The sequence below is a fragment of the Leuciscus leuciscus genome (genome assembly GCF_965113295.1).
Source record: "Leuciscus leuciscus genome assembly, chromosome: 4".
NCBI lineage: Eukaryota > Metazoa > Chordata > Actinopteri > Cypriniformes > Leuciscidae > Leuciscus > Leuciscus leuciscus.
In genome coordinates this window covers 47,389,428-47,461,516 of record NC_138728.1, presented here as the reverse complement: position 1 = coordinate 47,461,516, position 72,089 = coordinate 47,389,428, and the positions used below count along the sequence as shown (strand labels likewise).

Genomic DNA, 72,089 nt, shown 5'->3' with positions numbered 1-72,089 from the left:
ACAGAAAACACTTGTTTATTAATAAACAATTAAAATGTCTCCTTGCTATATTTGACATATTCATTACTTTTGCTGGTTCTTTGTGACAGCTTTTAGGTGCTTTATTGGCAGCGCCACCAACTCGTCAGCACCGAAAACATGGAGATTTTTTTTCAATCCCTGTTTTGGCAGGGGGAAAAACTGATCTGAAAATGTAACGAAAATGTAACGAAACGTTGTAGAAATGTAGTGGAGTAGAAAGTATAATAATTGCTGCAAAAAGTAACGAAGTAAAAGTCAAAAGTATGCACTATTGATTCTACTTAAGTAAAGTACAGATACGTGAAAAATGTCCTTAAGTAAAGTAACGAAGTATTTGTACTTCGTTACATTCCACCACTGGAATTTTATCATCATGAACTTATATATTGAGGTATAATTGTGTCGCCATGACATGATATTCTGGGGTATGACTATTTTATAGATGATTTTTAGAGCACCTAACCCGACCCCGACCCCTAACCCTAACCATTTCTCAATATGAAACACATAACAGGAGGATAAAAGTATGGTCACAATAATTTATTAAAAAATATCAAATATTTCAAGTCTTCCAAATGATTGCTTTACGGAACAAACCCGAAACTGATCATATTCACAAATCGCCACCTGAAGAAGCTTATCGTCACTTTCATCATGAAATGCCATTGGCTCTGGTGGCCGATTGCCACATGCTAATATTCGATTCATCTTTGAGTTTGGCGAGGCCGAGTTCATGGAGTGGAAACATTATCACTCGGTTCCTCACGCAATGTTATCGTATGGATACAGAGATCAAGACACCTTTCCATTCAAATAAACATAAAGCGTGGACACATTTTAGCCAGGACACATTTTAGCCAGGAAAGTTATAAAGGTATTTTAAGAAACTCACTTTATGATCAACGAGCTGTAATTTACAAGTTTCTGACTGGGGAAAACAAAAAACTATTATATTGTGTTCACTTAGACGGCTGCTTAGCTCTCAGATACAAGTTGCTACTACATTTACCCACTTCACTAATTTCCGAAATTCATCTTAATTGATATTCAGAAATATCACAGAATCAAGTAGAAAGTTTTGAACCTTGTATTAGGCTACATGTCTTGTAGATACTGAGCAGAAGTTTGAGTTTCTTATTAGTCAGTCACGCTCAACATTACGTCAGGTGTCTGACGAATTGGGATCTCATCTGAGAGCCAAATCACCTTCGAGTGTACACAAAAACAAGCCAATGGAAATTGGTAAGTGAGATTTGCGAACCACAGCCCACAAAGCGGATATGTAGTTCTGAACTCACTCAAGCTCGTTCTCACGCATGCGTCGTGGCGCTCTCGTGAACTCGCGTCAGAGGCCCACACAGAAGAAAATTAATAGTTGAATAAAGTCATTATTTATATAAATATATTTTTTATATAGTATATTTTAGTATATATATTTATACTTTCACACAAAAAGTATTCTCGTCGCTGGCTAAACTTAAGGTTGAGCCACTGTAGTCATTTTTACTATTTTATCGATGTCTTTCCTAACTTTCTGGGCCGGCAGCTGCAATTACCTAGCAGCCTATGACGGAGTGAAACAGCTCCCAGATTTCATCAAAAATATCTTAATTTGTGTTCCAAAGATTAACGAATGTCTTATGGGGTTGAAATGACATGAGGGTGAGTAATTACTGACAGAATTTTCATTTAAAGGGCACCTATTATGCAAAATCCATATTTACATGGTGTTTGGACAACACCATTTACATGTGTGCTGGCAGTGTGTGAAGACAACCACCCTACAATGATAAAAAAATCCACCCTATCCTTTTTTTTAATCCCCATTAAACCAAAGCAATCTCATTAGACAAGCGGTTTTGATTCTCTGAGCAGTGTGACATCATCCTGCTCAGGCCCCGCTCACGGCCGCTGATTGACAGGCCTGCATTACCATAGTTTCCACTCGCAGCGAGTTGTACGCTGTCCGCCGGTTTCTCTGCATTTGAGCAGCTGTAGCGACAACAATGTTAAAGTCTGTATATATTTGTTAACTGTTAGTTGTAAAAACCAAAACTTTCATGTTCATATTCATGTCATTTCACAATTATGCCATCATTAATAACACATTGTTCATCAAGTAGTTTCCAAGTCATGATGAAGTCATGAGAAGCTGATGCTTAGTTAATGATGACTACTGTATTTGGATGTCAGCAGAATTCATGTGCTATGTGCTGTGATTTGCCAATTTTGGGGTTTGTCCATTTACCTGCAGGCTACTATGAAGAAAACATGAACATGCTTGATAACTTAAGATCACAATTAATGGATGAGGTCGCTGGCCAGTCTTGTGGCAGGCCCAGCGTTTCATTCGGCGCCCTGGCAGATTACGTCATGTCTATGATGAAGATGAAGATGAGGACTCGGCTATGCTGCCTCCTTCGGGGGTGCCAGCATTGCACAAGTCTGATCCAGAACTGACTGCCATGATTTCCAGGGCAGCCACGAGCATCGGGCTTGTGTGGAACCCTCCACCATGTCCCGAGCGCTCAAGGCTTGATGATTGGTTTTTGGGGGTGGCGTGTGCTGACACTCGTCAGCACCCACCCCCAATTCCTTACTTCCAGGAAGTGCATGAAGAGGTTATGAGATCGTGGAAGTCTCCTTTGACTTCTCGTGACTGCTCAGCAGCCTCTTCCACCTTCTCTGGCCTCGATGAGGGCGTGGCCAAAGGGTATGCTGGGGTCCCCCCGGTGGAGCGTTCTGTGGCGATGCAATTGTGTCCCCATAAGCACCTCCACCTGGCATGTCGACCCAAAGCCAGTAGGTTTTCGTCTACTCTGGTGGCGAAGACCTATATAGCTGCGGGGCAGGTTGCCTCCTCACTGCATGCTATGGCCATCCTCCAGGTCTACCAGGCCAGGGTGCTCAGAGACATGTATGAGGGTAGGGTTGATCCAGGGCTCATGGAAGAGCTGAGTGCCGCCACCGACCTTGCTCTACGGGCGATGAAGGTGACCACACGCTCCCTTAGCCAGGTCAACACGGTTCCTCAACTCCCCTATATACCAGGCTGGCCTCTTCGGCGGCACGGTCGAGGACTTTGCCCTACAGTTCTCGGCCATCAGACTGAGGCTATTAAACAAATTTAAGCCCTCCTGCTGTTCCCGCTCCTCCCAGAAAGGAAGGTGCCCCAGCCCATACCAGCCCTGCAGCCTGCCAAACGGCAGGCGAAGTGGCACTCCTTATACGGGCAGCTCAGAGATGGGTTGCAGTTCTTCCCAGGAGGTGGTTGCAGGGCCACTCCTTCCCCAGCTGGAGGGCTGGGGGAGAATATTTTGTTCTCCCTTAAAGAAAGAACTGACATTCCCATCTCTGAGCCCCCAGAGGCCGCGGATGGCAGTGTGCGATGCTCCGCCTCGCCACTCTCATCCCCCTCTGTCGCCAGACCCCTGTCAGAGGAGGTCGCCACAGAACGCTCATCCTTCCCTGGCCTCTTCTGTCAGGACGCGGCACCGGGACGCTCCGCCTCCCACGTCTGGGCCGGTCATTCCGCCTCGCTGCCCTATCGTGGGTACGCCTGTGGTTCACATGACCACGCTCGTTCAGTTTTTGGGAGCCTGGCTAGAGCTTCCCAATCTGTCCTGCTTGCTCATGAGAACCATCAGGCTCGACTATGCGATTCAGTTCGCACCGTCTCCTCCTTGCTTCCAGGGAGTCTGTTATACCATGGTGGGTGGCAATGCCCCTGTCATGCATGTGGAGGTCGCTACCCAACTGGCGAAGGGTGCGATCGAGACGGTCCCTTCAGCTGAAATGAAGTCCAACTTCTACAGCCCTTACTTCATTGTACCCAAGAAGAGCGATGGGTTACGGTCAATACTGGACCTGTGCATCTTGAACCGAACCCTTTACAGGCTTACATTCAAGATGTTGACAGCCAAATGCATTTACGAATGTTGTCCGTTGGATTGGTTTGCAGCGATCGACCTGAAGGACGCGCACTTTCATGTCTCCATTCTTCCTCGACACAGACCATTTCTATGGTTTGCTTTCGAGGGGCAGGCATACCGGTACACGGTACTTCCATTCGGACTAGCCCTGTCTCCTCGCATCTTCACAGAAGTCGTCGAGGCAGCCCTTGTGCCACTTCGGCAACACAGGGTTCGCATCCTGAACTATCTCGACGACTGGCTGATTCTAGCTCACTCTCGAGAGCATGTTTGCGAACCTTGCCCATCTGGGCCTTCGGGTCAAATGGGAAAAGAGCAAACTCTCCCCCGTCCAGAGGATCTCTTTTTTCAGTATGGAAATCGACTCGGTCGCCATGTACACGCAGCTCACAAGTGAGTGCACGCAGGCACTGCTGAATTACCTGAGTCAATGCGAAGGCAAGAGCATGATTTGGCTTTCCCTTGGCAAGACCACTTGCCATCTCGAGGTTGAAACATTCCACCCTGTGGACTGGATACCTCTGAGTTTTTACATATGCGTCCCGTGCCAAATTCATGGCATTGTTTTGCCATTGGCTCGTTTTGTAAGAACTTGAAGGTGATAGGCTTCTAAGCGAAACCCTCATTTCGTCAGTCACTAACGTGACGTCTCCGTTCCCTACTCAGGGAACGAGGGTTACATACGTAACCAAGACGATTTTTGTATATTCCTTTAATAATTTAAGTAGTCTTACATGCATGAATTAATGCTTTTTTCATGCATGAATTGCTGATGATTCATGTACCATAACCTAGTAAAGACCTACTTTTTTTTGTGAACAAAGAAAACATCATGATTGATGATCATGTACTCATCTTACTTAATGTTTTAATTAAGGTGTTGTTCATCCATGAAGTCATGAATGAAAAACTTTGTACTTAGTTCCTGATGATTCATGAGATAGTAATGCATGAAGTAATGCATAAGTCATGTGTGGATTAAAGTTTCAACACATGTGAAGTGTCACCTGTATTTTTGAAAAAGATCCCCTTGGTGGGAAGTTCAATTCCACAGAATTCCATTTATCACAACCTTAACCACATTCAATAATCTCATGTTTCTTTTGAGGTCATTCTCTCTGAGGGCGGAGGCAGGGTGGTCATACCTTTAGTATAAATGCACCAGATACTTTGTTCTCCATTTCACTTACTAAAACAAAGGTAAGTCAGTTTCACTTAACTTTTTTTAAATAATTTTCAGATATCCTTCCATTTCCATTTTGTATTTTCCCAGACATGTTTTAAACCAAACCAAACCAAACCAAACTGTTTTGCTTCCAGTACATTGTATAAGAACTCATTACACACATTTTTGTGTAAACCTACTAAGGATGGCTGATAACAAAAGCAAGTATCATTTTATTTTATCAAACAGAAAATAATACCAGCCATCAATGTGATCTTTTCAGCCTTTAAAATGTGCAATGTTTTTTCACCAGTGGCTGTGTCCCAGTGGAGCCCAACCTTTGTCCAAGACCTTCTCCCTTCTGCCGAAAAGACAGCGCTTCTCTACCATCTCTCTTACCTGAGCCTGGCCAACTTCCCCAACCTGGAGAGAATCATCAGGAGTCGCGCTGTGGAAACTCAGCTTCTGTTTGGATCCTCTGATGCAACTATGTTGAAAGTACTGTTTCAGACTTTCTCTTGACTTCAGTATTTTCATCTCTGTGAAATTTGTGTCAATTCACCAAACATAAGGGGTTTGTAGTAAATAGAATGTCATATAGTCTGTCTGTTAGCTAGAGATTAAATTTAGCTAAGTTAGTTAATAAATACATAATGTGTCATAATATCATAATGTGAAAATTTTTTTTTAGGTTTTAGATTTTAGGTAAAATCTTCTATAACCTAAGAGTTTGTACACATCAACTTGGTTTGATATGCTTCTTATAAAGTTTAAATGCATATCTTAGATTTTTATAACTTTCAACTTTGAACTTAAATTATAATAACAACAGTTAATGCAGAAGCATTTTGAGCAGATTGTTTTGTTTTTAAGTCTAAGATACTTGATCTTATGTTTCTTTCTTCTCACAGTGTATTTTGACCAGTGAGAACCTGGTTCAGTCGCTGTTTCCCATGTTGTTGGAAGCTGTGGAGAAAAATAAGGCAGTTTTGGCAGTCAAATTCCTAGGGAAAGCACGAGTCTGGATCAAAGACATTATCACTGATGTGGACAGGATGGTGGAAAAGTAAGAACATTTTCCTCATGAAAACATATTTCAAAAATACCTTGAGCAGTTGAATTGTTCTTCTACATGCATCTGCTAAAATCAGGCAGAAGAATGAACATGTTTTAAGCTAAACTTTTAAGCTAGTTACCCCAGCCCATTGTTATAAAATGCTAATTTCAATGCAACATTTCTTCAACATTGTATAGGTATAATTTACACAACAAAGATGTAGCATCGTCCACCAGTGATGTTGTCAAGGAAAAAATAGATACAGATAAAAAGATTACTGAACAAGACCATGAGTTGAAGCAAACTGAAAAAACCCTGAATGATCTGAAATCTGAACTCCAAAAAACCACACAAGAGCTCGATGAAACTGAGAAAAAGATAAACAGCAAAATCCAAGAGATTCAAGAATTTGCCAGATCCATAACCCAAACAAGTAGAGGCCTCGGCATCTTCGCTGCAATCGTTCCATTCATTGGGCTAATTGTTAAAAGCATTTATGATGCTTTGCATGATCCTCAAAATGTTGCACGTATGAAGGCTCTTGAAGCTGAACTGAATTGCCTCATCGCTGAAAAGACTGCTCTGAAGCAGAAGCAGTGGCAGGTCCAACTAAAGATCATTGATGGGCAGATGAAGGTTGCCGAAGCCAGTTTTGAACAGAGTGAGTCTGTTTCTTTCATGTTTATAGTATACCAATATGACAAGTCATGCTTAAGACTGTGTCAAGATTCAAGTCTAGTTTAAGACAGGGAGCAAACGTGTGGCTTGTTGAAACCTTTATTTCCCCTCTGCAGATTCCATACCCGACCCCATCCATCTAAAGGATGTTCAGAGTGGCTTGACAAAAATTCAGGCAATTCTGATTCAGCTCAAAAACTTCTGGGAGAGTTTTGCTCAAATGCTGGACAACCTGGAACAGAAGACCTTTGTTGGAGAAGATCTTATTGAAGACCGTGCCGAACTAAAAGATGAATTTATAGCATCAATCAAAACAGCTGAAGAGGTAAAAGTAATGGGCCGGTTGTAACTGTAAGACTTTTAAAACGTTAATATATTGTCTCTTTATTTGATTATTACTTATTTAAGTTACAAATATTGTATATGCATTTGCAGGGGTGTTTCTAAGTTTTAAAAACATCAGGGGATGAGCCCGAAACATCAGGGGCTGGGTAATAATGATCTGATACAGAGAATAATGTATATTGTATATATGCAGGGGCAAACTGGCTCAAGAATTCAGCCTTGGCACTGTAGCCACACCAGCACACATTACCACACGGTCATGCATATTCAAATGTGAGGTAGTTAGGGGGGTTCGGGGCCATGCTCCCCCGATAAAATTTGGATTTCTCGGACCTACATATGTGCATTTTAAGGTGTTTAAAGGCCAAAAAATTTGGATTACAATAGCTTTAAAAGCATGTCAGTGGGCAGTAGCATACATTATTTGTCAAGATAACAGATTCTAAAAAATGAGAATGAGGATAAATGTTGCAATGAATGATCCACACTAGAAAATGGAAATGCAGAATGTTTCTGCTTATTGTTGACAATACACAATCACATATTCCAAACCTTAAATGAGAAATCTTTCAAGGATTATTTTGCATAGATGTTACATTTCAATCAAAAACCAGTGCAATCTTTTTGTGTCCGGGGCAAATGAGCAATTTATATTAGCATTAAAGACTGGTTTCACCAACTTGTTTCTTTCCTGAGTTAATCAATGTTTTTGGCACTAATCAGTTTAAAGTTCAATTGTTCACTCATAAAGACAGTCACTTGTCACTTACTGACAGTCACTTAATGATGCAAGTGGCGCAAAGCAAACACAGACAAGCGGAGTGATACAAATGGTTAAAAGGCTAATACTGGTACCTATATTAAAATAATATAAAATATCAATATTATTCTTCAATCAGTTCTATGCAGCAGAATCAGATTTAACAGATTAATTTTTTTGACCAGTTGTCAAAATAAAGTATAGTCCTACAAAGCTATTTTTATCAGAGCATGAGCAGAGCAGGGAGAGGACCAGTGAACGAGAGGATCGTGATTTGTGTAATTTTACCAGTGTTGCCCAGCACGGCTATAGACACCATGTTACAGCACAGTAGTGCTATTGCAAAATGAAACAAGTGCAGAGAAATTTCATGTCGGCACGTTTTTTTTTTTGCGGACTTTGCCTTTCCGGTGAGCGTGAGCAGAGCTCGCAACACAAACACACACACACACACACACACATGGAGGTTGCTTGCGGAACATTGAGCAGAACGCGCTGTGAACACGGAGCGGAGAGCACAGAGCACACACACAGTGGAACGCGCTTCGAAGTTATGCATCTTCGGAAGCGGACTCGCACGCAAAGTCATAAAACACGCTGAGCCAGAGTCAAACCATCGCCGAACATAGAGGGGCGCGGCGGCTTTATAGTATCTTTCGGCCAAAAACCGAATATTTTCAGCAGCCTAAATTTCGTTGCATCCCTAATTTTAAGACACCCATATGATCTTGCGGGCCATATAAAATAATGTGGCGGGCCGGAATAGGCCTGCGGGCCTTGAGTTTGACACATGTGGCTTAAGGGTTCCCTCATTTTGTCCAGCCATTACTAAGGATTCATTTAAAAGTCTAATGTGACTTGTAAATGTTTTAATTCCACAGGCTTGGAACAGTTTTGCTGAAGGCTGTAAAAAAGCATCTGTCATCTTTAAGCTCCAAACCAAAGATGCCTACAGGTTTCTGGAGGTTTGCCCTTCCTCTCTCTCCAAGGAGGAGTGGCAAAAGGAGTACGAAAGTGTAAAGACACGACTGGAGAAAATAGACCCACCACCAAGTGTGACATCCTCTGCTACACCTGCCATTTCTTAATGGTCTACAGAGTGTGACACGCACAAGTGCGTTTGTTTTCTGTCTTATGATGCTGGTAACCTGGGATGATGATGTTCAGCCTAAATACTGTACATGTAAACTGCTGAGTTCTGTATTACCTTCTACTTAATGCCTAAACACTTTTTATATATACTCCTCTCCATATGTGTCATCTCTTTATGAGCTCTTGCAAAAAGACTCTTGTTGAATGGATAAAGAAAGAGATCAAAATGGATCAATAAAGTTTTATTACATCATTATTGACTTTTTGTTTTAAATAATCTTAAATGTCTTAATTATTAAATGTGTGAAGTCATAGATTTAAGTTTCATCAGCAAATAGTTTGTCATCTCAAACTACTTTTGGTGTCACTGGATACACAAAAATTGTCACATTACAAAATATATTCTTGATTCGTTCTGGTAATGAATAAGCTCACTTATGCAGATGATTTTAACACAGTTTACCAGAACAATGATGTCGGCCCAACGACGCAATCCAACGGTGTGGGCGAAGGGATAATGCGTGTGTGTCTTTTTCAGCGCTTCAGTGAAATTCACTTAATTTATTAGAATTTAGTTTCAATATGACTCTGAATATGAATTTAGATTGTGTTTCTTATTAGAAAATAATCATAAATATTGGTTATGATTTAACTTAGATCTTTGATTATTCTGGATATCCCATACTTTCAATTATTCATTCATTAAGGGTATTTCTTTGAGACTGCACGTCGGCCAAACATCGCGAGCTCACGGACACAAACTAGCCAGTTCTGAATTAGAGGATTGAACTATTTTACCTTTAAGTGGTCGCTCTCTGCTGACTCATAACAAAAATTGTCATTTTTTTATAGTCACGAACTGCAACTTCCTAAGTCAGTGATAGTCAGAAATCAGAAGGTCTCCTTAATGAGGTGCTCCATTCATTAGAGCCTTCGGTTTGATTTGCGGAAACACCAGACTCCACATTAATCTATACTAGAAAAAATTATTTGAGAGTCATACAGAATAAATCAATTATAACATTTTATTTGTCAGGTAAAAATGTATCATGCCAATTACACAAGTAAATGATATATAAAAATAAAAAAAGCCAATTCATAAATAATAAATACACAACATAATTTGCTCAAAGATGACTCTAAGAGTATAATAATGTGTATCTGACAGAGACATGCAGTGGTGTGTGAGTGTGTTCTGAGTGTAAGACTTGAGATGACACTGACACAGCACTGCATGGGGGTTTACTGGTTACAGATTCCCAAAGACTGCTCTGCCACTTACCCTTATTATACACAGACCAGAACAAAAGGCTTGTTTTGGGTCAATTCATGTACCCCAGGGGGTAACACCTGGTTTCCGGGGGAGAGGGGAGGATTATCAGATATCTTGAAGAGACATCACCCAAAGAGGAGAACAGAATTCTCCTAAGTTTTCAATCTTTCTCCTTATACCAATGACTGCAATGAAATGAAGACCATTTTACCAATCGCACTGAGACATTTAAAATGATACCAAACATAAAAAGGATAAAAAACAATAGAATCGGAAGATACATCATATGTGGTATATAGACCTTCTTAGTGAACTTTTAGTGACTTGAATCAGGGGAAGAGGAAGGGATGAGGGAAGAGGAAGGGATGAGGGAGGAGGGAGGAGGGAGGAGGGGATGCACAGAGAAGGAGGGAGACAAATTTGGACAAGACAATGTCCTGTGCTCTGTCTTTGAGTTCTTCTCTCCGGGGTGCGTTTTATTGCAGGGTGAGTTTTATCTCAGCTTTTTTCTTAGCAGGAAAATCAAGTCTTACACTTGTGTTGTAAGGGATTTGTTTAAATTTTTCCTTTTTTTTTTTGTATTAGCTTATTTTTGGTTTAGTGTTGTTACCTTAAAGGGATAGTTCACTTTGAAATTAAATTTTGGTATGTTTTAGCTTACCTCAAGGGCATCCAAGATGTAGGTGTCTTTTTTTCCGCAGTAGTTTCAATTTTGATATTTTTAGGTCAAACCGTTCTTGTCTGTCAGTCAAATAATGCAGGTCTGTGGTCACCACCTCAAAGAGCAAGCACAGAGTCCAAATTAAAACAATTCCCCATCGTCCAAATTAAACAATTCCCCATCGTAAGTACACATTGATGGCCTAAGACACGAAACGAGCGGTTTGTGTGAGAAAACGAACAGTATTTATATCGTTTTTACCTCTTGAACTCAGCCACGTCCAAGTGATCTGAGAGCGCGGGCGGGTATAGAGATATACACTAGATGTCGCCTTGGCTACGGTTTCGTTCCAATGAACTGCCGTAGCCAAGCCAACACCCTTTCAAATTATTTAGCATTCCTGTAAAATAGAAAAGAGTTTAGGAAAAACGTAATTATTTGGTGACATAAATAATATTTATTTATGTTTTATTTATGCCCATAAGTTGCATAAGTTCTACCAACAAAGCGTTTTGGCCTGTTCTTAACACTTAAACTTAGAAAGGAAAGGGTTTCAAAAAAAGTTCTGCATCAAATTTTATGTACACTGTTGAATGTAAATAGAAATACGACTGACGAAATGAGTGTCCTTCCCATGGCGCATCAGTTTACTTCTGATATCATAAAACCTTTTAGTAACTGTAAGCATTTCTTGAGTTACATACAAAAATAACACATTGACTGACACATTGACTGACATGTGATATGAATAATACGTACACATAAGGTTTATGAATACATACACACCTGTAATCCGTAGCCTGTTTCAAGGCGATATATGAGTTACATATTATATGAAAAGAAGAATATGTACACAAATTAATTTTAAATACAGAATAAAGCAATAAAGATTCACATAAATGTCACTCTTTTGTTACTCGCATCACTAAAAATAGCCAAACACAGATAATAAGAGAAATACATAAAAATAGCTTTACTTCTGAGATTGCACCCGGGAGAAAGCTATTCTCTATAGTTTGCTTCACAGGAGCGCTCAGGCGCCATCTGCTGGTGTGGCGGTGAACTGACATATAATTCTATTGGTGTTCACATAAAAAAAATAGGGGGGTGTCTGTTTTCAATTAGTTATTTGATAAAACATGCTCAGTCTCAGCACTCTCATAGTGATGAGGGTTCAAGCCTTCGAGGTCCTGGTTCTTCAGTGGTATTTGCATTGCAAGACACAATCAAGATGGCAAATAAGCCAGAAAAACGTCTTTTTCAGATTAGTTTAGTTTTTTTTTTATCATTTAGCCTGTGTTAATGTCAACTGCATAAATGTTGGCACAGGTGTGTATTTTTATTGGAATTTTTTTCCCTCATTTCCAAAAACTCTTTTGCACTAGCGGAACTAAAATTGGGACAAAAATGATCCCTATTGAAACTGCAGTTTTTAATCCCAGGGCCATTTAACTATATCAGCTCTAGTTCAGTAGTTCAGCGCACTGGTAAGAGTCAGTCAGAGAGAGAGTTAATGGACTTAAATCACCTGATTAGACTAAAAACACTCAAATGCTATAACTAGCATTATAACAAACAATTAATACTTCATCTGATTTATTTTTGGCATTTAATAACTTTTAAAATGACATTTAACAGATTAAACTTAGTAAAAGTTGTTTGTTGTTCTTGTTGTATCTACACTGTTTGACCAGCAGGAGTCAGTGTTTGAGGTGATTCGAGTTTTTTCTGAAAAGACTAATTTTGCAAAACATTTGGTTTAATTGACTGAGTTTTGAAAATCTGTTTCTCTCAAAACTAAAAAAAAGTTATCGAACTTGTGTTTATAATGAACTGATTCACAATATGGGAGCGAAACGAGATGCACCTTTTGTGCTTAACTCACAAAAAAATAAGGTTAATTAATGTTAGGTAAAGCATAATAATGTTACATTCAATAATACATGTAATAATAAGAGCTATTAGGGACCGAGGACTCCAGGACGGTACCAGCATCTCGGGGGACCAGAGCGGAGCCGTCCCCTCGGGTGGCCACGGAGGAGCAGGAGACCACCCCTCGGGCGGAGAAGGCTGAGGAGGCGGCCATGGCGGAGCAGGAGATGACCAAGGCGGAGACGGACCCTCAGGCGGCCATGGTGGAGATGACGGACCCTCGGGCGGCCATGGTGGAGACGAACCTTCAGGCGGCCATGGCGGAGATGACTTATAGCCCTTCTGAAGGCAGAATTACAACTCACCAACACCCATTCCACAAAGGCAGCAAAATTATCTCGTGGGCCTTCTCCAGACAACTGCTCTCTGCATGAGCCATTCAGACTCACCTGGTAGAATGTGCAGAGGCAGTAGTGAGTGCTCTAGAAAGCTCTGCGTGTGGTCCTCCAACGTTTGAGCCCCCTGTTCCAAACACAGGAGGCAGACAGCGGAGATTTCCATTTTTATCAGTCGGTTCTTCTGTCACAATGTGTGCAGGCAAATGAAGACCAGGAAGGCGAAACGTTCAAATACTAAAGTGTTTTACTCAAACAATAACTCAGGAGAAGCAACAACTCAGAATACACACACCAACATTGACGAGAACCGACAAACACTGAAGGAAAACACAGGGCTTAAATACATGGGGACTAACAAGATAATTAACGAGGAAATTAACAGGGCACAGGTGAGTGAAATTACTAATTAGACAGACTAAGGAAAACTAGGTTACAGGGACTAAACCAAAAACACAGAAACAGGGTATACAAGAAACTGAATGCAATAAAGACAGTCCAAAACACAAACGGAAACGTGACAATATCAATGATAATATTGTGATCAATAAAATAAAATGCATTTGGTTATAATTAACATGACAACGGCACAATGTGTTTCTTGTTTCGGACTTGACTGACAGGATTAGTCTCTGTGTTCGAGGGTCTAAAACTCCGGAGTAGTGTGTGTGGACGGCAGGCATAAGGATGTAGAGTAACAACGAATTATTTTTTTGTTCCTAAGTGTTGACAACTTAGTGTTAACTAATAATTGTTGCAAACTGGTATTACCAACAAAATGTTAGTGCATTGTGCCAGGACTTTTACGTGCTTTTCCCAAATCACTGAAGTGATGTCGACGTCCGGGTTAGCGGTAGCATGAGCCGTCAGGCAAGTGTTATTTAAATAAACTCCTGATGTACTTACAAACTTTCCAATGCCTCATTTTATGAGTACAGAACCTATTTGTACTACTGTAGAAGTTTGGTACCATTCTGGGCATTATTAGTGGGGTAATTTACCAGATACAGCCGTGGATCCGTTAGAACCTGCACTAAGCCATTTGGCTGATATCTCTAAATAAGCTCTAACTTTAATAACGTTCAACCAAGGGAAAAAAGGCTTCTGGGGGGTGTTTGGCTTCAGTTATGGTTCATTAATTGGCTGAGACTCAGGCCAGTTATAGCCCATTTGTGGTCCTAGTCTTGAATCCAGATCTGGGCCACTACAGGGCCATCATTCTTACATTCGGCCCTCATGTATTTTGCTGTGATCTTTCTGTGCCATCATTGCCACATATGGCCCAGCTCTGGCTGACAGGAGACATACCATTGCCAACAGGAAGCCAGCAGAACCAGACTGAGGACACAACCGGGCCAAGACTGCTTGCTATGTGGTTGCTATGTGGTTGTTATCTAGTACATCTGGTTGCACATACAGGTGTTGAAAAGGGATTGCTCATCCCAAAAATTCATATTCTGTCATAATTTACTCCCCCTCATGTTATTCCAAACTCGAACACAAATTATGTGGTTATAATACAACGACCCATTATCATCTGGCACAATGTTAAAATTTCATTGGACAATGTGAAGTGGAGTGGTAATTTTCTGGTCATTCATAAATCGTTTTAAAATTACATGGACAGACGAATTTACATTTGTGAAACTATCTGAATCTGTGTTGTTGAAACAATAGATGTTAATTGACTACAAAGCACGCTCCACGGCCCGGCTCCACTCATGCTCCATGGCCAGGCTTCGCCCACGGCCCAAGTTCGCCCACACTCCACGGCCCGGCTCCGCCCATGCTCCACAGCCCAGGTCCATCTGCGCTCCTCGGCCCAGGCCCACCATTACCATGTCCTGGTCCCATTCCCCTGCACGGGCCTGGCCCGCCATCCCTTCCCCAAGACTGCCTCCGCTCCATCACCCTCCTGAACTTTGATGTTTTGTTGGCCGTCGGGAGCCGCCCATAGAGGGGGGGATATGTCACGTATTGGTTTGATAATAGGTGTTTTCGACATCGGCTGCGGCTGGATGTAACCGATCAGCACGTCTTTAGGCTTGTTCGACTTGAACCGGTGCTGTACAGACCGATCGGTTTATGAAATTAAAGTCCACATCCATTCTATTAAGAAACCAATTTATCATTTTTTGATCTGGGTAGACAAAAAATATAACTGGAAGTTAGGGAGTGTGAACCCTCCTAGTTCCCTGGGTTTCAGTAAAGTAGAAAATTTGAGTCTAGGCTTTTAAATTCCAGATAATTTTGATATGATAGAATTTATCCTTTTAAAGAAAACAAAAGTTAAATAGCAGGGCAAACTTTGAATTAGAAAATTCAACCTGGGAAGAATGTTCATCCTTATTACATTATTCTTGCCCAGAAATTAAATGGGGAGATTTAACCAGTCGGACAAGTCCTGATTTATTTTGGTAATTAATGGGGTGTGATAAGCTTTGAATAAATCACACAAATTGGGTGTAACATTTATTCCCAAATATTGAAAACCAGAGGAAGCTAGACGAAATGGGGAACCCAAACCAGCTTTGGGGGGAGCATACAAGTACAAGGCCTGGGATTTATTTAGGTTAATTTTTAATCCTGAAAATGTTCTATATTCTCCGATAATAGAAAGAATTGCATCAACCGAAGTCTCAGGGTATTTAAAATATAATAACACATCGTCAGCATTAAGTGAAATACGATGCTCATCTGAGCCAACTCTAATACCCAATATGTTTGTATTTGCCCTCATTGCTGCAGACAGAGGTTCGATGACCAAAGAAAAGAGAGGTGAGAGAGGACAGCCTTTGACGGCAGCCACTGCCAACAGGAAATCTACTAGACATTAGCCGGTTCATATTAACCACCGCCAAAGGCTGGGAATATAACAGTTTAATCAAGTTAATAAAACTGTTTCCTAGATTTATCTTCTCTAATACAGCGAAAAGGAAAGGCCACTCCACCCCATTGAATGCCTTTTACCCAGGATGTACAACTTCTTCACACTCACCTGGAACAGTCTGCAAAGGCTGCCTTTGACAAACTGAAGAAAGAAGCATCTCCCCAAAGTTACACTGACCTTGCAAAAGCCACTCTTGTTCAGACTATAGTTTTTAATCGAAGGCGTGCAGGGGAGGTGTCCAAAATGCACTTGAAGAGCTTCATTGAAAGAGACAAAAGCCCACTCCATGTTGATGTGTCCTTGGGATTAACCCAGTTTGAAAAGAAGCAATGTGAGCACTTCACTCAGGTAGAAATCAGGGGCAAACGTGGACGACAAGTGGCCGTCCTCCAAACACCACACATGGTGAAATTGCTGAATCTATTAGTCAGCAGAAGAATGGAATATGGTGTGCAAGATGCCAATATCTTTCTCTTTGCTAGACCAAAATGTTCAAGTTACTACAGAGGTCAAGACAGCTTGAGACTTCATGTAGAAAAGTGTGGAGCCAAAAAAACAGAATATCTGCGGTCAACCCAGCTCAGGAAACGTTGCAACACTTTCACAAATTTTAAACCTCAATGACAACGAGTTGGATCAGGTTGCTGACTTTCTTGGACATGATATACGTGTCCACCGTGATCACTACAGACTGCCTGAGGCGACAATTCAGCTTGCGAAAATCTCGAAGCTACTTTTAGCAATGGACAAAGGTTGTCTTGGAAACATCCAGGGAAAGTCACTCAATGAGATTCAAATTGAAGGTATTTTTCATATCTATTGCAAAATGTGCAGTATGTGTTATTCCAATACCAATTCCAATATTTCCATACAAGAGTATTGCACTTAATTAACGTTATGATTTCAGATTAGATCCAGTTGACCGATACTGAAGATGATGCAGATGACGAACCTGATGGCACCAGTTCATTTGGCAGACAAAATGAAATGTCAACATCAATACAAGAAGCCTGCCAGAATGGAGGTAATTATAATGTATCATTTTTCTTTAGAGCATTAAATAAGGTAGTGGTGTTCGGACTGAGAAGTATACCACGGTACTGTACCCAAGACTACCTGTAGGAGCTGTGATATGATTAGCGAGAATGTGAAAGCAACTTTGACTCAGGTCCGAACTCATACCTTTACAGGAAGTAAAGTAACTTGCACATGTTGTGTTGTGACTTGTTTAATTTTTTATGTGTTCTTACTGGGCCACCGTAAAAATGGGGTGTAACAAATTACTCACAGTTTGGCTTTGTCAGTTTTAGGGTCACAGTTTCGGCACGGTTCGGTATGTACTATGTTCAGGGGAAAAAAGACTACTGTCAAATAAAAACAAAGAAAATAAGAAAAAATAATCAAAATACAAGCAACAGCACAAATGAATTCAAATAAGTAAGGGATAATCCATGGCTATCTGTGCATTAAACGATTTTAATGCACGACGTGGAGGCATTTTAGTCATTATTTACAACTTAGCAAACCATTTTTTTGTGTGTGTGTGTAGTAATGTATTGTTATATTTAAGTGATTCACCATCTATCAAGTTAACTGAACAATATGAAGCAAGTAACTATGTTTAATTAGTGCTGATTTACATTTATACATTTCTAAAATAGTGTAATAAAGGCACTTTGACCCCCTGTTCTAAAGTAAAAGTTATATCCTCATTAATTATGGCACATATTGATTAATAATTATGGCTAAACAAATTGTCTTTATTAGTACTGTATTAGTAGTAGTTAAGCCATAATTATTGGCTTATTCTATTTAAACATAGTTACTAGCTTGATATTGTTCAGTTAACTTAAAGGTATAGCGGAGGATCTTTCCAAATTTTAGATAAGACCCGCCCTCTCCACTTTTTGAAAAGTTTGATTGATTCACCAGAATGATTGACAATTAGGAGGACCAATAGTATAGGTTACCCACCAGGAAGTAAAACATCCTCCGCTATACCTTTAATATAACATTACATTACAACACAAAAATAATATATGCTTTGCTAAGTTGTAAATAACGGCTAAAATGCGTTAACTGTACATTCAGTTAATCATTAATTACTAGCTTATTTATTGCATTAATGATGGCTAATATGTCCTTACTATATGTGAAGTTAAACATTAGTTACTAAGCGTGTTCGTGCTTAACTAATGCATAATTGTAATCAAGTTAATCATTAATTACTAGTATGCTTAACTTATGCATAATTCCCTTAAAATAAAGTTATTTTACATTTTACTTGCATGTAAGAAAGAAGATTGAAGAGTGAAGAATGTTGGTACAGGGTATCTGCACATTTTTCAAATGCAAATTTAAAGACTTACATTTGGTGAACAACAGGGTGCATTAATATCAACTGTTAGACATGCGAACTGCTTAGATAAGCCAAGTCTTGTGTTTTGGGCCTGCAGTTGCCACTGTAGCAGCAAGGAGAAGACTGAGTTACTGAAGCAGGCACCCTGAAACATTTCAAAAACGAAGCAATAAACAGCAAATAGTACCAGATGAACAACCGCAGCTGGCATTATCTGAGAAATTAAAACTGTATAAGACGAGCCCTAATGTAGAGGGTGATCCTTAGCCGCCCCCTGCACCTCAAATCACATCAAAATGTACAACTCAAATTACATAAATAACATCAAATATCCACTGCAAATGGCAACAAAATCAGTATAAAAAATTATAAAGATAAAAAAATAAATAAAGTGCCATTTAAAAAATAACAAATAAGATTGAAATGTTACATTTTTTGAGCTCAGAGAGTTTGTCCTCAATTTGTCCATTTACTCCCTTCAAATCCTCCTGCTTCTCTTTGGCCCGTCTTCTCACTGTGTTAGACTTTGTAATCAGCGTGGCCATTTTGGAGCCTGCAGAATTTTCTGCCTGTTCTGCCATTTTCTGCCTTTCAAGTGACTTACCCACCTCCTAAAAATAATAATTAAAGTTAAACCTGTCCTGTGTCCTGGCCATTTAAGTGTGTTGTGTATTTTTACGATGAATAATTACCCTGATCAAATCCTCCAGATCTTTCCACAAAAAAGACATCACTGGTATTTCTCCAGAAAAGGTCGGAAAGCTCTTGATATAGCCATGAAAAAATGGAGCTTGGCCTGCAGAAGGGGATCCATTCGAGTCTCAGAGAGGGTGTCATATGATGATGTCCCTGGGTTCTTAACCTTCTTTGTCTTCACCTGGTTCACAAAGTTCTCAAGCCATCGATGACCACAGAAGGGTAAGGGGAATGTTGTTGATGACGTTGATGATGTGAAATCCTCTCTCCTGGCTGGGGCATTGTGAAAGAGATTTGAGATTTGAGTGCAGAGATTTAAGCACCTTCTGTATCTGCCACACCTCAAATCCACTCTTGAAAGCGTTATGGAGGGTATGTAGACCACAACTTCCAACAATTTTGAGTTGAACTGACATGCAGGTCCAATGGTTTACTCTTTGTTGCTCTATTCATGCTTTCGTCAAACATGATGACAAAGTTTCCCTGGTTTATCTGTGCCACAAGTTCCTTTTTCACATATGGAGCAATGCCAAATTGCGCAAGATACGCCGTCTTGTCTCTGCCACAACTAAACGCACTCACACACTCGGAATCCGGGAACATCGCCTGGAAGACGGTGTGAATGTCATCGTTTGACGTGTAAGATTGGTGGCAGCTAACTGTGCGTAAAACCTAGAGCACTTCTGTCTTTAACGTGGCTGTGTTAGAGAACTTACTGAAGGCAGAGGTAGACGCACTGGAGGTAGATGCAATAGGCCTTACTAGTAGTAGGTGAACTTGGCTGAGCACTGGGTGATGGTGTTGTAAACATTTGAATAGGTAAACTACTCAACTGATCCGCAAAGTAGCGCTCGTGTTTCTCGCTTTCCGCGTGGGAATCTAGGGCTGTTTGACCCATTGTCCCCAACTGTATAATTTTTTTTGCAGAGATCACATCTGGCCTCCTTCATGTTGCCAGTTTTCTTCAACCAACCCTTATATTAAACATCCTCCAACCACTTGTCATTAAACAGACATTTGCCCATAATGTCACTAAGCGCTTCGCTAACTGGCTTACCAACTCTTTCTCCCGCTCACTCTACCACTCGCATAGGCTACCTGCGTATCTTTCTCTCTGCAACCACTACACTTCCTCCAGTAGCCTTCTAGTTCTTGATCTACGAAATGCAGATGACTAGCCTGACGTCGTCATACTCAAATTCTAGTCGAATGTGAGTCTGATACTGCTCCATTGGGCTGTGATTATGGGGCATGTTTCAACCGAACCAGGAAGGAAAATGCCTCTGCACTCAATTGGATAGACCTACAACCAAATAGAGCAATGGAGTAAGTGACGTATGTTCTTCATTCATCTTTCCGATCGACAAATGCCTTGATCGCGGTTCTCTGTTCCTCTTTTAAAATGAATGCGCTGTCGATATCTTCTATAACAGACGCGATGGCGGAATCTACACATGATGTTTCATAAACAAAGTTCGGGAGGAGCACGTTCAAATAATCAATCCAATCAACTTGTCATGAAACAATTACCATGTCTACCCTATCAGCATGAGAGGAAGCATATATTTATTCACTCTGTCAACTCACCTAACATTCCTTGACAGTTTTCAGCATCCCTCCACTCACTCTCGGCTTGTTCTTCCACAGCCAGGAATACGGGGGGAGTACTTTGGGTTCGAGCCGAATACCGAGCCCTGAGCCTCTTCTCAAACAGCATGCCAAATATGCATTTATTCTATCTGACTTATTTGTAAGTGTGAAATCTCAATTCTCCAGTGGCAGCCATCTTTGTTGTAAACGAATTCAGCCCAAGCTCTCTTTGGTGACGTGGATGATTACGTTACTGTTGATCATCTGTCCATCATCGTATAAAGCCCGCCCTGACAATTTGATTGGTCCGAACAGCTTTGGTTTCGGGCATAATAGATCCACAACGGATCAAGTCCAGACTGAACTTCCCGACCTAAAAATGTTGTGGCCGGGGCTAAGTTCGGCTGGCATCCAGGCTAGCAGATGACACCTGCACAGAACAAATGCTGCCCCCAAAAGGTACGCTGGTCATTTATAAAATTGCGGTTAAAAAATACACAAAACCAGATGGAGACATTTCCCTCGCTCTGTCCCATATGCAATTTAATACCTCCCTTTCGAAAATTCAAGACATTCCAGACAATTCAAGACTTTTTTAGGCCATAAAAAATTTATGTTGTTAAGACTTTTAACGGATCCGCCGGGACCCTGTGGTAACCAGACAGTTGACGGTAGCCATTGACTTCCATATTATAATTTTTTCCAACCATGAGAGTCAATGGCTACTGTGAACTGTCTGGTTTCAAACATTCTTCACTCTATCTTCTTTTTGTCACATGTCTGTCCTGTCTTGTTCTGCACTTGGGTGTCTGTTATGTTGAGCCATGTGCTTGTGTTATTGTTAGCCCTGCCCTACTTGTTATCTGATTATTGTTTGAGTTCTCCCACCTGTTCCCCCTGATTAGTTTCCCTTTATTAGTTCCCTCTTGTTTGCAGTTCCTTTGAGTGTGTCGTGTCTACCGGATCCTGTCTTGTCTGTGGCATTGTCTTCTCTGGTTCACTGCATCGAGCACCACGCACGGGATATCACCACCGATTCACCCAGACTGCAAACAACGGATGGACACTGGAATGGAGAGATGAGTGAGTATTTATAGAGAGCGGGAATTGATAGCAGCTGGAGCGGGGAGTGAGTGTGATTGATATCAGCTGGAGCACTGAACAACCACGCGAGCGGGACAACGCCCACTCGCGCACACTCACAGACATGAAAACAAACAGTGACACGCGACACAGAGGAAACAGTGCATAACTCAACCGTGACACTTTTGTGTTTAAAAACGTACCTGTTTTCTTTAGCATATTGATCTCTATTCTTAGGTTGGTTTTACTGTTTTATATTTGAGTCTGATACTGTTTTGCTTCTTCTGTTTTACTATTTTATATTTGAGTCTGATACTGTTTTGCTTCTTCTGTTTTACTATTTTATATTTGAGTCTGATACTGTTTTGCTTCTTCTGTTTTACTATTTTATATTTGAGTCTGATACTGTTTTGCCACTTCTGTTTTACTATTTTATATTTGAGTTTGAGTCTGATACTGTTTTGCTTCTTCTGTTTTACTATTTTATATTTGAGTTTGAGTCTGATACTGTTTTGCTTCTTCTGTTTTACTATTTTATATCTGAGTCTGATACTGTTTTGCTACTCCAGTTTTAAGGTTGCTCTTAGCTTTGCTGCTTTTATTTGTGTTGTATGTGTTGTTATGCAGGTATTATTTTCTTATTTATCTGGTTGTTCTGTAAAGCACTTTGGTCAGCCTAGTGGCTGTTGTAAATGTGCTATATAAATAAAGTGAACTTGAACTTTATGTTTTTGATGTTTTTCTGTCTGCAGCGTAGTCTTCAAGTCTGACATACGTTAAAGGGATAGTTCACCCAAAAATGAAGAATTTGTCATCACTTACTCACCCTTAAGCTGTTCCAAACCTGTATGAGTTTCTTTCTTCAGCTGAACACTAAAGAAGATAGAAGAATGAAGAACAGGGGCGGAGCTAGACTCTCAGTACAGTGGGGGCGGAGCTTCATCATGGGGCCTTCTGCTACCAAGTCATTTTAAAATTAAAAACCGTTAAAAAAACATAAAATATGTGATGAATGCATATCTAATAATGTGTCACTTGTTGAGCCAAGTAAGCTTATATGTTAAATAAAACACAAAGAAAAGCCACATTTTTTGACAAGTTTGTATTGACGAATTAAGAAAACAGTTTGCTAGTCAAGTAAAAATGTTTCAGCACCACGGACGGACAGCGACATCTGATTGACAGCGATGGTGCTGAACAGGGGTGCGTTTCCCGAACAACGACGTAACTCGCTGCTTAACTACCATAGTACGATGCATCATTGAAGAAATCAACTACCTAGTCACGAGTCACGACTGTTTCCCGAAACTGTATTGTCGCAAAGTGGTCGTTCAACCACGTTGGTTTATGACGTCACGCACGTGGTGGAGTTATAACTTATTTTAATGAATCTGTTTGAGATCGAATTAACGCTAGATGTTTTGCTATAAATTACAGACATGACATCTGAGGACTATTTCTCATTTTTCTCAGTTATTTCGCTTTATTTCCAGATTCAGTCATAGGCTCGTTCTTACATAGAAGAGCATGTTCGCACATGTGCACTCTTCAAAAACAGTGCTTTAAATCTCTTGACAAACTAAAAGACGTAAATGACATTTGTATGTATTTTAAATAAAAGACACAGGTTGTACTGAATGTCAGCTTGCTTATTTTGCTCAAGATAAAGATTTATTAAGTCCACATGTCATACAAACTAGAAACTATGCTTCTAACCACAGGTGGAGAGCTGTCGTTCCAACCACACAACTTTGCGATGCTGTTTGCGAATGTTCGATAGAACGATGGTTTCGGGAAACACTGACTCGTTGAACTATGCTGATAACGACAGAACTTGCGAACATAGTTGGCTAACGATGCTTTTGGGAAACGCACCCCAGGCGTACTGTGGATTCATTTCGTGAATGATTAAGGAATAGTGAGAATCCCTGAATTTAAGGGAGAGGTGGGATGTCTGGAATAGACCAGTAAGAACCGACAGTGTTGAAACCGAGACACATTGATAAACTGCTTGTATATTTTCTGAATACAACATGTATACATGAATATACTATGAGTGTGTGGGTGATTCTCCAACTACAGGCACTTTTGTGTCCTTGGCCTTTTTTTTGTAAATAAATAAACAAACAAATGCACGAATACATTGTCATTATGAAGTTCATGCTCCAACATCCTAGTAACCACCAAATCTTGCCCCTGTTTCCTTTTAAAAATGCTTTTGTGAGGCTGTTTATTAGCAGATTTTGCAGTTTTACAATATTATATTGTAATAAAATACATAAGTTGAAAAGTGGTGGAAATTACATATTTGAAAGCACTCTTCAGGGAAACTGTTTCATTCAAATAATATTCCATGTAATTCTAAACCTGCCCACTGTTATATTGTGTTTGAAGACAAATGAATGAAGCTAGGAAGATTGTTTTAAGTGTGTTTTAAGAGAGTGAATTTTCCATAAGTTCACACAGTGCCAAAAGTGCTGGAGAATCACCCAATGTTATTGATTGTTGCATTTTTTGGGGTTTTTGCCCTTATGAAGGTTTAATTGTATTGAACTTCGTTTATTGTATAGTAGCAAAATAATAGTTTTTTGATAAAAGCTGTTTTAAAAAAATTTCATCAAACAAAAATGAAAAAAGGTGATTCATGTTTTGCGATTTAGACAGAATCTCACATATTATATGTGGTTCAAACTTTTTATCTAGCATTAGATTTCTACTTTAAACGCCATTGATATATGTTTTATAATTTGTATGTGAATGTTTATGGACTTCTGTGATTTTAGCGTTTGAACTGGACTTTTATTTTGGTGTGGTGATGTGACGTCATCATATGGCGTCGCGCTCTTGCAATGTTGTGATTTGGCTGAAGAAAGGTTTGTGTTTTTAAGCATTTAAAGAGTTTAAATGGTTCAATCACTTTTTTAGTTTTTACAAGCGATGTAAAAATGTTTTATGTATTATTGAATGTAACATCGTAATGCTTAATCTATCATTAATGAACGTTATTTTTGTGAGTAAAGCGCATCCACACATGAGTAACAGAAAAGATGCGTCTCATTTCAGTACCTATATCGGGAATCAGTTCATTATAAACACGAGTTCGATCTCTGATAAGTAGTTTTGAGAGAAACGGAGATTTTGAGAGAAACGGAGATCAAAACTCTGAGTCAATTAAACCAAATGTTTTGCAAAATGATTCACTTTCAAAGTGCTCGAATCAAAAGTGCTTGAATCACCTCAAACACGGACGACTCCTGCTGGTCAAACAGTGTAAATACAACGAGAACAACAAACACAAACAGGTGAAATGACAACTTTTGCAAAGTGTAATCAATGAAATGTTATTTTTAAAGTTATTAAATACAAATATAAATTAGAACTAAATATTAATTGTCTGTTATAATGTTAGCTCTTAGTCTAATCAGGTCATTTAAGTCCATTAACTCTCTCTATGACTCTCTTGCCAGTGAACTGAGCTAGATCTGATTGAGACACACACAGAGATTTAGTTATGAGTGTTTTACTTTCTGTTATTTATTCTCATCTTAAAGATGGCATTTATTAAAGAGGAGAGTGAAGATGTGAAGTTTGAAGAAACGTTCAGAGTGAAACATGAAGAAACTGAGGAACAAACAGGTCAGTTTCATTCTCAAAGCTGAACTCAGTCATTTGATCCTTATTAAAATGTCCAGCTCTACAGAAATGAATAGCTGCGTTTCCCATTGTCACACAAACCCATCATTTCACCAACAAATGGAAGTTTTATCAGAAAACAAATCAGAAAGAAATCACTGGAAACAGTGGAGATCGCAAACAGGGTTGCCAGGTGCCAGCGAGGTTTTCCAGCCCAAAAACCGCGAGAATGCACAAAAAACCGCCCAATTTTTTTGTGTGGCTTGTTTCTCGTTTAAACACATTGAAATCATTAACAAGCTTTAAAATGACCCATTTTTCGACTTAGCCTATCCGATTTTAGAAACAATACTCAATTAAATGAACGCAAAAGTAGGCTACACTGACTTCAGTCAGACTATTCTAGGCCTACTATTAAACTATTATGTTACGGAACATAATGCGATCAACTTAGGCTATCAATGAGTCTGTTTATTGTCACTAAAAGTCGCTTGGAACAAAAGCATTCAGTAACATAAAAACATCGAGTGGATATGGACATAAAAAATAAGTAAATAACCCACTTTAACATTTCAGTTATTTCAAATGGCAACATGAAACATGCATATTAGGGCTGGGAGAAAAAATCTATTCACCTAGATATCGCGTTTATTTATTTATTTATTTATTTTATGATTTTAAAATCTATTTTTTTTATAACAGAATATTACAGATATGAATTAAAATTATATTGCTTTATTTTTGCCCTTGCTTATAGATGAGGTTGACAGAAGTTAGCCACTTTCGATTCGATGAAATGTGTCGTTAGTTACAGAGCTGCACGATTCATCTTTAAAAGTCTGTGATCTCGATTCAAACACCCACGCGATCTTATTCCATTTCGTTTGTCTATTAAACCTTTGACAAAATCATATTCAAATCTGTGTTGGCGCTGCTGCTGACCCAGAAAGAGTGTCATGAACAGGTCATGAACCGCAGTGACAGGTGACAGCTACCTAAGTTTGAAAACCCCGCAATCTACTATGTTGTTTGAGGGGCGGGCGATGCCGGCGTGCATCAAAAGGTAGTGGGAGGGAGTGTCTGTTGTGAGGTTAGGGGGCACGTCAGCCAGAGTTGTAGTGTGTGCGCGTGCGTGAGTGAGTGAGTGAGACTGCTGCCTGCTGAACATTGGGTCGCAGGAATAAGGATCTGAAGTGCCGGTGTTTCGGCAACAAAAACCCGCCGAACTGATCCGAAACCAGCCCAATTTTTATCCACCCGCCCAAACCCACTTTTGCCCGCAAAATAGATTACAAAACCGCCCAATCTGGCAAACCTGATCGCAAAACGAACATGATAAAAGTGGCCGTTTGTTGGCATTTTTGTTGTTTACCTAAAGATTTAAAACCCAAGCATCGATGTTTTACCACACTTTTACACTAATAAGTGATACATTGACCATAATAAATGTATTTATGTCAAGATTGCGCTTTAGACACAGAAGTAAAGAGGACACACGTACTTATTCAGTCGTGTCTGTTTCTGTTTATTTGTCGTCATAGGACTGTATATTTACATCACATTTAGAAAGAATGATCATTTCTACAAATTTTCCACCAAAAATATGACCTGAGGAGCTTTAGTACTCTCTCCAGTGACTGTCCCAATACAGTCATATTTTCAGTCAGAGAAACAGAGGAAAGTTGCTTTATTTTATGACACATGCAGAGCTAAATATGGATATCAGACGGACTTAATGGATAAAGAGACGAGACGTACTTCATTTGTTAGTTAGTTAGTTAATATGATCTAACACTGAATGAACAATACTTCTACAGGATTTACTAATCTAATATTAATCTTAACATTTTCTAAGACATTTGTTGTATCTGTTAACATAATACACTCTGAATTAACCAAAACACAAATATTTTATTAACTAACATTAACAAAGGTAATTGCTGTGTTAGTTCATGTTAGTTAAAGGTATAGCGGAGGATCTTTCCAAATTTTAGATAAGACCCGCCCTCTCCACTTTTTGAAAAGTTTGATTGATTCACCAGAATGATTGACAATTAGGAGGACCAATAGTATAGGTTACCCACCAGGAAGTAAAACATCCTCCGCTATACCTTTAATACATTAACAAATGAGACCTTATTGTCTAACAATAAATAAAAATAAATAAAAATAAAAACCTAAATAATGCAAACAAGTTATTGGACAACATTTACTTAGGCTATATATAAAGAATCAAAATGCATGTGCTACGGATAAAATACGAAAAGAATACGAGAACTATAAAAGTAGTTATTTCATAATAATGCATCAATGTTTTTTGAAGAATTTGTAAAAAAAAAAAAAAAAAAAAAAAAAAATTACTATTACAGTAATGGTAAACATCTTTAACATTACCGTTTCAAATAACATTACTGCTGTTTGAGTATTGTGCGCTGAAGCTGAAGAGAATGAACATTAAACTGAAGCGCTTTGCTAGAAGGTTAATTAACTCTACAAAACGCATCCTAAATAAGATCAATCAGATATTTATATTACATAGACTTAATATTACGACTTGTTTCTGAAAAAAAAAAAAACGCGAATGCACAAGCGAACTTGACTGTGCTGGTCAGAATGTGTAACTCCAGTAGTGGATGCGTTTGTTCCCACAACAACGTGCTGAAACGGCAACTACACTCAGATAATACACAAGGTTTTATTACCATAGTGTTCTCATTATAATGTTATGACAGTCCCAGAAGTTATTAATGTTGTGCATTGCTGTTTCAGCTGCGCGCGCTAAAGCTAAAGACAATGTAGCGCTTTGCTGCTTCGTTAATTAACTCAACCAAACGCATCCTATATGAGATGAATCAGATATATTTACACTAGGGCTGTCCCCGACTATGGATTTTCATAGTCGAATCAGAATCGTCAAGTCTTGCCTATAGTCGACTAATAGTCGAATCATGTGTATGGGGGCGGGGCTTTAACAATTCAAAGCCGCTATGTACAGAAAATCACACAAAGATATGGAAGAAAATGTATAAAAACATTTTGGATCAATAAAACTAAGACATAACATAAATAACTCCAGAAAGGCCACACTGCAGACAGGATTTGCATTTCACATGCAAAAAAAAAAAATGTAATCGGCTAAATTACCTGTGCGAGCAGGCTCTAAGTACAGCACAACATCGATGCACCGACAAAATAAACAATTAATTAAATATGAACAGAATATACCTTTCTAATAAATAAAAATACAAAACGAAATAAATCAGAATCAAGTCACAAGATGAGGAGCAAATGTGTGCAAAATGCCTAAAGTGCAGGGGAACATATGAAGAGTTCAGATGCAAAAGCCTCTAAATGCCATTTGAAATTTTCTTATAGAATGATCATTTTTATCAAGCTTGTACATTTAAGTTCAGTAATTTCACTTAAATGATAATTAATAGATAATCTTCATTGCCATTTAAGTGAAATTATTGATTTTAAGTATACGAGCTTGATAAAAATGATCATTCTATAAGAAAATTTCAAATGGCATTTAGAGGCTTTTGCATCTGAACTCTTCATATATTCAAAGCACAAGCCACAGATAGTTAGATTAGATAACCCTGACAGATCAATAAATACAATTAAAATAAAGAAATTATTAAAATAACGATAGTAGCCAGAATTTTCAACTTTGTCTTTTTAACTGCAGAAACAACAATAAATGCTAAACTGGAGAGGCAGTCTTTTTAGCTAAAAATGTTCACAGCATCCAAAACTCAAATTAGAACCGGCTGAAAAGTTTTGAAATCACTTGTACCCGATACCTGATCGAGAGAACAAAATCCAGTCGTTCACTCTGTCTGTGTCCGTTGGAGTCTTTTGTGCGTGCGGATAAAATACATTCTAAAACACTTAACGTGAAAAACGTTTAACGACTCAATCTCCTAAAATAGTTAAATTAAGGAAAACCATGATCGCACTTCTGCCGGCCAACGTTAACAAGTTGGTTTTCCACGGGACATTCTAAAATGCTTAACGTGAAAAAAGCTTTTAAAACGCTTAAAAGGCACGTTAACGTGGCTTAATGTACACAGTACACACTTTATTAAGAAACCATACAATGTGCAGATAAGCAGATGAACCCAGAATATGAACGCAATGCGTTCCTCCTATAGTAAAGGAGGACTTCTTTACATAATTTGACATTTTTAATTTAACTATTTTAGGAGATTGAGTCGCTAAACGTTTTTCACGTTAAGTGTTTTAGAATGTATTTTATCCGCGCGCACAAAAGACTCCAACGGACACAGACAGAGTGAAAGACTGGTTTTCCTGATGCTAAATCCAGCCTTGGAGAATATCCTTTCTGATGGTGTACATTCACACTTTAGATTTTCTTATCCCAGACATTGTTAAAGATTTAAATCATTGCCGCCAAGACGCTCCTCTGTCGGTCACGGATTGAAAGTGAAACTTAAATCTGTCACGGGGTGTTTGGATTTATTCACGCACGTTAAAAAATATGTATTAAAAGCTTCTTTCTTTGCACATTTTTATATACAGCATTATCATAATAGGCTGAATATTAACGTATTGACAGAAAACCGGTAGTTCTATGTGAAACCAGACATTGAGCGCCCTCATATAGCCAAAGTAGCATGATCCTCGTTTCATAACACCTCAGCGAAGATTCGAGCGTGAGATTGGTAGTCGAATCAGGCTCCTCCTATCAGAGCATCGAATCTTCGACTATTCGGGGTCACCCCTAATTTACACAAAATAAACATATTAAAACTTACAGTGGCTCAACAGGCTGCGAATGCACAAGCAGACTCTGCACTTAACTGTATTTTCCTTTGCGAAGTAATTACATTCATATTTCAAGCAATTCAAGTCCATCATGACGAACAGTGCGCATCTTAAGTGTCTCAGCTGAAGGAAATAACACATCTATCGGCTTTAATATATCGGACTAATTTTCTTATCGGATCAATAACGATAACAATAAATATTACCGTTTATCGTCCGATACCGATATGGTGGCGATATATTGTGCATCCCTAATTTCTGCCTAATACAGTGATCAGGAACCACATCGGATCACAAACAGAAGTTATTTCAAACACTCGCTGCTGTCTGAAAGTGAGTTTTGAGCTAAAATGATTTCTTTAATGAGTCTTTAATGCTAAAGTGTTAACTGGTATATGAAATCATCCGCGGCACGGCCGTCTCCTGACTGTTCGTGACCACTCCTCAAGCCCCAGTTGGCCCGCTTTGGACCAAGGTATTCGGCGGTTGGCCCCGAGGAAGCCCCGGAAGTGACAGTGATTGGCCCTGGCTCACACTAGCACGCTAGCTTTTGGGCCGATAGTGGAAATGTGGCTAATGATATTTTTGAAGTGAGTCCTAATTAAAGTGCTTTTATTTGATTTGGAGCGGGCCGCCTCATGTGGACAGATATGTTGAGATCACATGACCAGACAAAACAAATACAATTATTTAGCATAAAGCGAACTGTGAAATCTGAGTGATCAATATAATATTTGTTGTCTATAAGTAAGCGCTGGCTGTATCAAACCGGTGTCTTGTAGGCACTAGTTTTTTTTTCAAGACAGATTGATTAAAAACACCCTCACTAACATTTTAAAGGAAATAAGATTGAAAGACATTTGAGTGGCAGTATTAAGCCTGGAACACACCAAGCCGACACAGACGAACTAGCGCTGATCAAAGCCGACTGTGTTGTCGCCTCGCGTCGGGGTAAAAAGCTGCACTTGAACACACCGAGAGAACTACAGCCGACTGTCAGCTAGAATGCGTGTTCTGCGCCTGCGTGTAAATGAGACAGCTGTCTATTTCTGCAGATATATTCGTCTATATTCGTCATTCAAAAAGGGAAACCGGCGCTGCCGGCTGCAGTTACACAAACCGTAAACAAAGCAGTGCGTGCTTACCGTTTTGAAAATCAATCCTGCTAAACACTGTCTTTATTCCACACCTCTCGTGTTAATACTGAAATATTCGCCAAGGAACACTCAGATAAGATGACATATCATTAGAACAGCCTTCTATCTGTACCGTTTTGACTTTGCTCGCTATTTTGCTATTATTCTCGTGCACTGACTCGGTCACTAAGCTGAACAGCCAATCAGAGTTCCCTCTTTCACCGACAGCCCGACGCCGATTCAACATGTCGAATCGGCCGTTACAAAGCCGACGAGGACCAATTTCAGCCGACGGTGCGGAACACACTGAGAAGATTTAGTCGGCCGACGCACTGAAACTGCCCGACGGCCGACCGTCGGCTTGGTGTGTTCCAGGCTTTAGCCTGGCAAGCCAAGATTTGACCTAAGATGTTAGGTCTGGCAACTCACCATAGACACGGCTCAATCCGAGGGGCGGGATAAACGGCTGTCTTTCAAATTCCCTCTGCACGCAATAGGACAGCGCTTCAACCAACCAGAGCGTTTTCCCAACAGCGGAGCTAACGTTAGTTGATAGGCCCTGTCCCAAATGGCACACTCCAGACTTGTGGACTTCCTCATAGTCCACACTTTGGTGACGTCATGTAGTGCAGACCTATAGGGCCCTTGGTGCGAGTCCACGAGGGCGCATTGAGAGGTATTTTTGGGACAGACTCGATCGGCATGCCGGAGATAACGGTCTGGTTGTTGTTGGACAGGAGAAATCACATTTTTGCGCTCCGACGTCTCATCTTCATGTCCACTACACAGCCTAATGTTACAGTTCTATATTTTGATATTCTGCATATCACCTGGGCATTAGACAATAGATATATCATGCTTATTTAAATGATGTATACAGTTGTACATAATAATACATAATGTTACATTTGAACTAAGATGTGCATGAGTTTCAGATGAATTTACAGATATCAATATTCACACTATGTTTACATATGACTCAGTAAAGCCCTGACATTCGGTTCTATTTATTTAATGAATCATAATGCGATCGTATTATTCAACGCGCTATTATTATGTTTGAGACATCAACCACTGGTCGATGACCATAATGTTTGTATAAACTGTAGGTAACAACTGGTAAAATGTACATTTAGGTCATAAAAACCTTAATATTTTCTTCTCAGCCATGTCAACAACTATCCGTGAGCGAAATCTCCTCCCATCTGTTGTCTGATTGGCCTTTCGCAAGGATTCCTGGGTAGTTAAAGTGCGTGGAGCCTGCATCTATGCAAGCTTCGTGGAAGACCGCTTCAAGGGTACAAAGGGTGCGCTGCTGAACACACTTCAGAGCGGTAAAATGCTGAATGGGACGGCCTACAGACTCGTAGACTCAGCGAGCACGCGCAATTCAAGTCCACGAGACCGAAAGTCCGCATGAAGTGCACCATTTGGGATAGGGCCATAGATTCAACTTTTGAATCTGGCCGGCAAAACTACAAACTCATCTTCCTTTTTTAAGAATGACTTAAGTGCCGTTCTTTGCTCTTTTCTCAAAGAAAAACTTAACTCCAAGTCCTCCAGAGTCGTGGCCAAAGCCAATTTGAAAGACTGTTCTCCAGCAGCAGCAGTCATCAGCTTTGTTTTCAAGTAGCAGGGAACCGTCGCAACTCTGTCGTCATTATGTTAAGCCCGCCCCGCCTACTCTATACACAACGTGATTGGCCTGACCTAATTTAGGTTTTTCCAGCTTGAAAGTCAACGGAGAGTTGCTAGACAACCCTGGCTGCAAAATACATTTTTGCTGCCGCTAGGGTGCGTCTAGATTTCTAGGCTATGGCAGTATGAGTGTCATCAGTGAATTCCAAGCGTGCCGCACAAGCCCTGAAAAGTGAAGCCAAAACGTCTCGATCGCCCCCCGGTGACTCGTCCTAGTATAGGTCATAAGCCCCGCCTCCCTGTGTTATTCAACGGGACGTGAGACCAACTAAACAATTAAATGCACTTCAAATATCTTTTTTCCAAAGGTGGTTTCTTTCATTTGCTGTCGTTTTTATCACGCTGATGTAAGTTCAAGTGTCTGTTTAAAAAATAAGTTGGTTTTTAGTTAGTTACGTGATGCGGTGGTGTAACGTCATGATTGACAGCTGTGATTGACAGGTTCTCTGAGCGAAGTAGTCACTGAAGCAACAACGGACATTTTTTTCGGGATCTTCTGAGAATTCCCTGAGTGCATTCTGCGAGAGTGAGGGTGGAGGCTTTACTTCCTGCTCACTACTGCGCAGGTCTGGTCCCGAGATCGCTACTGCGCAGACTCAAGTTCCAATATGTCAGCGCCATATCGGGACGCTGGCGGCTTCAGTTCTCATCAATGGAAGAGAGCGAAGGGGCGTCGTCCATCTTTTTTTACAGTCTATGGTGAATTCAGTCTTATACAGTAGTAAAGTAAAAAAAATAATTAAGTGGATCAAAAAAGTTAATTAAACGGGTATTGTTAAAAATTAAGGGAATAACTTTGATGAAAGATTTGGATCCACTTCAAATGTTGACTACGGTTTATAAAAAATGACTATAAAATAAAGTGCTACCGAAATGTCATTATCAAAGAACGCAACGTATCTGTCAACGCAACACCCAGGGTTCTTAATTGTAGAAAACAATGTAACAGTACATGTAAACTTTCTTTCATGACATAAGAGTGAAATTTAATGATAATGACTCCTAGGGGAAGCATGTACAAGGAGAAAAGCAGAGGACCTAATAATACCCCCTTTTGAACCGCTTGCGTCAGGGGCGGGGAGTTATTTGTCCACAAATGCCAACATAATTATTAAGCTATCCAAAAGAAAGTGTTAGTCTTTGTTGCAGAAAGATCTAATAGCACTTGAAGGAAGATATAGACATGACTAGATGCCAAAAACAGGTGTTTAGTCAAAAACTGAACATAGTTGAGAGGCCAATATTATTTTTCTATTTTAGACATAATTGTCGGTTTGAGGCCTGTCTATAATCAAACAGTTCTTGGTCAAACTGGGTTTTTGGTAAGATGTTTGATAACTGCCGGCTTGAAAGTATTTGGGACGTGTCCTAAACAAATCAAAGAGTGAGAAATATTGGCAAGAGGTTCTGAGATTACAGGCGACAACTCTTTCAGTTGCTTAGTGGGTGTAGGATTCAGCATGTCTAAAGGTGTTGATGTCTGTTGCTTTGTGTTTACTTGTATTTGTCTCTTTTCTCCTTAGACCTGATGCCGCTGAAAGAGGATAGTGAAGTACTGAATGAAATGGAGGAGAGAGATGAGAAACATGAGTCCACAACTGGAGAAAAACGGTTTAGTTGCTCACAAACTGAGAAATATTCCTCACAAAAAAGAGCTCAACAGACAGAAACTATACGTTATTTCATCTGCACTCAGTGTGGAAAGAGTTTCACTAAAAAAGGAAGTTTTAAAGCCCACATGAACATTCACTCTGGAGAGAAGCCGTTCACCTGTCAACAGTGTGGGAAGAGTTTCACTACGAAAGGAATCCTTAAAGGCCACATGATGGTTCACACCAAAGAGAAGCCGTTCACCTGCCCTCAGTGTGGAAACAGTTTCACTCAGAAAGGAAGCTTTAACAGGCACATGAGAATTCACACTGGAGAGAAGCCTTACATCTGCGAACTGTGTGATAAGAGCTTCACAACAGAGCTAAACCTGAGGTATCACATGAACAGTCACACTGGAGAGAAGCCCTTCACATGTGAACAGTGTGGGAAGAGTTTCAGACACAAAATAACCCTTAAAAAGCACCTGAGGACTCACTCGAGAGAAGACTGTTGTGTATGTCATCAGTGTGGAATGAGTTTCACGGATAGAAATCATCTTACGGCACACATCCTAACCCACACCGGAGAGAAGCCTTTCATGTGCCATCACTGTGGAAAGACTTTCTCAAACAAAACAAACCTTGAGGTTCACATGAGAGTTCACACCGGAGAGAAGCCGTTCACCTGCCCTCAGTGTGGAAAGAGCTTCAGATTTAAAGGAAACCTTCAGACGCATATAAGAGTTCACACTGGAGAGAGGCCTTACACATGTCTTCAGTGTGAAATGTGTTTCACATATCAAAGGGACCTGAAGCGCCATTTGCAAACTCATTCTGGAATTGAGTGTTCCTCAATCTGGCAAGAAGTGTAGAAAAGTCATTTGTGCATTCACTCTGAAAGAAGGCAATTTAACTTCTGACAGGAAATTTCCAGCTTTCTGTGTTTTCACTGTTATACTGTAGGGGGCGCTATGACATCTTCTGAACAAGTACTGAATCTCCTGATCAAAACACGTGAAGAAGAAGCAGTAAATGAAAGCAGGTGCTTATGTAAAATAACACTATCAACATTAAACAGCATATAAATGAAAACTGCCTAATGTTACTGAATGAAATGTCGACCCAGGACGAGCTACAGGACTGTGAAGCTTTAGTGGATGTTGATGGACTCGATCTACTCCATCTATGTTTTGATCATCGTTTTGAAACCGATCTGGATGTAGTCTTCGACAAAAACTTTATTTTTCTCAGCTTTTTGCCAAAATTGTTGCTTTTTTTATGAGACTTGCCCACAATGAAGTGTTAATAAAAAAGGAATGCACAGAACAAAACTTTTTTGTTTAAAAGCACATGCTCTGTTCCTCCTTATGATATATGGCATGTTCAGATATTCATACAACAAAATATTCTGGGGGCCGTGAAACTTTTGTGAAAATGATCGATTGTTCACACATTTTTGGCGGTGGCTGGCAAGTTGTTGTTTTTTAAACTGGGATCAGTGTAATTCAATTTCATTTGCCATCACACTTACAGATAAGTGAAAAACCATGCAGATGTGAGACTATTTTTGTTTGTGTGGAGTTAGGAATGGCACAAGACAGTTTGTATGCGAGTCAAATAAAGGTTATGTTCACACCTGAGCTTAATGTGGGTCAAATCTGATTTTCTGCTAAAAAATAATCAAACGAAAGGTTTGACTGCTTACATGTGTCCCATGTCAGATACTCGTCTGAACAGTTGATGCTCCTACACTCCACCGGTCACATTGCCTTGACAGGGTGTCCGCGGATCCTTAAAAAGTCTTAAAGTCTTAAATTAGATTTTTAAAATTTAAAGGGGTGTTTCGGGATTTTTGACATCGGACCTAATTTTTAAGTCAGCCTGGTTGTTATTCATCAGTAGAGACATTTTTTTTCAAAAATTATCCAGTCCTTATATTTGGATAGTTAGCCGATGCTAGGCTAGCGCGAGTCAATGGTATATGTTAGCCAGCCATTAAAAACCGTTTTACCCACTCCACAGTGCACCAAACGCAAATCAATTATAACACTAGACTATCGATGTATATGTCCGTTCAGAGAATAATGTTAGAAATCAAACTTACATTTTCATCACATTGCATTAGTTATAATTTGTTCCCTGTAATCATAAGCCTTGTCTACAGCAGCAGCGGAGTGATATTGATTACCTAGGCAACCGAGTGAGCCGGTACACACATGACGCAAGTGTATTTACCTGCCGCTGGTACACTGATTACAGTGCGCTTCTGTTCTGTGTTTACTTTTTGCCGCATTACTAACCGGAGCAAAGTAAAATTCCGCAGCTGCTGAGAAACTAGTTCCTTTGGGATCATTGAGATGAAAGGTAAGTTTGATTTCTAACATTATTCTCTCAACGGACATATACATCGATAGTCTAGTGTTATAATTGATTTGCGTTTGGTGCACTGTGGAGTGGGTAAAACGTTTTTTAATGGCTGGCTAACACATATACCATTGACTCGCGCTAGCCTAGCATCGGCTAACTATCCAAATATAAGGACTGGATAATTTTGAAAAAAAAATGTCTCCACTGATGAATAACAACCAGGCTGACTTAAAAATGAGGTCCGATGTCAAAAATCCCGAACCACCCCTTTAACGCCAATCCAGCCGAGCCCGCACTTCACGCTAGATCTGCCGAGTCCAAGGCAGTATGCGCCATGCCCGCCGAGCCTGAGACTGTCATGCCCGCCGAGCCTGAGACTGAGAACATCATGCCCGCTGAGACTGAATGCATTAAGCCCTCTTCATCGCTGGTCCCATCCAGTTCAGAGCCCTCTTCGCCGCTGGTTCCGTCCAGCTTAAAGCCCTCTTCACAGCTGGTTCTGCCCAGCTCAAAGCCCTCTTCGCCGCTGGTCCCGCCCAGCTCAGAGCCCTCAGAGCCGCTGGTGCCGTTCAGCTCAGAGCCCTCTTCGCCGCTGGTCCCGCCCAGCTCAAAGCCGCCTTCGCCGCTGGTTCCGCCCAGCTCAAAGCCCTCTTCGCCGCTGGTCCCGTCCAGCTCAGAGCCCTCTTCGCCGCTGGTCCCGTCCAGCACAGAGCCTTTACCGCTGGTCCCGTCCAGCACAGAGCCTTCACCGCTGGTCCTGTCCAGCACAGAGCCTTCACCGCTGGTCCCGTCCAGCACAGATCCTTCACCGCTGGTCCTGTCCAGCACAGAGCCTTCACCGCTGGTCCTGTCCAGCACAGAGCCTTCACCGCTGGTCCCGTCCAGCACAGAGCCTTCACCGCTGGTCCTGTCCAGCACAGAGCCTTCACCGCTGGTCCTGTCCAGCACAGAGCCTTCACCGCTGGTCCCGTCCAGCACAGATCCTTCACCGCTGGTCCCGTCCAGCACAGAGCCCTCTCCGCTCGTCTCGTCTGCCCAGCCAGAGACTGTTCTCGTCCCGTCTGCCCAGTCAGAGACTGAGCCTGTCCCAGAGGCGTGTCTTGATGTCGTCACTCTCCCCAATAATTTTTTTTGGGGGGGCCATATGTCCTCGCCGTGGCCACCCAAGGGCCCACGGCCACCAGAAAAGTGGCCGCCCGAAGGGTCTTCTCCGCCATGGCCACCTCCTCAGCCTGCTTCGCCATGGTCACCTCCTCAGCCTGCACCGCCATGGTCTCGTCCTGCACCGCCGTGGCGGCGATACCATCCTGGAGTCTCCTGTCTGTCATCTCCCTGTCCACCCTCCGGTCACAGACTCCAGGATGCCCACCCCACCTCCCGTGTTCTGCCTTCTGCGGCGCGGGTCGCGCCTAGTGGGAGGGGGGAGTAATGTTACATTCACCGTCTGTCATCGTCCTGTCTTCACTACAGTTCCCAGAATCCTCCATCACCTGCACCTGCTGTTCATCATTATCATCATCTCCTTCACCTGTGTTCCAGTTATTATCTTCATCTGCATCACCTGTCTTGTGTTCATCTGTGTATTTAAGTTCCTGCTTTTCACTCTTTCAGTTGTCGGTTGTTATTATTTGTGTTTGTGCACATGCACACTGTTTCGTGTTCCCGCTATTTGAATCTTTGTAAATAAACTATTTGAGTTAAGATATCTTCGCTTGGGCTTCATCTTCCTCCTCCTACCTGAGAACGTTACAAAAACATTCTGCTAATTCTGATGCAATTTTTTTTTTTTTCAGTTCCCTGGAAAAGGGTGGCATTAGGTTTTTTTGTGGAGAACTGATAAGGAATATTCTTGAGAAATAACACCCGACACAAATGCGCGTGACACTACACAGACGCCAAAAGCGCCCTTTCGCCTCTTTGTCTGTTAGTTAATCTGTTAGTTTTTAATGCTTTATTTTTTTTATCTAAAAATGACCCTACGCAAAGAAACCAATCTCAACGACATTGCTTTCAGTGACATAGCTTCTTCCCACAAAGTGAGAGGTGGAGTCTGGGTGCTGTACGAGGGCATCAATCGTCAGGGTTCCTAGCTTATTTCTTTCCCTGGCGAAGAAGTGGCCAGCTATTTGCCGCTCTCCTTCAACGATCTGGCCAGCCATGTGTGTCCCTTGCAGCCGAGGCCATAGACAGCATCATTCAAAGAACGCTTTCTGCAGCTGAATATGAACCGGATCCCTTCTGGAAAGAACGAGGCAGGTGGTGGGGAAAGACTGATCTTGACTAGAAACGATGACTGTGACTAATTAGACTCAACCTTATCATTTGATGAAAGATCATCTGTGTAAAGACATTAACTGTACATGTTAATTTGGCAAATGTTATAAAACAAGGATGAATTTTATTAGAAAAAGTTTTAAGCTGCTGGTTGTTTAGCTTTTCATCAGTAGTGATCAGTATCAGTAAACATATGCAATGAAATACAGTTTTGGAATTGTTACGGATCTACTACAGATTCTATTGTATTTGAATGTATTTCCCCTGTTTGATGAGAGTGAAATATTGAAAGGGATTTTGGATTTATATTATGCTGAGAAAGAGACAACAAATGCTGTTTTACTCTGTCAACTCAGAAAATAAAGACTCTGAAAGATCGTAATGCTCCTTGTTTCAATTCTCTTCTTTCTACTTTTATATTTTTCATTTAGCAGATGCTTTTATCCAAAGTGACTTACAGTTGTCATTCAAAGGAAGGAATTCATCTAAAAAGGCAATAAACAGGAGAAGTGCTATTAATACAAAGTTTCAATCATCATTCAAGCTAGAATAGGGAGGGATTAAGGAATAGTGAGAATCCCTGAATTTAAGGGAGAGGTGGGATGTCTGGAATAGACCAGTAAGAACTGACAGTGTTGAAACCGAGACACATTGTTAAACTGCTTGTATATTTTCTGAATACAACATGTATACATGAATATACTATATGAGTGTGTGGGTGATTCTCCAACTACAGGCACTTTTGTGTCCTTGGCCTTTTTTTTTGTAGTAAATAAATAAACAAACAAATGCACGAAAACATTGTCATTATGAAGTTCATGCTCCAACATCCTAGTAACCACCAAATCTTGCCCCTGTTTCCTTTTAAAAATGCTTTTGCGAGGCTGTTTATTAGCAGATTTTGCAGTTTTACAATATTATATTGTAATAAAATACATAAGTTGAAAAGTGGTGGAAATGACATCTTTGAAAGCACTCCTCAGGAAAACTGTTAAAAATAATAGTATTCCATGTAATTCTAAGCCTGCCCACTGTTATATTGTGTTAGAAGACAAATGAATGAAGCTAGGAAGATTGTTTTAAGTGTGTTTTAAGAGAGTGAATTTTCCATAAGTTCACACAGTGCCAAAAGTGCTGGAGAATCACCCAATGTTATTGATTGTTGCATTTTTTGCCCTTATGAAGGTTTAATTTTATTGAACTTCGTTTATTGTATAGTAGCAAAATAAATAGTTTTTTTTTATAAAAGCTGTTTAAAAATTTTTTTTTGCCATTTAGACAGAATCTCACATTTTATATATGGTTCAAACTTTTTATCCAGCATTAATTTCTACTTTAAACGCCATTGATATATGTTTTATAATTTGTATGTGAATGTTTATGGACTTCTGTGATTTTAGCGTTTGAACTGGACTTTTATTTTGGTGTGGTGATGTGACGTCATCATGTTGCGTCGCGCTCTTGCAATGTTGTGATTCGGCTGAAGAAAGGTTTGTGTTTTTAAGCATTTAAAGAGTTTAAATGGTTCAATCACTTTTTTAGGTTTTACAAGCGATGTAAAAATGTTTTATGTATTATTGAATGAAACATATTGTAATGCTTTATCTATCATTAATGAACGTTATTTTTGTGAGTAAAGCGCATCCACACATGAGTAACAGAAAAGATGCGTCTCATTTCAGTACCTATATCGGGAATCAGTTCATTATAAACACGAGTTCGATCACTGATAAGTAGTTTTGAGAGAAACGGAAATTTTCAAAACTACGAGTCAATTAAACCAAATGTTTTGCAAAATGATTCACTTTCAAAGTGCTCGAATCAAAAGTGCTTGAATCACCTCAAACACGGACGACTCCTGCTGGTCAAACAGTGTAAATACAACGAGAACAACAAACACAAACAGGTGAAATGACAACTTTTGCTAAGTGTAATCAATGAAATGTCATTTAAAAGTGATTAAATACCAAATATAAATTAGAACTAAATATTAGGCCTAATTGTCTGTTATAATGTTAGCTCTTAGTCTAATCAGGTCATTTAAGTCCATTAACTCTCTCTCTATGACTCTCTTGCCAGTGAACTGAGCTTGATCTGATTGAGACGCACACAGAGATTTAGTTATGAGTGTTTTACTTTCTGTTATTTATTCACATCTTAAAGATGGCATTTATTAAAGAGGAGAGTGAAGACGTGAAGTTTGAAGAAACATTCAGAGTGAAACATGAAGATACTGAGGAACAAACAGGTCAGTTTCATTCTCAAAGCTGAACTCAGTCATTTGATCCTTATTTAAATGTCCAGCTCTACAGAAATGAATAGCTGCGTTTCCCATTGTCACACAAACCCATCATTTCACCAACAAATGGAAGTTTTATCAGAAAACAAATCAGAAAGAAATCATTGGAAACAGTGGAGATTGCAAAACAAACATGATAAAAGTGGCCATTTGTTGGCATTTTTGTTGTTTACCTAAAGATTTAAAACCCAAGCATCAATGCTTTACCACAGTTTTACACTAATAAGTGATACATTGACCATAATAAATGTATTTATGTCAAGATTGCACTTTAGACACACAGAAATAAAGAGGACATACGTACTTATTCAGTCATGTCTGTTTCTGTTTATTTGTCGTCATAGGACAGTATATTTACATCACATTTAGAAAGAATGATCATTTCTACAAATTTTCCACCAAAAATATGACCTTTATTTACCACTTTTACTATGGTGATGGGTAGCAAGCGAGTCATTTGCATCGCATATAAATATTTCTGCTAGAGATGCACTGATATGAACATTTTGTCCGAAACCAATAATTCTTTATATTTGAAAGCTTGATAACCGATATATTGGCCGATAAATCTAAATTCAAATTTGTATATACTTTCAGAGCCTGATTACATGAACAAAAGGCTCACTATTAAAAGCCGTGTCTCAAAACTTAAATATAAATCAAACAGTTAGTTTGAACCAGTGTAAGATTCCTTGACTTTTAAAATTTATTTTACACTCCTGTGGCTGACTTTTTTATTACAAAAATTGGTAACACTTTACAATAAGGGTTCATTTGTTTGAATTAATTTGTTAGTTAGTTAATATGAACTAACACTGAATGCACAATACTTCTACAGGATTTACTAATATAATATTAATCTTAACATTTAATCAAAGACATTTGTTGTATCTGGTAACATTAGGGCTGCACGATATTGTGAAAAAATGACATGCGATATTTAATTTTTCTGCGATATATATTGCGATATGAAATCTAATCTAATTTTCTCTTACAAACAAAAATACAGCTGTTCATTGTTTGTTCATGTTACTTCACAGTGCATTAACTATGTTAACAAATACAACTTTTGATTTCAATAATGTAGGCTATAGCCTAAATGTTGAAATTAACAATGTTGTAGAAGTGCAGTTTATTAATAGTAAATGTTAACTAATGTAGTTAACTAGAGTATAATAAATATAACATTATTGTAAAGTGTTACCAATTTGTTATACACCGATTCAGACGTCTCGTGAGTTCAGTGTTGGACAGATCAGTTGTTTAAACCATTCATTAAAATGAATCGGTTCAAATGAGTCATTAGTTAACGAATCGGACGTGCAGCCTACGTCCAATTATCTACGGCACGCGTTACGCAATTATCTCGGCAGTTTAGGATATCGCACAAGATTTGTCAACACAGAAAACATTTCATCACTGGAGAGTTTTTTTTTCTCGACACCATCGTTAATATGCGCGAGGGAGAGAGAGCAAGACAGCGCTAGTGTTGTTTGAAGACGGTGAAGGTGAGCGCGCGCAGCCGGGGCTCTCTCTCTCTCTTCTCTCTCTCTCTCTCTCCCTCTCCCTCTCTCTCGTTCTTATATATGCCGTCAAGCGCGCCCTGTTAACTGACAGGACTTAAAAACACATGCAAATGATAAACTTTCACTCTATGATGGTTAAACTGTGCAATTAATCCGCGAATCACATGCGTCAAGGGCCGGGGAGCAGCTGGCCCGTACGGATAATAAATCAGGGATCAACCACGATAGCCTACCTATTCTTGACATCGCACATCCTGCGATGTGACTATCGTGGATTCGTACATCGCGATATCGATGCTTAAACGATACATCGTGCAGCCCTAGTTAACATTAGTTAATGCACTCTGAACTAACAAAAACACAAATATTTTATTAACTAACATTAACAAAGGTTATTGCTCTGTTAGTTCATGTTAGTTAATGCATTAACAAATGAGCCCTTATTGCCTAATGTAAGGTTTAGAAGTGCAGTTCATATTTCATATTGGAAAGTTGTAATGCTTAGAATTTAATATGATTTATATTTGAGTTAATATACTAGAAGTATATTTACAATGTTTAGTCAGTTAATTATTTACATATTTTTGTGTTTACATATTTAATACAGTAAGGATATTCTGCGGAATCTGCCTCTCTGATTCACTCACGTTTATCTCAGTCTAAGTCCTTGCTTCTGATTGGTTAGGGAAGTCACGTGGAAGGCTGTGTTAGGAAGTGTTGTTGTTGTGACGGTGTTCAGTAAAAAAGTGCCGCTTGAGAAAATCTTCTGTCTCCATTCTGCTGTTTATTATCATAAAGAGTTATCTACCACCACATACCGAACCCTCACGTTACACCTAACAATAAATAAATAAATGAAAAAATACATATAAAGAATCAAAATGCATGTGCCACGGATAAAATACGAAAAGAATACGAGAACAATAAAAGTAGTTATTCATAATAATGCATCAATGTTTTTTGGAAAATTAAAAAAAATGTTGTTGTTATATTACAGTAATGGTAAACATCTTTAACATTACCGTTTCAAATAACATTACTGCTGTTTGAGTATTGTGCGCTGAAGCTGAAGAGAATGAACATTAAACTGAAGCGCTTTGCTAGAAGGTTAATTAACTCTACAAAACGCATCCTATATGAAATCAATCAGATATATTTACACAAAATAAACATATTACTACTTACAGTGGCTCAACAGGCTGCGAATGCACAAGCAGACTCTGCACTTAACTGTATTTTACTTCGCGAAGTAATTACAATCATATTTCAAGCAATTCAAGTCCATCATGACGAACAGTGCATCTTAAGTGTCTCAGCTGAAGGAAATAACACATCTATCGGCTTTAATATATCGGACAAATTTTCTTATCGGATCAATAACGATAACAATAAATATTACCGTTTATCGGCCGATACCGATATGGTGGCAATATATTGTGCATCCCTAATTTCTGCCTAATACAGTGATCAGGAACCACATCGGATCACAAACAGAAGTTATGTCACAAACTGCTGTCTGAAAGTGAGTTTTGAGCTAAAATTATTTCTTTAATGAGTCTTTAATGCTAAAGTGTTAACTGGTATATGAAATCATCCGCGGCACGGCCGTCTCCTGACTCAAGTAAACTCCACCTCTGTTCGTGACCACTCCTCAAGCCCCAGTTGGCCCGCTTTGGACCAAGGTATTCGGCGGTTGGCCCCGAGGAAGCCCCGGAAGTGACAGTGGAAACGTGATTGGCCCTGGCTCACACTAGCACGCTAGCTTTTGGCCCGACAGTGGAAATGTGGCTAATGATATTTTTGAAGTGAGTCCTAATTAAAGTGCTTTTATTTGATTTGGAGCGGGCCGCCTCATGTGGACAGATATGTTGAGATCACATGACCAGACAAAACAAATACAATTATTTAGCATAAAGCGAACTGTGAAATCTGAGTGATCAATATAATATTTGTTGTCTGTAAGTAAGCGCTGGCTGTATCATACCACTGTCTTGTAGGGACTAGTTTTTTTCAAGACACACTGATTAAAAACACCCTCACTAACTTTTTAAGGAAATAAGATTGAAAGACATTTGAGTGGCAGAATGAGAGTCATCAGTGAATTCAGTCTTATATACAGTAGTAACATTTTTGAAGTGGATCAAAAAAGTTAATTAAACAGGTATTGTTCAAAATTAAGGGAATAACTTTGATGAAAGATTTTGATCCACTTCAGATGTTGACTACTGTTTATAAAAAATGACTATAAAATAAAGTGCTACCGAAATGTCATTATCAAAGAACGCATTGATCTGTCAACGCAACACCCAGGGTTCTTAATTGTAGAAAATGTAACAGTACATGTAAACTTTCTTTCATGACATAAGAGTGAAATTTAATGATAATGACTCCTAGGGGAAGCATGTACAAGGAGAAAAGCAGATATACCCCCTAATATACCCCCTTTTCCACCAAGGCAGTTTGAGTGCTGGTTCAGAGCCAGAGCCTAGTTTCAATTCAGTTCTTTGTCTTTCGACACCCAAAGCACGAGCTCTGAACCAGGAGAAGTGGTTCTTAAGGAGCACCAAAACATTGCTGGTCTAGAAGTAAGAACCGCTTGCGTCAGGGGCTGGGGTTACCATGACCAACAAGACGAACAGAAACTTGTGACCGCCATTTTTGACATAGCAGCTAAAAACGATGGACGCGATTAAGCCGAAACACAAGCAAAGTATCAGCGATCAATTAGATGAGACCATAACCATAAACCATGCTTGTCCACAAATGCCAACATAATTATTAAGCTATCCAAAAGAAAGTGTTAGTCTTTGTTGCAGAAAGATCTAATAGCACTTGAAGGAAGATATAGACGTGACTAGATGCCAAAAACAGGTTATTTGTTTATAACTTTGAAACAAACAATGAGGCTTAAATCCTGACTGATATTGTTCACAAATACCCTTTCTCTGCAAAACTGAGCATAGCCGAGAGGCCAATATTATGTTTTCTATTTTAGACATAATTGTCGGTTTGAGGCCTGTCTATAATTAAACAGTTCTTGGTAAAGCTGGGTTTTTGGTAAGGGGTTTGATAACTGCCGGCTTGAAAGTATTTGGGACGTGTCCTAAACAAATCAAAGAGTAAGAAATATGGCAAGAGGTTCTGAGATTACAGGTGACAACTCTTTCGGTTGCTTAGTGGGTGTAGGATTCAGCATGTCTAAAGGTGTTGATGTCTGTTGCTTTGTGTCATTAAACTGGTGTTAACTTGTATTGTCTCTTTTCTCCTTAGACCTGATGCCGCTGAAAGAGGATAGTGAAGTACTGAATGAAATGGAGGAGAGAGATCAATATGAGAAACATGAGTCCACAACTGGAGAAAAACGGTTTAGTTGCTCACAGACTGAGAAATCTTCCTCACAAAAAAGAGCTCAACAGACAGAAACTATACGTTATTTCATCTGCCCTCAGTGTGGAAAGAGTTTCACTAAAAAAGGAAGTTTTAAAGACCACATGAACATTCACACTGGAGAGAAGCCGTTCACCTGTCAACAGTGTGGGAAGAGTTTCACTACGAAAGGAAGCTTTAATAGGCACATGAGAGTTCACACCGGAGAGAAGCCGTTCACCTGCCCTCAGTGTGGAAAGAGCTTCAGATTTAAAGGAAACCTTCAGACGCATATAAGAGTTCACACTGGAGAGAGGCCTTACACATGTCTTCAGTGTGAAATGTGTTTCACATATCAAAGGGACCTGAAGCGTCATTTGCAAACTCATTCTGGAATTGAGTGTTCCTCAATCTGGCAAGAAGTTTAGAAAAGTCATTTGTGCATTCACTCTGGAAGAAGGCAATTTAACTCCTGACAGAAAATGTCCAGCTTTCCATGTTTTCACTGTTATACTGTAGGGGGCGCTATGACAACATCTGAACAAGTACTGAATATCCTGATCAAAACACATGTGAAGCGACAGCAAATGAAAGCAGGTGCTTATGTAAAATAACACTATCAACATTAAACAGCATATAAATCAAAACTGCCTGATGTTAACGTAGACTCACTGTATTCCGGACACTTTACCTTTTCCCGCAAATTCTATAAATAAACACTGCCAGGTCACGGCATCTATATATATCTGTGTCTTCTTTGCTTCCTCCTCTTTCGACTCAGACCAACCTTGTGTTTCCAGAGCCAGTCATTTCAGAGAAATCAACGTGAGTTTCTAACGTACACCAATGACTGTTCAGAAAATGGCGGGGGGAGGGTTTTCCGGCTGGACACTAGGAAGAGGGGAGAATACCTTGGCTCTTAAAACATGATCACCCACCAAAAAATGTCAAACAAAAACATTCTTATGGTCTTCTAAAATAATTAAAGAGTTACAATATGCAAATATTTGTACTTTTAAGGTATATACACGTTCAATGGAGCACTTTGTCCTACATGAATTTGAGCGGCAGCGGCGCATCACTGCACCATCATTAAATCACCTCAAGTTAAAACGTTAACGTTCATGTTAAATATTGTTTTAAAAGTCATTTCCACACATCTGTGTAATTTCATGTTATCTGGTTAACGTTAGGACAGCACGCATTGTAATAGCATGCAATTTAACATTTCATTAAGTTAATATAAGCCATAAAAGTAAATAAATGATTAACTTAACGTTATTAACTTTACTTTTATTTACTAAATAAAATTATTCAGTAAATAAAAGTAAAGTTAATAACGTTAAGTTAATCATAATTTCTATAACATCAACGTTAAGTTATTTGAGGACCCAATAAAAATGAATGAATCTACATTAGACTTAATTTTATAAAAGGAACTTTTAATAACATGGAAAAAGTTGATCTACAAAAAACTATATACATATAACGTTAATAACATAACATGGAAAAGATGAACATCAAAAAACTATAACATTATACATTTAATAACACGGAAAAGATGAACATCAACAAAAAACTATATACATTTAATATAATTACATTTAAATCAGGGGTGTCCAAACTCAGTCCTGGAGGGCCACTGTCCTGCAGAGTTTAGCTCCAACCCCAATTAAACACACCTGAACCAGATAATCAAGGTCTGGTTCAGGTGTGTTTAATTGGGGTTGGAGCTAAACTCTGCAGGACAGTGGCCCTCCAGGACTGAGTTTGGACACCCCTGATTTAAAGGGATAGTTCACCCAAAAATGAACATGCTGTCCTCATTTACTCACCCTCATGTTGTTCCAAACCTGTATGATTTCCTTTCTTCTGCTGAACACAAAAGAAGATATTTTGAAGAAAGTCGGTAACGTTAACCAAACGACTGATGGACCCCATTGACTTCCATAGTAGGAAAAAATACTATGGAAGTCAATGGGGACCAGCAACTGTTTAATTACCAACCTTCTTTAAAATATCTTCTTTTGTGTTCAGCAGAAGAAAGGAAATCATACAGGTTTGGAACAACATGAGGGTGAGTAAATGACAGCATTTTCATTTTTGGGTGAACTATCCCTTTAATGTTAGGTTTCCCTTTTCCTGGTGTGTCCTGGCCTGGTGTGTCCTCTCCCCGCCTGTTATAAAGAAACACATTAACGTTAAAGCATAAGAACTCATAACAGTATTAACATTACAGAAAAGCTTACAAATGCATGTCTTCTTTTGGTAACGTTATGTTAGGGAAGAATGTCAGGGAAAAAGAAATACAGCAGGGAAATGCTAGACACAGCATTAAATGCTTTAAAGTCAGGAGAAAGTGTGAGGAGTGTCTCACAGAAATTCGGGATACCGAAGTCTACCCTGTCAGACCACAAGCTGGGGAAATCTGAATGTGGTCCTCATCCAAATAGGGCCCTTACCCTGGAGGAAGAGGAATCCTTAGTCAATTATATTGTTTGGATGGCAGATCATGGTTTTCCCCTAACAAGAACCATTGTCAAGTGTCTTGCCCTAGAGATCATTAAAGAGAGCAGCCGGAAGACTCTGGTCAACCTGGAGACGGGGTTGAGTGACAACTGGTGGGTCCGCTTCAAAGCTCGCCACCCAGAGCTGACCACCCGGACACCGGACTCCCTCGATAGGGCCAGGGTCCTTGCCGCAACACCTGAGGGAATAGATAATTTTTTGCTTGTTAAAATTATCAGCCTCCACAGTCTCCATGACAAACCTCATCAGCTGTGGAACTGCGATGAGACGGGCTTCGGAGACAAGCCAAAGTCGAAGGAGAAGGTGATCTGCCAGAAGGGAAAGCGCCACATCTACCGGCAGCAGACGACCACCAGGGAACACATCACTGTGCACGTAGCAGTAAGTGCAGCTGGTGAAAGTGTCCCTCCCTTCATTATATATCCCCGCTGCCTTCCCAGTGTGGCGTATGCCTTGGGTGGGCCAGAAAATAGCCTTTACGGTTATGCGGACAAAGGCTACATGACGGCAGAGCTGTTTTTGAAATGGTTGGACCATTTCATCAAGTATGCCCCTCCTGCACGCCCTCTAGTCCTTATAATGGACCAGCATGAAACACACTGTGGCCGTCAAATAATAGACGTCTGCAGGGAAAACCAAATAGAAATTCTCCTCCTACCCCGCCCACACAACTCACATGCTGCAGCCACTGGACATTAGTGTTTTCAACCCCCTGAAGGGAGTGTTCAGCACTCTAGCCAGTCGCATGGGCCTGGTGAGAGGAGACATGGTGATTGGCAAGAAGCACTTCTCCTCTGTGCTGAAGCATGCCTATGAAAAGGCCGTCACTCCAGCCAACATCAAATCGGGATTCCGGAAGGCTGGCATCTATCCTCTGTCAAGAGAAGCAGTGGACATGACACAGGTTAGGTTCTTCATTGTATTTCCTAAAAATATTCCTATTAATTGTGTTATGCAACTTAAATCTAACATAATGTGAAGAATACCAGTTTTTAACTTGAGCACTCTCTATCTAGATTGTAAAGCTTGTGCCCAGTGCAGCTGCTGTGCCCACCTCCTCCACAGCAGCCACTGCTTCCTCCTCCTTCACTGCAGCTGCTGTGCCCACCTCCTCCACAGCAGCCACTGCTTCCTCCTCCTTCACTGCAGCTGCTGTGCCCACCTCCTCCACGGCAGCCACTGCTTCCTCCTCCTTCACTGCAGCTGCTGTGCCCACCTCCTCCACGGCAGCCACTGCTTCCTCCTCCTCCACGGCAGCCGATGCGCTCTCCTCCTCCACGGCAGCTCCTGCTCCCTCATCTGCTGTGCCCAGCTCCACCACAGCAGTAGCTTCTTCCTCCTCTGCTGTGCCCACCTGTTCCACTTCCGCTTCACCTTTCTGTCCTACTTGCAACAAGAGCACGAAAAATCACTTGGTGGAAACTGGCCTCATTCCACAATATTTAGCGGACATCCTGGTCACACCCACCTTTTGGCCAGAGAGCGGAAGGGATACGGCGTCGGGTGCCACTGCAAGCCCGGGTCATAACAAGTGACGATTATGTGGCACACCTTGACAACCTAGAGGCCAAAGAAAAAGAAAAAGAAGAACAGAAGAAGAAAAGGAAGGAAGAACAGGAGAAGAACAGGGAAGCAAAAAGGGCTAGACAGGCTAAGGCAGCAAGAAGAGGAGCGCCTGCGATGGATGATGGCAGCTACTGTTCTGTTTGCAAAAGCACCTTGCCACCAGGGTCCAACGCAGAGGTGGACGAGTGGATCCAGTGTGACCTCTGCCAGCTGTGGTTCCACATGGCGTGTGTGGACACAGACACTGTCCCTGATGGAGAGTGGCTGTGTCACAAGTGTGGTGTCACTATGTAAATAGATAAGTTAGCCTATAGATAGATAAACAGATAGAATAGATAGGTATTGTTAGATATATATATATATATATATATATATATATATATATATAGACATTATATAGATAAACAGATAGAATATTGTTAAATATAGACATATAATATATATATCATTATAAATTGTTATTGTTAAAATTAAGTTGTTATTTTTGTTATATTTGTGTTTATTCTGTTTTTGTTTTGATCAATTTTATGTGTTAATTAGTTCTCTTTTGTAATAATTAAATGCGTTCAATAATTCACCAAATTGGCAGAATTGTGTTTATTTACGGTAAATAAATCCTCCACATGGCTTTACATGAGCAGTATTTCTAGCTATAACAATATACTGAGATGATTTAAAATTCTTAAACATAACGTGAACGTTAGAATATAATGTTACTGCCATGTGCTTCACATGAGCAACCGTCGATGCCATGAGCAACCGTCGATGCCATGAGCAATTGTCGATTAAAAGAGTGTATAGACGCTTATAAATAATAAACATACAACATATGAAGATTAATATCATTATTTTACCAATTTATAGTTGTTAAAATGTATGTGATTTATATTAGAAATGATTCCTTCTTACCTGTCCGAAACACGGTGAGTAAAAAATTTCAGCCGTCCGGAACACAGTGAGTCCTCACGGTAATACGGACACTGCGTCTCCCGGCGTTTTTTTCAAGATTTCTCCAAAATGATTGGTCCAAAATGTGTCAATCAAACTTAGGAACGTGTGGAAGGCATGTCCCCAGAGACAGACGAGCCAAGACTTTTTACTGTGCAAAGTGTCCGGAATACAGTGAGTCTACAGTGAGTCTACTGAATGAAATGTCGACCCAGGACGAGCTACAGGACTGTGAAGCTTTAGGGGTGTTGATGGACTCGATCTACTCCATCTATGTTTTGGTCATCGTTTTGAAACCGATCTGGATGTAGTCTATAACAAAATATTCTGGGGGCTATGAAACTTTTGTGAAAATGATAAAAAATGTTCACACATTTTTGACGGTGGCTGGCAAGTTGTTGTTTTTTAAACTGGGATCAGTGTAATTCAATTTCATTTGCCATCACACTTACAGATAAGTGAAAAACCATGCAGATGTGAGACTTTTTCTGTTTGTGTGGAGTTTAAAATGGCACAAGACAGTTTGTATGCGAGTCAAATAAAGGTTATGTTCACACCTGAGCTTAATGTGGGTCAAATCTGATTTTCTGCTAAAAAATAATCAAACGAAAGGTTTGACTGCTTACATGTGTCCCATGTCAGATACTCGTCTGAACAGTTGATGCTCCTACACTCCACCGGTCACATTGCCTTGACAGGGTGTCCGCGGATCCTTAAAAAGTCTTAAATTAGATTTTTAAAATTTAAATGTAAAAAATTTAACATTTTCGATGGCAATTTGACTTAGACATATCTAAATGTTTTCTAAATTAGAACCATCTAATTAGCGTACTTTATTTATTTATTATTCTTTCTTTGTGGATTTGCTTGTTCACGTGACATTTCGCGTCACATTGCGCGGCAGCATTACGTCCGTCTCCTGCACGCGAAACAGGAGGAGAGAAGGAGAAGCAAGTTGGTAAATGTCAGTTCAATTCTAAGTTCATTCTTTATGTGTGTAGTGGTGTGCGATGTGTGTTGTCTATTATGATATTGTAATCATTGTTTTAATGATGTACGAGGCACTGCTAGCTGACATCGCTTTTGACTCTCGTGCTTTCACTGCTTGATGTGTACGGTTATAGATATGCAGTGTTGGGTAAGTTACTTTAAAAAAGTAATTAGTTATAGTTACTAGTTACTTCTCACAAAAAGTAACTGCGTTAGTAACTGAATTACATCATTACAAAAGTAACTAATTACCAGGGAAAGTAACTATTGCGTTACTTTTTTTTTTTTAAATTAAAGTTTAAATATAAGAAATTTCTTGGATACCCCCAATATGAAATGTTAAATGAATTAAGAACATGCTTCTTAAGAAATGTACCAAAAATAAATAAATAGTTATAGAAAATATAGCCTACATACACATACACTAGTGCATATCATTAAAATGATAAAACTCACACACCTTTACAACTGGTAGACATTCTGTATAGCCTACTTGAAGTATTTTCTTCCTCACAATATTAAGTTTAACAAAAAGTTCTCTCAATATAATACTGAACAATGTACCAACATAAATAATAATAATAAAAAATAATCTTTTGGGGCTTTATTTTTATAACCTACAGAGAACGTCATCATCAGAGGTTATTTTAGCCAAATTAGTCGTGTTTGCCGCACAACAACCGGTCAAACAAATAGCCATGTTTGAACGTTCCCTGCAGGTTATTTTGGAGTTTATGTTAGGCTATATAAACTAATTAAAACATTGCATATGATACCAATATGCTACAGAGATTATTCAAATGCTGAAATGTGTAATTTATTTATAAATAAAGTATTTATGCTCGTTGCTCGGACACACTCGGTCTCTCTCGCGCACTGTCGAATGCTCGCGGCATTCGCCTCGCTTTTGTCCAGTCCGGCGCCTCATAAACACACACACACAGAGAGAACCTACTAGGATGAAAACCGCTTCAGTGAGCTCAATTATAGTAACGCCGCATTTTTATTGACAGTAACGGCAACGGCGTTGTAACGGAGGAAACAGTAATTAGTTTGATTACTCGTTACTGACAAAAATAACGCCGTTAGTAACGCCGTTTATTTATAACGCCGTTATTCCCATCACTGTAGATATGTTCCCAAATGAGTTTCTTATATTTATATCATATTATGTTGTTATCATAGGCCTACAATATCACATCAGCAAGAGTGCCGTTTTCCCGTGCACAATTGCAAATGTGATATTTATTTTATATAACAGTTAAATTAACAATAAATTAACATTGTGAGTTACATTTTATAAACAATATCGTCAAGATTGTTTGTTTTCCCTTTATTTCGCTGATGAGAATTTCAAAATGAAGCCATAGCAGAGTCTCAATGCAACAGACTGCGATGAGTTTTTGACAGGAATCCGCGTTTTGAACGAATCAATTTAATGATTCAATGAACAATCACTTCTTTCCCGAATTTATCAGCTTTTTGAACAAATTGGTTGAATGAATGACTCCCTCAACTCACTTATTAAGACAGTGACTTGCCGCCACCTACTGGCAGTTTTAGTTTCACATTTAAAGTACCCTTTAATTAGAACGTTAAAATTAGAAATCAGTTCATATTTAACAATCTCATAGCTTTATTTATGCAATTGTAAATGCAGTGTAAATATATTAATGCCAGATCTGATGCCACTTCTGTGTCACCTCTGCATTGCAAAGATGGATTTTGATTTAATGATTTAATTTGACTGGTAACAGTGGTATTGTGTAATTATTCTAATAAAATTTAATTGGAATGTTAGAATTTGACATAAAATGTGATGCATACATCTACAAATGTCCATATATAGGTGAAAATGCCCCTGGAAATCAATTTAAAATGGCAAATATTACCCCTTAATAATTTTTTTTTAAATTTCTGTCACTTCTGTGAACTGACCACTGCATAGAATATGAAAAATATGAATATCTTCATCAGTCAGCTGTCAACAACAGGCCTAAACCAGCCTGGGTACCAGTACAAAAACACAATCAGTAAAATATGATCTCATTATTATCAACAAAACTTTGAAAATAGAGACATATTTTGTCAATATTGCACACCCCTAATGCATGGTATTAATTTAGATTTCTTCGGGTCTTAATAAGGTCTTAAAAAGCCTTAAATTTGATTTTAAAAAGTGTGCAGAAACCCTGCTTGAGGCTTTAATTTGCCTTTGTCATGTATGTGAACGCCGATGACCATACCTGGCCATCTCCTTTGGTAAAGTTTCAAATATTGAGCGGTTGTGGGAGACACCCTCTAATTTCTAAGGTTGTTTAGAAGCATCCTCTTATATTTCATTGTTTAACACCTCAAAATCACAATATTAGATAAACTTATGTCTTGCTGTGAAATAACACAATGTTAAAAACAATTGTCAGGAGGCAAGTCTGGCTAAATGAAGAAACATGGTGTGGTTATTATTATTCCATTCTGCATTCCTGAAACAGTTCCTGTTCAAAATACTTATAATTTACCATGTCATCAGAGAAAAACAGTTTGAAGAGACTTGTGTGAAAGTTTGAGTCAGCAGGACTAACAGGAGCAACTAGGGCTGCTCAATTTAGTGGAACAATCTAATTGCAATATTTATAGTTAAAATTGCCATTGGCAATTTAATATTCACAAAAAAAAAAGAACTTATTTTATGGGGGAAATGCAGGCGTCCTATAACTACACTGAACAAAATCATATACGCAACACTTCTGTTTCCCCCCCTTACAGTTATCGGCTGTATCTGTTCTTTTGCATCACAGATGATTCAGGGAGGAGAGAGGACGAGTTAGTTGAGGATAGTCCTATAGTGGAAGATTTAGGAACTGTAGAAACAGGCCCAGCCAGTGCAAAACTCAAAGAATACCCTCTCACCAGCTTTGGACTACAGAGAAGGGCCTTCCAGCTAAAATGGTTTGAGACATTTGAGTGGTTAGAGTACTCTGCTAGCCGAAATGCAGCCTTCTGCTTCTCATGCAGGCTCTTTGGGAAACAAGTGTCTCGAGTAAACAAAGATATGATAACCAGCTCTTGTTGGATTTTCAAACTGGAAACGAGCTTTGGACAGCTTTAGAGAGCATGATACTAGTTCAGGACCAGGGCCTGAAATTAACACCCGACCACACGCCAAATGCGGGTGAATTCTGCAATTGGCGTGTAACACTGTCAATCTACCTGCCACATTGGCAGGTAGCCAATGAGAATTGACCCTTCGCGGGGAGTTTGATTTACAGGCGATCTGGCCAATCATAATCCGCCTTTTTTGTCCGACAAAGCAGTCTGGAGAGTTCAACGTTGGAGGATTTGAACTTGAAAAGTAGTGTACTGAGTAGACCTACTGACATCTTTCCGCAGTTAAAACTACATTCCTTCATATGTTCATTCATGTTTATTTGATGCTATAAATTAACTAGAAGGAAGTTTTCCGAAGAGATGATCAGTTCACGAGCAGCTTTAACTGAGGCACCACAGCGATCTGTCAAGACATATTACAGAGCCACAAAACGGTATTGTCTAAATTTCTTTAAAAATGACCAACTTTTAACGTTGAGACTTTGTTTAATATCAAAAGTAACCTCTGTCTTGTCTGTCAGCGTGTTGTCAGTGTCCGCTCTGCTGCGCGATGTGTTTTTCACTGCGTACGAGATCATGGTTTGGCCAGAGTTTGGCGTGAGCGCGGTGTAGCCTGTCGGACATAGCAACAGTAACTAAAGGGGCCGGGTCTTTGTGAAGGTTTTTTTTTTTTTTTTTTTTTTAAGTTGTTGTTCTTTGACATTTAAACGAAGTCAGCTATTTCGTTGGATTTTAGCTAAAAAATGTGGCGGCAGGCACATTACATTTACATTTATTCATTTAGCTGACGCTTTTATCCAAAGCGACTTACAATTGCTATATATGTCAGAGGTCGCACGCCTCTGGAGCAACTAGGGGTTAAGTGTCTTGCTCAGGGACACATTGGTGTCTCACAGTGGATTCGAACCCGGGTCTCTCACACCAAAGGCATGTGTCTTATCCATTGCCGGGTAACCGGGTCTCTCACACCAAAGGCATGTGTCTTATCCATTGCGCCACTACCACCCCTTGTTATTACTTGTATGGATCTCATCTCGTTAATAACTTGACAGCACTTAAATGTGTAGCAGCTATTCTTACAAGTTAAAGAACAAATGTTTGTGCAATTCTTTTTTTTCACCTTTTATGAGGCCAAAAAAAAAAAAAACTGGCTGGTAAAAAGTCACTGTGGCGGGTGGATTTTTAAAGCCACCCGCCACAGTGGCTGGTGGTCAAAAAAGTTAACTTCAGGCCCTGTTCAGGACACAAAGCTTCAATGCTTGCTTGGAAGAATTACAAAGCCAGTTTATCACAAGGCAGTGTTGTTGAGAGAATGCATGTGGCCAGTGTTGATCAGATAATTGAAAGAAGAGAATACCTCTGTCGTATCATTGCTGTCATCAGCTTTTTGGGAAAGCAAGACCTCACATTCCGTGGCCATGATGAGAAAGAGGGCTATGACAATCAGGGACATTTCTTAGAGATGATGAAATTTCTGCAGGAATTCGACCCCTTTCTCCAAAGCTACACAACTCCCGCCCATTCCACATATCTCTCTTCAGGCTCACAGAATGAAATTATACAATGTTGTGCGGAGGAAGTTACTGCATCCATTATTAAAGAGATGAAGCATTCAAAAATGTATGCAGTGATGGCTGATGAGGCTCGAGATGGTCATGTGGAACAGCTTGCAGTGTGTGTTCGTTATGTGGGATATGAGAACACTGGCAAAGAAAGTTTTCTGGAACTTACAAGTCTGAAGTCTTTCGATGCGCCTTCCATCACAGAGGCCATTGAAGAAGTTCTCAAATCCAAAGGCCTGCAAGACCTGCGATGCGTGGCTCAGGCTTACGATGGGGCATCCGTCATGAGCGGTGCTGTTCGGGGTGTTCAGGCTCAATTCCGTGTGAAGCATCCAGAAGCAGTGTATGTGCACTGCTATGCACATGAACTGAATTTGGTGCTTTGTCACACTTGTCAGGCTGTGCCAAAAGCCATAGATTTCTTCGACACACTGGAGAGTGTGTACTGTTTCTTCAGTGTGTCTTTAGTTAATCATCAGTCTTTCTCTGACACGCAAAAAGCCTTGGGCTTAGAGAAGAGTGAGCTTGTTCAGTGCTATGGGCATGCCAGATCTGAAAATCTGCAATCTGCCAACATTGTTGAAGTGCCTCACAGAAATGACTACTACCACAGCAATTGGACTGCTTTCCAAACTTTCAAGACTTTCAAATGTCTAAATGCTTGTAATGTTCAAAGCTTTGCTGTCCACTACAGAGGGACATCACAAGTACCTTCAAAAAGAGGGTGTGGACTTTGAAACTCTTAGGTCCATGCGGACAGACAAAATGGTGGAGAAATTCTATAATCAGGCCAAAGAAATTCTTGAGGCTAACCATCTGTCAGAGACCCCAGCTTCAGGAGGTTCTCACAGACACAAGCAGAGGCGATTAGATGACTATGTGGTAGAGTCCACCACTGGCACAAGGGCTTATGTAAGCGCTGAGGATGATATAAGAAATCACATATTTTACCCATGCCTTGACAGAATGGTGAGATTTTGTGGTGTTGGTGCAAGCTTATAACATGAAGGTCAGTAAAGAAGAGGTTGCAGTGGCTAGACAGTTCCTGATCAAAAGAAGAGATGAAGATGTCATTTCAGATATGGCAAGTGTATACAAGCTCCTTGACCCTGACATGTTCCCAAGCCTGAGATCAGTCTTTCAAGCAGCACTAACGATTCCTGTCAGCAGCTGCAGTTGTGAAAGATCATTCAGTGCTCTGCGTCGCCTACACACATGGTTGAGAAGAACCATGAGTCAGCAGAGGCTCAATTACCTGACAGTGATGTCCATCGAGAGGGGACTATTGTGTGTGTCAGAGACCATAACAGTGTCATGGACCGATTTGCAATGCTCAAACCAAGAAAATACCCTTTAATGATACCCAGCAAGTGATGAGAGAGAAGCAACAGCAAGTGATGAGAGAGAGAGAGAGAGAGAGAGAGAGAGAGAGAGAGAGAGAGAGAGAGAGAGAGAGAGAGAGTGTGTGCATAATGTTAAACTAATGTTAACATTAAACATCTTTTGTCTCTCTGGTAGCTTTCTGGTGGAAGGAGAGAGAAAGAGAAGGGAGAGCGACAGGAGCAGGTGAAAAGACATTGAACTCTTTGGACAGTTGTTTTGTTCACTTAAAATGTAATATACCAATACACAACAGTTCATATTATGTTCTACTATTTTAAGATACATGCATCTGGACAGTCTCACACAATTAAGATGTATTTTGACTGAAAGTAAAGTGTTACTGTAAAAAAAAACTCTTCGAGGGATCCCTGTATTTGCATAAAATGGTCTGGGCTAACGCTGGAAACGCCCCTGATCAGCGTCTTGCTCTAAGGTACATCATTACCTCATTTCACATTTCCGCTTACTAAATGATCTTTATATAGGCTAGCCTATCTACAGGGCCTGACATTTGGTGTGAGGTTGGGGGTTTGCGTACAGTGTTAACTCCCTCAAGTGACGAGTTCATAATGCGGTGAATTCCCGCTCTCATATAGAGAGACGCGCGTCGCGATCTGTGCACTGCTGTGACTCTCCCTCGCGCTCGACATGCAGGAGTCACTTGGAGAAGTCGGCAGCTCGTTGCACGTGGTGTGCGCTGGGGACACTCTAAAACTGTGGAAACACGTTCTGTACTGAAATTGGAGGACCAGATTCAGTATGTCGTGCACCTTATGAACCATGGCGTTAAGTTGAACTGCATTTCTGTCAGTGCGTGACTACAGCTCGATAATAAACAACGTTTTTTGATTGATCCATTTCATACACTCCGCCGATACAATCCGAGATATGCATTTGTTTGTGTGTGTTTCTTTTGTAAAAGTTTCCCCGGATATACTTTCCTATTTAATGGCAACTTACTAAAGCATGTATTCTTCTGTACAGAGAATGACAGTGAGGCAGGAATTCAAAACCTTACAGAAAGGACAAAAAGTGTGTTGGTTAAAAGCTGAAGTTACAGCTGTAATGAAACATTTTAAGGCACATATAACCAAAGTGAAACTGACCACACTGACTGAATGCCAGCAGTGTAAGACCGCTGAGGATCCTGTTTTGGGAAAGCGCAGTGGACAAAATGCAACAGGTACAGAAATTTCCTGTTAAATGCATATATTGTTTATTAGAATTCACACAAAATTGTTGGTTACATACACCTGATATGATTGCCTAATTGAAGTGTGAGTGCCCTCCCCTTTAATTGCGGTGATGACATCATGAGTTAATATCATTTCCTGTTCTGTTCCCTCCTCTTCCTCTTTGCGTTAGTGATGCACTGGAGAGGTGAGGTTATTTTGGGCTCCTGATAATCTTTTTTAAGCTTAATTTTAATTGTTGCTTTTATGTCTATATTTTCACTCTAATCTATGTAATATTATTTGATCTATCTGTCTGGTTATTTTTGTCATTTTATCCCGTTTAAGTTATATTTTTGCATCTTAAATGTGGAAATGAGAGCACATGTGACTTCCTCTCCTTTCAACCAGATGATCCCACAGTAGCTGCACGGGTCTCAAGCTGTCTGGCGGACATCTCCACATGGATGAAGGAACATCACCTGCAGCTCAACCTGGCAAAAGTCATCATCAATCACCCCATCAAGATCGGTCAGAAATCTTGGAGTAACGTTTGATGACCAGCTGACCTTCACAGATCACATTTCAAAGACAGCTCGATCATGCAGGTTTGCACTGCACAACATCAGGAAAATCAGGCCTTTCCTAACTGAGCATGCAACACAACTTATCGTCCAGGCCCTGGTCATCTCTAGGCTCGACTACTGCAATGCTCTTCTGGCTGGACTTCCAGCATGTGCAACCAAACCCCTACAGATGATCCAGAATGCTGCAGCTCGTCTTGTCTTCAACGAGCCCAAGAGGGCCCACGTCACTCCTCTGTTCATCTCTCTGCACTGGCTACCTCTCGCTGCTCGCATCAAGTTCAAGGCACTGACGCTTGCTTACAGAACTATCACAGGCTCAGCTCCCTCCTACTTTCACTCACTCCTACGAGTCTACATCCCTACCAGACACCTACGATCGGTCAACGAGCGACGTCTCGTGGTTCCATCACAGAAAGCCACAAAATCACTTTCCAGAACATTCTCATTCACAGTTCCATGCTGGTGGAACGCTCTCCCCACCCTCATCCGGAATGCAGAATCCCTGACAACATTCAAAAGACAGCTGAAAACCCATCTCTTCCGTGAGCACTTAACCTTATAGAAAAAAAAAAAAAAAAAAAAAAAAAAAATTCCTTTCCCTTTGAAACATCACTTATCAGGCTTATGCTACTCTGAATAATACCTGAACTTTGTATTTTGAGCACTTCTTGCGTTGTTGTTGCTTTTGCCTCTTTATGATGACTCGCTGAATTTTGTCCTAATTTGTAAGTCGCTTTGGACAAAGGCGTCTGCTAAATGACTAAATGTAAATGTAAATGTGACAAGTGTACATCACATTTGTTTTATAGATAAAACAAGGGCGACTCTCACACTAAGAGGCTGATTAAATTTGTTTTATATCAGATTTATTAGAGAGGAATAAAAGATCAGCAAACCGCCGACTGCTGTCCCTTTCTTCACAATGCAGACCACAGACCAGTTACAAAAACATCAGAGATTTTGTAAGAAATCGAGGAATTAGCTTGAAAAGGAAAGCCTAAACTAAGTGATGTTACATCATGTGTCTCTTTTGATGCCGTTCTATTAGGATTATTATTTTGGTTGTTGGTTTTGTTAGTTTCATTCTATAGCTAAACTTATGTATGGCAGCAGTACATACTAATATATCTATACATCTAGAAGTTTAACTGTTCTTTAAAGCAATAGTTTGTCACAAAAAATAACATCTTAATATTCAACATTATTATTGTTCTTACTGCATTGACATTATTGTATGTCACTGAACTGAGCTGGACGATGACATGACCGTTTCCTCCAGAGCATCTGCTGTATAGATGAAATGATCTAAATTAATAACTGATGATTTTTACTACGTAACTGAATCAACACTGAACTGACTTCAGCTGAGCAATGACACGATACTCTTCTAGAGCTGCTGTACAGCCGAAACAAACTTTGTGGAATAATTTTCCTGTTATCACTGTAAAGCTGTCTTGAAACAATCTGTGGTGTAAAAAGCATTATATAAATAAAGGTGGCTTGACATTTGTGTTTACATTTTCAGGAAATAACATAATTGTTAAATAATAATTACAAAATAAGGCAACACTAAATAATAAAATGAATATAATTAAAGAAAATAACAGTGTTTCTGTATCCATCAGCAACATCAGCGTGTAAAGCAAGGTGCATGGATGAAAGTGTAATACAATGTTGAAATGTAAAAGCAGAAGGTAACAAAATACAACACGAGCAAAGTCCAAAACCGAAGTCCTCCCTCTGGCTCAGTTGGTGATCTCCTTTAAGGGCGCTTTCACACTGGCAGTTTAGTGCGGACCGGGGCACGGTTCGCATGAAAAATCGCTAATGTGAACGCTGTCATCGGACCCGGGTGCGCACTAGAGTACCGAACCCGAGACTACCTGGAGGAGGTGGTCTGAGCTCGGTTGCTCCCGAACCGTGGCGCGGTTCGCGTTAATGTGCAAGCAACACGGACTCGGGTGCGTGCTTGTTCAGGAAGTATAGTATCCCGCGCATGCGTATCACTGTCGCATCAGTGAAAAATCTTCTGCGAGCAGCAGAAACACGGCGTCCCCTGGATATGTGCTGAATTACACCATGTAATGAACATAAACGTAGTTGTCTCTCACTATGTTGTGCATAATAGCACCAAAAAAACAGACAAATTACAGCTATGCTCAGTCGACTTGTATTCTCCATGCGTTTTCCGTGTGCGTTTGCGATGACGTAAGATCACTGCAAACGCACCTGGGTTCGATACAACTAATTGAGTGTGAAACCAGACCAACGCTGTGGGGGGCGCCGGGAACTAGCGCACTCGGGTTCGGACCGCAGCAAACGAACTCAGTGGAAAAACGCCCTAAGAAGAGTCTGAGGCACAGTCACAGGTGTTTCCAATTTACTGCCAATTGAGATGATTTGTGGGCAAAGGTACCGAACAGCAATTCCCAAAACCAACAGCAGAGGTCGTCACACCCTTCCCCATAAGACAGGGACTCCCACAAAGATCCCTGTAACAAAACATAAAACTCAATAAACAGTCATAGGATAAACACAAGTTCAGGACCAAAAGACAGCTCCCAAAAATGGCAAAGGGAATGACACGTTAATGGATTATGATCCGTATATATATATATATATCACAATAGGTGCACTGGAGTTAATGTAAACAGCAAAATGCTGCAAGGCCCAAATAAGGGCAAAACCGCTTCCTTTTCAACAACAGAACAATTACGCTGGTATGAGTTCAACTTTCTCCAAAAGAAACAAACTGGATGGTCTATTCTGTCCACATCAGATTGCTGAAGGACAGCTCCAGCTCCCACGTGTTTGTGTGTGTGTGTGTGTGTGTGTGGGAGTGAGAGTGAGAGTGTATGCGCTTGTTTTTATCACTTCGTGGGGACCGCAACCTGATAGCACACTCACGGTGTGGGGCCATTTTGCTGGACCCCACAAGGATTATCATTGGAATGAATAGAAAACGCTTTGCTGATATGTCTAGTGCAGAAATCTGAGTTTGGCCCACAAGTGATGAGAAAAAAAAATGCGTTTAAGTGTGCTAAGATTTTGCTCAGTACTGCCCCCTTAACTCGCTTAATAGTGGCACTCTCACACACTTACACACACTATAAGCCAATGAAAGGCATGCTTGTTTGTCACGTGGGTCAGTACCAAGACAACTACACACAGCATACAGTACATCTTTTGAAGTGACGTGAAGTGTCGTGATGACGACGTTGGATATCATGATGCTTACAGGATAATTGGAGGTCGGAAGGTTCCACGAGGGAAAAATGTCTACGCGGGAATAATCTCTACTCATTTGGAATATTGAATATAAGGTAATTTACCGAATGACACGTTTGTGACGCCTATGCTATGAATAATGAAGAAAGCAATAGCCTAGATTATGTTAAAAAACATTTGCAGTAACTTCCGTATTTTGTTATAGAAAGTAGATAGGACTAGCTGCTAGTCAATGTCACATGGGCCAGCGGTCAGTCTGCCATAATGACCTTGCTAGCTCAGCTAGCGTTATTATCTTAGTAGCCACTAGCTAACATTTGCAGGGATGCAAACAGCGCGCTTTTCGGCGCCTCACGCTTTTTTCACGTCAGTTTGGGTGACTTTGGGTGACAAAGTCATCTGAAGCCTTTCCATAGCTTATTGTGAGGGACAGAAGTCTATTTACATCATTATAGTTTACAGAAACTCGTTTTCCCTCCTCTGCGGCTGTCAATCATTCTCCATTCAGTGGCGCCTCCTCCGGTTACAGCAGGATGCACGGTAAAACTCTCTCCAATATGATATATTCACATTATAATGCTTGATCTGTAGATAAAACGATCTGTAGATATTAACTCAACTATTCACCTTAAAAAAAAAAGTATGAAAAAAAACTGTATCCTACCAGTCATTGTACAATGTAAACATTGTAACATGTTGTCACTAAACTTCATAAAATTCTATTTAGTTACCAAATGTTTTGATAAATCACAATTACACTTATTGTGATGCAATATTTGTTTTTACATATCTCAACCCCCAACAAAAATCTCACTCCAAGCTAATGCAGGGATGATATTGTGTATATTGACTACAGGAAGCATTGTGCAAAAAGCACGAGGGAAATCAGCACCTTTTTATGTGTATGAGTTGGTGGTGAGGCATCCTAGTAAAGGATCCTCCCCTATCCCTGTTGCAACGAATGTCACCTGCCAACACACCACTGCATCAGTGGTACTTTTATGGAGTCATTTCAAACAGATTATTACAAGTTGTTTGGAAGGAAATCTGTGAGGAGACCTGTGATGATTATGTGTGATGGGTCCCTTGTTCTGATGCAAGCTGTTGCCTACACTCTTTGTAAACTTTCTTTGGAGAGCTTGCTCAGTGTGTGCTATGACATTGTCACTAGTGTTTTATGGTGTAAACACCTTCTACCTTGTTTTAATTATTCTCAGGTTAAGGTAAAGTAAGTCAAATTCATTCTAAATAATAAGTATTTGAATGTCCATTCCATAGCTTAATGTGAGGGACAGAAGTCTATTTACATCATTAAAGTTTACGGAAACTCGTTTTCCCTCCTCTGCGGCTGTCAATCATTCTCCATTCAGGCGCGCGCGCCTCTTCCGGTTACAGCAGGATGCACCAGGTAAAACTCTCTCCAATATGATATATTCACATTATAATGCTTGATCTGAAGATAAAAGGCTGTGGATTTGCATAAAATGACTTTATTTTGTTGGAGTTTGTTGCTGTTTTTAAATGACTCGCTACCGTGTGCCTGTTAGATCACACACATCACAAGGACTATGAATCGGCATCAAATGCACAATAACTGGAATTTAAAACTGTGAAGAAACAAGTGATCACTAAACTGTTGGACAGATACACTAGGATTTGTGCGCTCGACATTTCTTCGCTTTGTGCTGCGAACTTTTAAATGCGCACTTGTGCAGCGCTGCACACTGTGACTCCATGTTGCTTTGAGAACATCATTCTGCACCCGCGATGCGCATACGCGCTTTGTGCCGCTCTGTTTTGAAGCGTTTCATATTATCATGGTTTTGCGCACCCAAAAGTCCCTAGTTCCTGGGTAAAGTTTCTGTGGTCAAAACGGGCCATTACTATAGCCTTGGCTTTCGTTAGCGTTAGTAGCCGCTAGCTAACATTTGAACTTACTAGTACTGGCTTTCATTAGCGACATTAACTTATTAGCTGCTAGCTAGCGTTATGAGCTTACTAGCCGCTAGCTAACATTTGAACGTATTAGCATTGGCATCCGTTAGTGTTTTTATCTAATTAGCCGCTAGTTAGCATTATTGTCTTACTAGCCGCAAGCTAACATTATAAATGTAGCTTACTGTCTGCCTGCTAGTGTTATTAGCTCACTACTCACTACCTAGCTAGGGTCTAACATTATTAACTATGGAGTTATTGAAAAAAGAATTGCTCATAAAGACCTAGTTATCAACTGACCATGATCAGGCATTGACATTAAATTTATTGTCTACTTGTGCTTAAAGGACAAGTTCGGTATTTTACACTTAAAGCCCTGTTTACAGATCGTTTCTGATGAAATAGAACGGTTAAGATTAAAATTTGGACACATGCTGCTGTCCCGAATATTTAAGGTTTCTTTCGCACTTTCTCTTAAAAGCACCAATTAAATTCAATGTGAAGTGAAATCACATTTACAACATGGCACTTGACAAAATCTGCAAGTCACTAAAATTATTGTGCCAATATGTTTGACAAAATTTTCTAAAGTAGAAAATCATCATACCCTGTCAAAATCGTTACCTTTTGTCACGATATACACCCTGGAAATTAAAATAAATTAAACCTAAATTTTGCCAGCTGTATTTACACATTAAAATCTACACATCAAAATAAAATAGCATTTACAAAAATTCAGAACAATTATTTCAATTTAATTAGTGAAAATACCTGGTTTGGATAAGTGATCAGCCCCTTAGAGTCACCAATATAAAATTGCTCAGGTACAACCAGTCACTTTCCAGATCACACACCATTCTAATTTTTTTTTTTTTTTTTTTTTACTTGTTCCGGACAAGTGGACAAGCATTAATGTCAATCCCTGATGATTCAGATTATTGCAGAGATCTTTAAATAGTGGTACAGAAAAAAAAAAGATGTTTTTAGAAAAACATTTGGGTGATTTGAGGATGGTCATTCTGTGAGTCACATCAGATTAAATGGTTCAACTGCGCAAAAATCATATTTAACAAGTTCTTTGTCAACAGGTTTGAAGTAATTGCCCTGGCAATGCAGATGCACAAGGTAAGTACAGTTCAAGTAGTAGCCATATTGAGTAGCTGAATGACAAAATACAGTATACTGTCTTTTTGTATTCTTTTGGGTAACTTTACTTTGCTGAAAAAGTTTTTTTGGTGTATCACATGTAATTGTGTTAACAATTCGTTATAGCCTAAATAGTGCAATTAAATTATTCGGCACAGGAGGAAGTCAGTAGGAAGAGGTTGCGACTAAACCCGGAAGGTGTAGCACTGCAACATGTGCGTAGTGCCACAGACCACACATGTTTTTAGGAGGCACGACACATAAATCCAATAAAAGGCCAGTTTAACATGAAATGTTTTACAAAGTATTTGATTTTTCACAATTCTGGATTATTTATGTATATTTTTGTACAATGAATTTAGATTGCCTTTACTGTCAATAACAGTGGTTCCACAGTGCACTTGCATTCTTGCCACATCAGATGTGATATCTTTATGCATTTTATCTTGATAGGTCGTGGAGTGTTTGCCCTGTCCCCATTTCAAAAAGGGGATTTTGTTGTGGAGTACAGAGGAGAAATGATAGACTCTGCTGAATCTCAAGCTAGGAGGAAGAAGTATCATCCATCACAGACAGTTTTTATGTTTGACTTCTACTGGCATGGCAAACAATGGTGGTAAGAATCTAGTCAGCATTCAAACAGGTTAATTTTTCAATAGCATACATGCATCCTTCAATAACAAGTTCACTTTTTCAAAACTCTGGGAAAAAAGTGAACTCGTTATCAACCATATTATGTACCCAATTGAAAAAATATGTATGAACAGTGTTAAAGGGGAACACCAACAAAATTCTTTAATTGGTCTATGTTCCTAAATCACTTTAAGTCTTAAGTCATAATTTGACTCTCACTCTTATCAAGCCGTTCTCTTACCAAGGGAGATCAGAGCTGAGCTGGTAGGATTGCTACATCAGCTGGAGACATGGACTCTGTTCCGTCCAATGGGCTAAGATAGAACTTTGTGAAATAATGAGTAAATGTATGAAAATCAAATGTTCCTTCTCCGAGATAACACAACCATGGCGACCCAATGGCTTTTGGGACACAACCATAGACTGTAAAAAATATGGACAAAGCGTCTGTGACGTCACCCAGTAGCTGTGTCCCAATGTGAAGGCTGCATCCTTCGAAGCATGCAGCCTACGTGGCCTTCGAAGGAGGCTATGAATGTAGCCTTCATTGGATATCTAATTGAGCCACCAGGTGTCCCCAATTACCGCCTTTTAAACGGTGCGAGAGGAGAGCTGCCATCCTACATGACATTTGTGAAATTTCAAATTGCAATTGAAACGAGTAAATATGGAGCCAGAATTGGTCATTTTTATTTTTATTTTTTATATGTTACTGGAGGAGATGGTGGGGATTCATCCCCGGCGCCGCCGGGTGATGTATCTCAGGCTTTGCCAAGACCATGGGCAGGTAAATTTATCTGGTTTGCTGGTCCTTAATTGACGGATTACACTTTTAAATGTAGCTAATTATTGGTTCAACTTACTTGAATAATCTAATGATACATATGAAAATACAAAATACACAAAATGTTTTGAATGTTGACTTAAATCTTACCAAGATTCAATTTTATATAGTTTATTCTCTTGACCATGGTGAACATATTTTGACAGGTTTTTAAACCCTGTTTTGTTTTTACACAGTTTAAACATTAAAAAAATAAAAAAATAAATGTAGGATACACATTACTGCAACTAGTCATTTGCAGCTGTCACAGTTGCTAGGCAACAATACCTCCATAAGTTAGTTAACAACAATTTGTTAATAATGTGATGGTGGACTGTAAGGAACTACATTTGTTAAGCATTCACGTACAAATGTAAAGTACTTAAGTACTTTTTTCCCCTCACAGGACAGCAATACTACAAAAAACATGGTCGTTTACAATATGATGTATTTTTGTAAGTTAAACTACCCAACAGTAGGCTATATAAAGTACTTTAAATGTAACAACCTTCAACCTATTCAGAAGTAAAATGCAACATAGCAGTAATATTGATGCAAAACAATATATATATATATGTGTATATGGTGTTGCATCAATATTACTGCAATGTTGCATTTTACTTCTTTACTTTTACTCTTTTACTTTTACTCTTGATGCATTAGAGTATGCAAAATAACACATTTACTTAAGTAAGGTTTTAAATATGACTAGAAGTTTTTCCCCAATGTGGTACACAATTTCTCTTTTCCTTCTTTCCCTAATTAAGACCAGACCCCTGTACTGCAGAATAAACCTGGACGTTCCAGTGCTGGACAGGTTTTTTAATGAGATGGAAGACACTCGACCTGATTTTCGGCTGAGCAGGGAGGCCCTGACAGTGCTGCTGGACCTGAAATGACCGGCAACACGGATGGGGTTCCACAATAGAGACCCTGGTATTTCTTTTCTGACTGGCGTGTGGTACATCATACAGGGTCGTCTCCAGAGCATTTGATATGCCTCGTTCCACTGTCCACCGCATTGTCCACCGGGTCGCTAAGGAGGTGGTGGCCATTCGCCACCAAGTCATTCACCTCCCAAACACCCCAGAAGACCTGGAGGCAGTTTGCCGTGGGTTTGCAGGGCTGGCAAGACACCGGGCTTTCTTGAAAGCTGCAGGAGCAATCGACGGCTGCCATGTCTGCATCAAGCCTCCAAGCGGTCCTGATGGTCAATGCTACAGGAACAGGAAACTGTTCCTGTCCATCATCCTCCAGGCTGTTTGTGACCATCAGGGCCGCTTCATTGACACCTACGTGGGCTGGCCCGGGTCAGTGCATGACGCACGAGTGCTCCGCCACAGCCCACTGTACAGGAGGTCAGTGTACCCTCCTCCAGGGCACTTCATCCTCGCAGACGGCGGGTACCCATGTCTCCAACACCCACTTCCCCTCATCACTCCCTACAAGAGGCCAGTACGAGGTGTGGGAGCCCAGCGCTTTAATCTTCATCATTCCAGGGCACGCTCCATTATAGAGCGTGCTTTTGGGATGATGAAGACCAGGTTCAGGGCCATCTTCCTGCAAGCGCTGGAGGTGCACCACACCTTTGTACCTCACGTAAGTGAATTAAAAATACATTTTAAAAATACTGCAAAATAATAAACGCAATCTGTTAAAAAATATAAATGTATTCCTTAATTCCATTTCAGGTCATAACAGCCTGTGCCATCCTCCATAACATCTGCCTTGGGGTTGGTGACATCATGGCCCCAGAGTATGAGCATGAGGAGGATGATGCAGAGGATGAGGGGGAGCACGGTTTGGAGACGGTCAGTGGTGCTCTGTGGCGTGACCAGCTGTCTGCAGAGGTGTCTGCCCTGGAGGAGGTGCCAATTGACCACAACTATTTGTAACAGGCAAGTAAGAGAATTGTAAAGTTACAATGCATAAGGAAAAAAGTTGAGTTTATTTTTTACTTTTCCCTCTTTCTGAAAATATCTCAGTGAGATGGCAGCCGTTGATTGAGTCAGCCCTGCAAACCTGTTGATATACAATGCAGTGGACAGTGGAAATATGCACTCAAACACTCTGGAGACCATCCCAGATGATGTCCCATCAGCAGGAGGCCTTACCAGGGTCTCTATTGTGGAGCACATCCCAGTCCAGCAGCACCATCAGGGTCTCCCTGCTCAGCTGAAAGTGTAAATTTAAAAAAAGAAAAATTATCTGATTTATGTACCATTAATTTGAATTGTTTTCCTGTTGTTGTAAATATTTGTAAAAAGTACTTGAAATCATTTTCATTTTACATGCTAAAAAAAACATGTATGAGACTTCCGGTGCGGTGCTACAACAAGATGGATGCATAATAGCGAGCTCCTCAAGTCGGTTTGGACAAAGTACCTCCTGTTAATATAAATAACACTGAGATCGTTTTAATTTAAGTATGAACGGAGGGAGAAAGCTAAGGAGTCAGATGATGAATAAAAATGCGAGTGATACGCAACAAAACCCAGAAGTGATCGAGTCTACTGTACACGAGGAAAACGACGATAACGGAGGTGAAGCTAGCACCGCTATGCTAGGGGAAGCTAGCACTGACCAGAAAGCTCTGCTTCAATCTCTAACGTTGCTTCGTACAGAGCTAAAAGATTTTAAACAAGGAATGAGACGGGACCTGGACGAATTTAAAAACGACGTTAAGAAAGTTTTGAAAGATGACCTCTCGCAGTTTAAAGGTGAAGTTCTGCAGGAGCTTCAGAGCCAAAACGCCAACATAGCTGAGACACAAACCCGAATAGCTGACATGGAGTCGGCCTGCTTGGTGATGAAAGAAACGCTACTGGCGGTGGTGAAAGAAAACACGCAGATGCGGGACAAAGTTGTCGATCTCGAGAGCCGCTCAAGAAGAAATAATATCAGGATTTACGGGGTGCCGGAGGAAAAAGAAGGAAGATCTGTCACTGAGTTTGTTAACGAGTTGTTTAAACGCCACCTGACCCTACCAGAGGGTCTCGAGCTCCGTGTCCAGCGGGCACACAGAGCATTGATTCCAAAGCCAGCAGCTGCCTCTTCCCCGAGATCAATAATCGTTAACTTTTTGGAGTTTCACGTCAAAGAGTTGGTCCTGAGGAAAGCGTGGCAACAGAAGATCAAGATTAACGGGAAAAGACTTTACTTTGATAACGACTATGCAACAGACGTCATGGAGAGGCGCAAGATGTACGGACCTATCAAAGCGGCTCTGAGAGAGAAGGGGATCCGGTATCAGACACCCTACACGAAGATGCGGGTTTACTGGGATTCCGGTCTGGTGATATACAGCAAAGCGGATGAGGCAGCACGGGACCTGAATCGACGCGGAATCAAGGTGGAGGGTGGTGACCAAAACGAACGCCGCCGCGGCAGCGGAGGAGCAACTGAACGCAGCGTTGCCATGGAAACGCACCACCAACACTACAGACAGCGCAGCTCAGCGTGCAAGGGAGAGGCTGACGGAGTTCAGACGAGACTCACACCAAGAGAACTGCAATGGATGAAAAGATAAAGGCTACGTCGCGGGGTGAACTCGAACATCATTATCTTTTTTGTTAAAAACAATATTACTTTTGTACTAAAGAATATTAGTCTGATACGCACAAATCTGGGTCATATTAGATATAATGACTCACGACTTAAGTTTATAGATCAGTTGAACCGACAAGAGGGAGTGTTTTGCAGCAAGCACAAAATGTTGGACAATTCTAGTATTTGTGGGTTTTCTCTCACAGCTAGGGAGGGCCCCCACTACAGTGAGGCACAAAACCCTCCTCCCACCAACAGGGACCACAAGGGATGGATAAGTACATCTCCTTTTTGGAAGTCACATTGTTCAGAGTTCAACTGTTGTTCTTTGGTTTTGTTCTCTATGTTCAGTGTTGGATTGTTGGATTCAGCCTCCCTCCGCGAA

At 40.1% G+C, this 72,089-nt stretch overlaps 4 protein-coding genes and 1 long non-coding RNA gene across 10 annotated transcripts; all 5 read left to right on the top strand.

Moving 5' to 3' along the window:
- The first annotated feature begins 5,277 nt into the window (after nt 1-5,277).
- Nucleotides 5,278-9,184, top strand: LOC309496958 (uncharacterized protein). Its single transcript, XM_082167154.1, has 6 exons — nt 5,278-5,339; nt 5,432-5,616; nt 6,030-6,184; nt 6,373-6,836; nt 6,970-7,178; nt 8,840-9,184. Exons 1-6 carry the CDS (start codon nt 5,324-5,326, stop codon nt 9,044-9,046), a joined length of 1,236 nt encoding a protein of 411 aa, XP_082023280.1. The 5' UTR covers nt 5,278-5,323; the 3' UTR covers nt 9,047-9,184.
- Nucleotides 9,185-24,691: 15,507 nt separating this feature from the next.
- LOC309496549 (uncharacterized protein) lies at nt 24,692-36,356 on the top strand. Of its 4 annotated transcripts, XM_082166550.1 has the most exons (4): nt 24,716-24,742; nt 25,079-25,171; nt 25,421-25,505; nt 34,651-36,356. In XM_082166550.1, the coding sequence occupies exons 3-4, from the start codon at nt 25,421-25,423 to the stop codon at nt 35,586-35,588; spliced, it is 1,023 nt and encodes a 340-aa protein (XP_082022676.1). In that variant the 5' UTR covers nt 24,716-24,742; nt 25,079-25,171; the 3' UTR covers nt 35,589-36,356. The 4 variants fall into 4 exon arrangements, with proteins under 4 accessions (XP_082022677.1, XP_082022675.1, XP_082022674.1 ...); XM_082166551.1 differs by lacking the exon at nt 25,079-25,171 and having other exon boundaries at nt 24,692-24,742; XM_082166549.1 differs by having other exon boundaries at nt 24,698-25,171.
- On the top strand, nt 30,775-32,264 carry LOC309496573. Its single transcript, XR_014205169.1, has 3 exons — nt 30,775-30,808; nt 30,901-31,163; nt 31,805-32,264. It is a non-coding gene; the product is annotated as an uncharacterized lncRNA (long non-coding RNA).
- Nucleotides 36,357-40,779: 4,423 nt separating the features above from the next.
- LOC309496781 (uncharacterized protein) lies at nt 40,780-50,612 on the top strand (the record flags this gene model as incomplete). 3 transcript variants are annotated; one of them, XR_014205235.1, is made up of 5 exons in its annotated part: nt 40,810-40,847; nt 41,171-41,263; nt 41,521-41,605; nt 46,453-49,981; nt 50,094-50,306. XR_014205235.1 is itself a non-coding variant. In XM_082166904.1 (2 exons), the coding sequence occupies 2 exons, from the start codon at nt 49,754-49,756 to the stop codon at nt 50,610-50,612; spliced, it is 747 nt and encodes a 248-aa protein (XP_082023030.1). The 3 variants fall into 3 exon arrangements, 1 of the variants encoding a protein (XP_082023030.1); XR_014205234.1 differs by lacking the exon at nt 41,171-41,263 and having other exon boundaries at nt 40,780-40,847; XM_082166904.1 differs by lacking the exons at nt 40,810-40,847; nt 41,171-41,263; nt 41,521-41,605 and having other exon boundaries at nt 49,754-49,981; nt 50,094-50,612.
- An 18,542-nt stretch (nt 50,613-69,154) lies between these two features.
- LOC309496436 (putative nuclease HARBI1) lies at nt 69,155-70,053 on the top strand (the record flags this gene model as incomplete). Its single annotated transcript, XM_082166427.1, has 2 exons — nt 69,155-69,757; nt 69,850-70,053. 2 exons carry the CDS (start codon nt 69,155-69,157, stop codon nt 70,051-70,053), a joined length of 807 nt encoding a protein of 268 aa, XP_082022553.1.
- Between the last annotated feature and the right edge of the window lie 2,036 nt (nt 70,054-72,089).

Coding starts and splice junctions, on each gene's coding strand:
- LOC309496549 (XM_082166551.1), top strand. CDS start 25,421: ATGGCATTTATTAAAGAGGAGAGTGAAGATGTGAAGTTTGAAGAAACG. Junction 25,506..34,650: donor AGAAACTGAGGAACAAACAG/GTCAGTTTCATT, acceptor TTTTCTCCTTAG/ACCTGATGCCGCTGAAAGAG.
- LOC309496958 (XM_082167154.1), top strand. Junction 6,837..6,969: donor CGAAGCCAGTTTTGAACAGA/GTGAGTCTGTTT, acceptor TCCCCTCTGCAG/ATTCCATACCCGACCCCATC. Junction 7,179..8,839: donor CAATCAAAACAGCTGAAGAG/GTAAAAGTAATG, acceptor TTAATTCCACAG/GCTTGGAACAGTTTTGCTGA.